The sequence below is a fragment of the Myxocyprinus asiaticus genome, chromosome 46 (assembly GCF_019703515.2).
Source record: "Myxocyprinus asiaticus isolate MX2 ecotype Aquarium Trade chromosome 46, UBuf_Myxa_2, whole genome shotgun sequence".
NCBI lineage: Eukaryota > Metazoa > Chordata > Actinopteri > Cypriniformes > Catostomidae > Myxocyprinus > Myxocyprinus asiaticus.
Genome location: NC_059389.1, coordinates 4,936,495 through 5,008,583, shown reverse-complemented (window position 1 = coordinate 5,008,583; position 72,089 = coordinate 4,936,495). Strand labels below are relative to the sequence as shown.

The following is a 72,089-nucleotide window of genomic DNA, read 5'->3' as shown; positions in this document are numbered from 1 at the left end:
TCCGTACTCATGTTCCCCTCCACATTTCACACAACGCATCTTCCCTTTGCATATAGATGCAGTATGACCCATACGTTGACATGTACCTCCACCCTTGACATTCAAGGGTGGAGGTACATACTCCCTTACTTGGAAGTTAATGAAGCCTAACCTCACACTGTTGGGTCTATCAAACTGTATCATTACAGATAAGCTGTCACATCTTTCCTTGTTTCACCATGTCGTCAATATTCTGGCTGAGATAACCTTTCTCCCTACCACATTTCCTTTAATGTCATCCATCGACACATTAAGGGGAACTCCACTGATAACTCCTCTTTTTTTTATGCCAATTTCAGAACAAACAACCCTTCCACCTGCTAATGTCTTCAGTTTCATAATCTATGTTTTCTGATTCTCATCCTTGCATTTAATTATCACTCTTCCATTGCTAAGGCATGATGCCATTTTCACCACTCCTATTTCTTTTTCTATTGCCTTCGATAACTTAACAGGATGTGTAAACTGCTCTTCCTGTTTGACAAAAGTAAACATTACTTCGATTTCTTTTCCATCATTTGTATTCATACATTAATGTCTACTACTCCTGCTCACATCTTGTAATGTTTGTTCATGTTCAGAGTCAGACTCATTCTCCGTGTTAACTCCTTTTTTCCTTTTATTGTACCGTACTTCTTTAAATTCCATATCAATATCATTGCCACCATCTGAGATATCATCCATAATGAGGATCTAAATCCGTAAACTTATTGTGTAATTTCCCTGTTTGTTAAGAGTAAAAATTTTCGCGCCACGCGTGATTCCGTTTCCGGTCCTCATCCTTCTTCTTCTTCTTCTTCTTATTCTTTGGGGTTTTATGGCAGTTGGCATCCGGATTGTTGCATTACTGCCACCTTCTGTTCACCTGTTACCTAGAGTCCAATTATTTAAAATCGCTTGTCCAGTCCAGTATTTTTCAGAAAATTAAATAGACACTTCCTCCCTTGTTTACTGTCTGTACATTCTAGAATACTTTTAATATTGTCCTCTATCCATCCTATTTTCCGTAGTTGGATCAACATTACTTGTCTTTCTTGGCTGAATTTCTCACATGACATAAGAATATGCTCAACTGTCTCATATTCCTGGCACTGAGTGCACAAACCTGTTGGATGTTTTTCCCATGATGTGAAGTGTACCATTAAGATTGCTATGTCCCATTCTAAGCCTGCTTATTATTACTTGTGCTCTCCGTTTCATTTCTGTATTTCTTGCAATACCTACTCTGCTTTGTATTGAGTATAAATGTCTCCCTTTTACTGTATTATCCCATTGTTGTTGCCATTTATTTATTTATTTTCCTCCATACAATGCTTTTTTCTTCTGATTTTGATAACTTCAACATTTTTGCCAATTTATCTGCTCTTTCATTACCCTGAATACTTGAATGGGCTGGGACCCACATGAATGAGACATTTTCCCCCTGTATATTTATTCTTGAATAGTTGAACAAAATTTCATAGAGCAGATCCTGATGATTTCTGGTTGCGCCTGATTTGATGCTTATAAGAGCAGCTATAGAATCACTACATACTAAGAATTTGGCACCCCTGGTTTTCTCAACCACTCTACTGCCATCAATATGGCAAATAATTCAACAGCATAGACACTTAGATGGTCAGACGCTCTTTTATTAAGCTCCACATGGAAACTAGGCACATTAACACCTGATCCTGTTGCATTTGATTCTAAATCTTTTGATCAATCTGTGAATACCTGAATATTGTCCTTATATTTACAACCCCTATACCTATAATACTCATCTATAATACCAGACATCTTGCTATTTCGTCTAATCTTCAGAAGTTCCATATCTACGTATGGATACTCCAGCACCCATTCTGGTTTATTAGGCCATATAACAGTTTCTTCCAACTCTATATCAAATACTCCCACATCTTTTGCTACTTGATCTCCTGTCCACCCAAAGCTTTCCCTATGAATACTTTCCTTCTCCCAACATGTTTGAAACACCTTTTTTGTTGGGTGGTAATCTCTATGCCCCCTCAGATTAATCCAGTAGTTGGCTACAAAATGAATTTGGCGCAGCCCCAATGGCATTTCTCCAGCTTCCACTTGTATTGCAGACACTGGTGTAGTTTTTACTGCTCCTAAACAAACTCTTAAAGCTTGGGCCTGCACAATATCAAGGTCTGCTAGCGCAATACATCCATAGTCTAATCTTGACCTTATTAAAGCTGTATAAATATATTTCAAAGCAATGAAATTAGCCCCCCATTTTAATCCTGAAAGACAACTCATGACATTTATCACTTTTTTACACTTATCAACTACATATTTTATGTTGTTTCCATGTCAAATTTGTATCCAAATATATTCCCAGGAACCAAAAACCTTTAACTGGTTCTAAACACCAAAACCACTTTGATAAGATGATACCAAATTTCAACTCTCCAGGAAGTACATTAATCTCTCATTTATAATTCGTTCCATTAATTTACAGATGTGTGATGTCAGGGCAATAGGTCTGTAATTTCCTGGCTTACTGTCATCCTTTCCAGGTTTCTTTATTGGAATTATTATTGCCTCTTTCCAACTTCCTGGCATTCTACCTTCTTCCCACACTTTATTATATGGCAATAGTAAATTCTCAAGCCTATCTACACTTAGGTGTTTTATCATATTATAGCATATCTCATCTTAACCAGGAGCTGTTATTCTAGTTTTTCCCAGTGCTCTTTTAATTTCTCCCATGTTAAAAGGAACATCTAGCTCACCATCTCTATTTTCTTTCCTACATAAGACCTCCCTGTAATCAGATTTTGTTCTCTCTCTGCCTCTTCTTCCTTCTTCAGATAGATTACTAGAGCTATTTACTTTAGCAAAAGTATTTGCCATCATCTCTACTTTTTCCTTATTAATTACTGCTGTATCATTTCCCTCAACCAGCACTGGATAACTCCAATCCTTTTTGTCCCCTCCCATCCTTTTTATCATTCTCCACACCTCTCCTACCAGAATTTCCAATTGTGTCACAATATTTTTCCCAGCATGTTCTTTTTGCATGCCTTATTGTCTGCCTTACTACAGCCTGTGCTTGTTTATATTGGATCATATTTTGGAAATTATGAGTTCTTTTCACCAATTTAAAAGCCCTGTTACTTTTCCTCACTGCTTCCTTGCACTTATCCCACCACGGCATTATCTTTTTCTTTATATTTCCTTTGCTCGTAGGGATAGCTTCTATTGCAGCCAACCTTATTCCCTGCTTAATTGTATCTAGATCTTCTATACTCATTTCGTTGTTGTTCTGGTTTATATAAATATTACTTATTTCCTGAAAATTTTCCCAATTAGCTTTCTCCTATTTCCATTTTCCACCCATGCTTCCTATGGTCAAGGGGATTTCAATGTTTATCTTACACCATATTAGATAATGATCACATCCTATAGTTCCTTCTTGATATACAAATGTAAGATCCCGAACTGATTCTTTTCCTGTATTAACATCTAATCTAGTACCACTACCATCATTTAAACATACTAAGTTCATCTCATCTAATATTTCTTCTATTACCTGACCATTACTGTCTGTTCTTTCACTTCTCCATAATGAATTGTGCCCATTAAAATCACCACACCAAACAACATTACCATTACTCTGTTTTTGACTTGATCTCATACATTGCATTTATCACACCTGATATAAAAGTCACCAACTTCTATTCCATCCATGCTTTCTTCTTATCTTACAGCTCATTCACCATCATTTGTTCTTCAGTAATTCCCACTTCCTTATTTTGTTTCCCCTGTCCTACCATTTTAACTGCCTCAGCATATGATATTTTTTCCTTTACTCTTACCTGTTGCACCTCCACCTCGTTTTTATACACTTCACATCCCCAATATGCAACACTGTGATTTCCTCCACAATTGCAGCATTTTGGCTTCACTCCCTCTCCACACTTCCCATAATCATGTTCCCCTCCACATCTAGCACATCGTCTTTTTCCCTTGCATACCTTAGGTACATGACAAAATTCCTGGCAATTAAAACATCTAATGGGTTTTATAAAGTATTCTCGTACATTGTTTCTTAAGAAACCAAAATACACCACTTTTGGAAGTACTTTTTCCACAAACTCTGTCAGGACAGACTCAGTCTCTTTTTTCTCTGCTCCCCTTGTCATTCTTTTAACATTCTTCACCATATTATTTTCCACCTTCAGGTTCTCCACTACACTCTAAAAAATGCTGGGATATTTTTTCTACCCAAATGCTGGGTTGAGCCTTTTGGGCCATTTAATTGGGTTATTTTCTCAGTGTTGGGTAGTTTAGTTTTGTGTAACCCAACCGCTGGGTTAATGGCTGGGTCATTTTCACTGACAGTTGAATCAATACACCCCTCCCCCAACCCTGACTCATCAGCCCAGTTCCTTGGGTCAAATCAACTCAGCGAGTCAGCGCTGAGATACTTGACGTGGCATGCGGGCTGTTTGAATTCGCCTCAGGTGGAGGCAGCGGTTTTCAGCTCGGACAGATTGTTTTTAAAACCATTACTGTACACTAAATATGCAAGGATGTGCGAAAACAGGCCAGCTTACATGACATTAAATGTTAAATGTACCGCTAGTTAATTAGCTTTGGTTTACTTTAATTAAGCTGAAGGTACATGCCACGCGATTAATGTCATGTAAACGCGGATTTCTTGCTTTTTCTGATTTTTAAAAGCAATACATTTCTGAACACTTTCTGGTGTCCACGTAAACAGTCAAAGATGCCCATCACCCACCTCAAGTCTTACTGTGGTGCTGAGTCAAAACAACCCTGTTGCTGAGTTATCTGTCGCGGGCATTTTGGATTGCCTTCAGGAGGGACTCGAGTCAGCACTTCTTAAGCGGATATACTGGAGCATTTTTCATATCATATCGACATGCTTTTATCATATTTTGAAGTTGAATTAATATGCTGGCGAGAATTAATTATCCCAGTCATTAAATCAACACATAAGGAGATATGGTCAATAATACATCATAAATACAAATAACTGTTTGATGTAATGGAGCTCTGTGTTTTTATGTTTCAGGTGGTCTGATAATACATTAATGGATTGCTTTGTACAGGAGAAGTTAACTGAATGGCAGCTTCCTGAACTTGTACATAGATTTGAATGTAAGCTTCCCTGTTGTTTCCTGTCCTATTTCTACTTTCACTAACCAATAAAGCCATAAAGGCCATAAAGAAGTCTTAAGCTTGGACGGATATTCTCGAACACACAGCCTTTCAAAGTATACTCTTTTGACCATGAGCTTATTGACATGTTTGACGCATACTCACTACGACTGCTGTTAATTCTCTTTACAAAGTAGTCACAGCAGTCAGTGGAAGGTGTTTCTAATGACTATACGGATAATAAAATTTGCATTAGGGAAGTACATTCAAATTTTTCACTTAAATATCACTGAAATTTGTATTAAATTTTGATTGCTGTTGATGTGATTGAGCTGATTGATCATCATCCACTACATGCTGTCAGGTCATACGAACAGGATGATCATTGTTTTTACATCCCCTTGCGCTACAGAATCTTTTAGATCATAAAGATCTAGAATCAATAAGAGTTGCGTATTGAGAATGTATGTATCTGTTAATTAGTTGTGAAAGTTAAGGTATTGAAAGATTAAGATTAAGTTTTGTGTGAATGTGTTTGCCTAATATATTTTTGCATAGAAAGAAAATGTTGTACCCTCCACTGCTCCACTAACAAGCCCCACCACTGCCCCAATTACTAGCCCAATTGAACCCCCTACTCCCATACCTCCATGCCCAAGAGAAGATGACATCATTCCATTTTTTGTAAGTCCCACATTTCCAAATAAACAACAAATTTTTAGTGCTGAAGAGTATTGCAACCTTTTGACATTAATTTCTCTCTGGGCATTTGATTTTAGGATATCCGCACAATCCTCACCAACTCATATGAAGGCAGGCTGATTGTTGAGAGTCTTGATAAAGACAGTTTTATCACCATAAAACAGAGATGTTGCATGATCAGAATTTTAGTGTCATACCTATTTGAGAAATTTGGAGAAACGGAAGTAGAATAAACTAAGATCTTTTTGTTGTTTTTCTGATTATTCACTGTATTTGTCCTTTCCTGTTCATAGACCAAACTCGCAAACAAAAAAGGCCCTAGCATCAGCCTTAGTACAGGCATTCCCCTGTCTGCATGATAAAACTGCTGGTGGTTGTGAGTAGTAAGATTTGTTGTAATGTAAATAGTACATGGTTCTGTATGTAAGCCTTAAAATAAGAGGGAATACTCTCGCATGCTTAGTGTTTATATTTAAAAATCTGGAAATTTTATTATAATCTGCCTCATATGTACTATGTGTTCATAAATATTTTAATGTCTTTCCAGGAAACATGGTATACTCAAAGCCGAAATCAAAGACCAGCCACTGTGGTCATTGATGAGAGACAGAGGAACGTATGTAAACGATTGAAGAGCTTGAGACCACAAAGAGAGAACGAAGATGCACAGTGTAGGACATTCATACCACGTAATGGGTAGATTAAATTCTTATAGTAGTAGTTCACCCCAAAATAATTCCCTCATCATTTACTCACCTTTATGCAATCTCAAATTCACATGACTTTGTCTCTTCTGTGGATGATGAAAATTACGTCACGTGGACAGTGCACAAGCTGGAGCGCAACACTCACAAGGGAAGTATACTTTCGGCTTTACAAGCTGTCTTGGGTGAGAAAAAGTACATGCATTAAATGAAAGCTCCATGATTGATGACAGATGTCAAGATTTCATGAAAGTGAAAAGGGAAACAAGAAGAAACAAACCAACATGTTGGTTTGTTTCTTCCACAAATTTATGCTGTCCTTTGTGGAGCATGAAGGTTTTGGACCACATTGTATGAAGAGAAATATGTCTTATATACTCAAAATATCTTTGTTTCACAGTAAAACTATATGTGCTATGTACTATGAGTTTGAGATGGCATAAGGGTAAGAAAATAAGAGAATTTCTATTTTATGTGAACTATTCCTTTAATATGTGGATTTGTTGTAAACACTTCCTTTTGAATATTTAACAGCATTGTTATTTCTGTGTCCAACAGAATCAACCATATCTGATGAAAGAGCTAACGAGATGAAACAAGGGCTGAGAAGCAACACACAGCCCATCAGACAGGTGGAACAGTACATGCGATTTGAATACAGTGTTTTTATTCCCATATAACAGTTTATACAGTATTCTTTAAGGTAATATGCTAATGAAATCTTTGTACCATTGTCGCCTCCTGAAATCAATGGTAAGAGAAACCAAATTAACATTGAACCAGTAACTAATTTATGGAGTTTGGTGGAAATTTCAGCGTAATTAGCTCAGCAATTTTGGAGCTGACAGCTCGTGTTTCAGTTCTGTACTTAATGTGCTTTATCCATGCTCTTTTAGAAAACAGATTTACAACAATGACAAAAAGATTACTACAATAGTGCCTTTTCCCACATTTTTACCACAAAACCCAGTCTGTATCTGACTTTCTGCCCTATGGAAAACATCTGAGCCCAACTTGTTTTAGACAAATCTTTTCTTGGCAAGCATTCATTGTTTTAAAGAAGAGAAAATAATTTTATATGTACGGTTGTGGGTTTGTCATTTATGAAATGTCATATACAGAATAATGGAGTATTATATGGCAATTTTATCTTTTGCATGCACGATCATGTAATCAGTACACTTTTTAGTTTATTGGGGTAGCTGACACGAAAAGCTTTTAGGAAGTTGGGATGTTGTGTGACATGCCATCCTCATTCTAGCACTTTAAACATTTTCTAATTTTGTATAGGCTAATTATTATGCACATTGCTTTTATAACCTTATAGAATTGAAATAGCCTTCAACATGGAGTATTATTTGAACTTTTAAACATGCATTTTTTTTTACACTGCAGGAACATTTACAGTGAACTTGTGAAGTTAAAAATGTGCGTAAAATGGCAGCAATCTTAAAAGAAATGGTGACCATTTACAAGATCTTTACACAATGTTTGTGCTGCTTAAATACTAACCTAAAAATATATTGATATGGCATTCATATTTTACTAATTTGATCACATTTCTCATTCTAAAACAACATGGCAACATTACTAAAACATTTGTCATGAGCCTTTTTGTTCATAAATGTCCATAATTTTTAATCAAATTTGACTGAATTTTTTTCTTCTTCAATAAATAGCATAATTTCAAATATGAAGATCAAGCTAATAATTATCAGATATTTTGCCTCACCCAAAGCTCAGGCTATACAAGACCTATATTTTTCTGATGACTGCTTGATTGACTAAACATTTTGGGTTCCCTCCTCTGTTTTACCTTTATTAATTTGCTTTATGTCTGTCCTATAGGTTGGAACAAATATGGTGGAGTACCTCCAGCAGGCTGAGGCATCAAGACCTTACCCCTATGTCCTGTCGCTTGAGAATGGACACATGGGCTCCCAGGCATTTGTTATTCTAGCAGGAGGGGCTCTGGAGCAAAGCACACTTGTTGGGGCAGTAAATGTATGTCTTTAAAGCTTTTTATGTTTTTGATATCAACTACCCTAAACAGTGTGTGCATGCTTGGGAGTTTATTCAGAAAGTTTACGAGATGGAGGGAAGTGAATCTCCATCTGTGAAATTTCTACACTCGGCACTGCACGCTTGCAAATAGATGAAAATAATAAGGGTTCTTTATTTAAACAATAGTCTATAGAGTATATGAGGTAGTGTATGTTAGTTTTAATTTTACATGCACATAATATGGGTTTTTTGTATAAACAACTGTTTTATTGCACCTTGAGGAAGATTATTTTATTTTGTGCACATACTGTAGATTATAAATGACAGATTCTTTGTGTAAATAAGTGTTTTACTGCTAACTGAAGTAGTGTATTGCATAGTTTTAATTTTATGTGCTCATACTGTAGATTAAAAACAATACGGGTTCTTTGTAATAGACAATTGTTTTATTGCATCTTGGGATACAATATTTTGGATCTTGGATAAATAATATGGGTTGTTTGTAGAGGCAACTGTTTTATTGCACCTTGAGGTATTTTAGAGTTCATTAATTTTCATAAATGTTAATACATTGCTTTTCAACTGTATTCACCTAAAACAAACTATAATAATACAATTGTGTTTGATTTGAATGCTTTAACACTGTTTATAATGAAATTTGTGATTTAGTTTTATTCTATAAGCTCTTGGATCTTTGAGTTAAAATGTAATTATTATTGCACATGTACTGAAAAATGTTATTAATAAAAGAATAAAGGAGATACCATGTTGACATATGTTTATAATGTGGTATATTTGACATTTTTGAAAGGATAAAAATAACCCTGAAAATATTAACCCATTTTTTATATCAAATTAACCCAGCGTTTTTGTAAAAATGAAACCATCCTTTGAGTTGAAAAACAACCCATTTGCTGGGTTAAAATGAACAACCCAACTACCTGGGTTGGATTAGCCCAAAATGTGTTCTGTCCCAAAGTTAAACAGCAGTTAATTGGGTTGTTTTTAACCCATAATTTTTTAGAGTGTAGTTCTCTTATGTTAACACTGAGAGGAACCCGATAGATCACCCCCTTACTACCACTGAGTCTTTTTTCTCCAACTTTTACAACCTTCAACACTTTAACTTTCCCAATGCTCATCATTTTCTTTGCCTTTTCTACCTGTGCTTCAGTTTTGCATCCTATTAACAGTTTTCCATCTCCTAATATTCTTGCATACTTTACTTCCCCAACCTGCCCTTTAATGATTTTTGTTAGTTTGATCGGATCAACCTTCTTAACTCCTCCTTCTCCCTCGAACCTAACTACTACATTCATCAAACCTGTCTTCTCACCTTCTCTTCCTTCATTCTCCAATTCACCTATGCTAGGTTAACCTTTTTTCCTTTTTTTCCTCTTTTTCCCCTTCTTGCCTTTGTCTCCTCTCCTTACCTCAGCCCATTCACTTTCCTTGCTTCCTTCCTCCTCGCTATAATCCATATGGTCACTATCGAATTCTGTCTCCCTTCCCGCCATGTTATCTGGTGTTTCACAGAACCGTGTAACAATACCGTTCTGGACCTATACAAGCCATTAGTCGATATTCTCACTACAAGTCCCCCACAACACCCAGTCATACTGTTTTCCTGCTTCAGTAGTAGAAAGTCCACAGTCAGATGATGTCCTCTCTGACGCGCATGTCTCTCAAAACTCTCCTTCCTCACACTGACCAAAAGAACACTTCTTCCATGTGAGAATCACCCAACTCGCCAAAAACCACCCTCCACCAGCTCCGGTCCTTGTCCTGCCACCATGTCTGTCATTTATACAGCGATGATGTTGATTAATAACAGCTGCACTTGAATGTGAGGTTGTTATGTGGCAAGTGATTGAGTCATAAGTGTTCAATGTTCAGTGGATGTACTGTCGTGTAAGTTCACGATATACTGATTCACGACATAGGGAGCTAGCGAGCTGATTGAGACACAGGGTAATTGTATGAACTGAAATGAAATATATGGGGATAGTGAGACATAAGATGTGAAGGATGATGTAGCCTAGCTTCATAACCCCACAAGAGTTTGAGACACTCCCCGTTGGAGCTCAGTTTCACCTGCCACTCGTCAATAGCCTACTACCCGTTTCACGTAAAATATCCTATGACTTCTCACTGGATCTGAACATTTTAATAGGGATAAGTCAATTCTGGATTTCGGCGAATTGACTTGACAAAAAAAATAAATAAAAAAAATTGGGAATGTAAAATGGATAAAAAAAACTTTTTATATAGGTTACTACTAGCCTATTATTTCAAAACAGTTGCTGCTATTATTGATCAAACCCATTTTTATTTATACATACAGATAATTTTTCATCATGTCTCGATGTCATCAATCTTTTCGCACCATTCTTATGTTCGGAATTCTTCTGCTACTTGTATTTACAACAATTGCTGTATTTATATATAATGACGGTGATTTTGGGAAAACGCCATCGCCAATGTCGATGGTTCTTTTATGAATTTTCATTCTACACTAGTAACAATGAAATGCAATGATAAAAAAATGAATTAGACCATACTGATTACATTAGGGATACTATTCTGTGTTTTTATTATACATGAAATAATGTCAAAGTGTCATTAATACATCAATAACTTCAGATATTAAGGTGTTTTCATAGGATAGCTACATTCGCACTCTTGCTGACATTACAAGAACAATAGAAATAGCTACTGCATGTACAGGCCCTATAATTGAGAAATAGAATGTAAATTAGAATAATATAATTAGAATTTAGAATGTATATTCAATGTATGGTTACTGCAAAAGATATTTAAATCAGTTTTGTCTCATTTTACTATCATTTGTTTACGAAGAATAAAGTCTATGTAAATTAAACTCATGAGCTTTTTGCTTCCTCAGTCAAGCTTTTCAAAGACTTTCTACAGTAGCTGCAGCACTGATCCACAGATCAAAGTTTCGCTTTTGTCTATAACTTCTGAACAGCGTGGAGTGCTTTTATCTATTTATCTGTTATTTGACAGTGTTTAGTATCTCATTGTTTCAGTTCAAAACCTTCTCCTTATGACAATTCATCCCTCTGTAACTGCCAAAACACTGAGCCAGCAAACAAGTATGTGTCAAAAGATGAGATCGAAGGCTTCCAGAAAACCAAGCAGAGGAGTACAGACAACACCAGATCAGGTTCTGCGAGATTCTTCATTATCTTCTGATATTGTGGCATAACTTTAAAGCTGATGTTTATTTAATGTTAAAAAAAAAAAAAAAAAAAAATCTCTTAACCCAGATTAATATACAGAGTCAACTATAAGTAGGCCATTTGTAGGTTGATTGTCTCTGTGATCTCTGTCAGGATGGGGAAGCAGAATGACGTTCTACTTCTGGCCCCCGCCAACACCCCACTCCAGTATCCAATTAAAGGATTCCGAGTGACTCCCTTGAAGAAAACACTCATTCCTGGTGAGTTTGCTTTGATTTCTGATCTGAGATTTCCACAGAACCACATCTCTCTAAAGTTACGTAGTTATACAAATTAATAAGTTAGATTTATTAGGTCTCACTTGTTTTGTAAAACTCAACTCTGTGATTTTTCGCATGATGTTTCCATAATGTGTATTTCTCTTTATGAATTAAAGGGATTTATTATTATTATAGGTCTAGCTCTCCAAACACAAAACAGAAAACTTTATAAGGTTTGTTCTGCTGAATACGGTTTTCACGCTAAAGGTGGAGGTTTGATTGTAGTTTACATCTCAATCATTTGTTTGCTTCAAGCTGCCTTTGTGGGCTTTCTCTGTGTCTATTTATTTGTTAAAGTCAATGTGAAATTTTGGGCAGCACTTGATCCATCAGGAATTAATTGGATCATGAAATATGGGCGTTCCAAACCAGAATAGTGCAACAGTCTGGTTCCACAAGTAAAAATTCCTTAAATTTTTTTCCATAGGGGAATTTATTTTTTATAAATAACTTCTAAATCATTAAAGACCTCTGAGGTTGTTAATTGATGGTAAATGCTTCTGTTGAAGACATCAGTCTGCGTTATTTTAACTCCATTGCTCACCATGCAGTGCAGTGGATTGAATCTTTAATTCAATATTTATTTGAATATTTACGTAAATTACTGTCCAGAGGTCAAGACCACTGCTAAAGCAGCACAATTACTGTGGTGTCACGTGGCACCTGTAACTTTTCTCAGTGCTGGTCACATAAGATTTTCCACCTCAAACTCCTAAAACCGTGGAGGGAGGATCTCAGACCCGAGGTGAAATTAAAAGCCATCGATCGAGTCAACCCGGTCATTTGCGGAGACCACCTCTCACCATCACAAGTCACGGAGGTTGCCAGTTTACAAAGAGGATTCTCCGTTTTCTCACCTCTTCCCGGTCGTACGAATCTCGTAGCACCATATCGAAACCACCCCAGGGGTAGCGGTACGCAGTCGTCACTATCAATTACCTGAACTAAAAAAAAGTGGTTTGGGAAGAATTAAAGGCCATGCAAGATATGGGAAAATAGAAGAATCCCACAGTGACTGGGCAAGCCCAGTGGTGCTGGTCCCAAAGAGCGACGGTCCGGTTCTTTGTGGATTACAGAAAAGAATATGAGTTGGGTGATAGGTAATGTTTAGGAATGGGCATGTCTGAGCGATGTCTTTGGAGAGCGAAGCCGAGAGAGAGAGCATGGTAAGGGTTGACACCTGGGGAAAATGATTTCTGACAGCTTTTTTTTTTTTTTTTTAAAGCTGGGGGCAGATAAAAGAGGAGCCAAGTGACAGTGAACATTCAAGAACAAACAAAAACAAACAAAGGGAATATAAAGGGGAAGCAATCAAGGAGGGCAGGTGAGGGCAATGAACAGAAGATCAGAGAAATAAGGGGGCAGGGCCAGGGAACAAGACAGAGAACAGAAACAGGTAGGGTTTATAAACACATGAAAAGACAAAATAATGAAAAGAAACAACAGAATATGTGTGTCAGGATCCTGCCAATAAAGAGCACACAAGAAACCAGACAGAAGGCAGGATCCTGACATGAAGCTCCATTAATACAGGCAATCCACTAAAATATTGGATAATTCTGCTTGACATGTTGCGTTTGTGTTTAAATTAAATTTCAACCACATCTGGCAGAAACAGCACACTGTACTTTCCTGGTCTTTTCTGACTTTGTGTTTTAATATCATGCAGTAACACACTGACATAGTGATTTATGTATGTCGTCATGAAACAGAGACCCTCCCCTCCAATTCTGAACACAAGTGGTCACAGGAGACGCATTTAAGCGACCAGGTGTAAAAAGTAATGTGTCTCACCTGACCACATATGATCGTATCACCCAAGAAGCATCTTAATACCAGGTGTAAACGGGATCTTTAGTACAGCAGAATGATCCAAAACATTTTAAACAATAGTACAACCCATGTCATTCCAGTGATGGGTGGGAAAAGATGGTGCTACTCTGAATAAGGTCCATTAAATTAACATGTAATTGCACAAATTTGCTTCATGCTCTCTTGATAAAAAATTGTTAATGTAAGTGATTTCATTAAAGTTTGTCTTGGTCTTTTAGTGCAAGTGTGTTTCCGAGGCAGTGGGTCATGAATGAAGCGATTATAAAATGTGCTTAAGTGATATGAAACTTCTCCAGGTGTCTTTGAGAGTTCAGAAAGGTGTGCTGTCAGTAATGGATTTTCAGGAGGGAGAACACATGGATGGCCAGAATGAGCAAACTCTGACCCTCTCATCCAGCAGCCTCCACCAGCTCAATGACCTTGAGCAGAGTGACCTACACCAGCACCGTCTACAACATCAAGACCGAAGACCTCGGTAAGCAACCTGTGACTTTAAAAGAATATTCTGGGTTCTTTTTACTGAACGCACATAGACCACTAGCTGACCACAAAGGCTTCCGGGGCCCTTTGTGGCAAGCAGTGCTGTGGGGACCGCTGTACTTTTTGTTATCTTTTTTTTTCTTTCAAGCAATGTGCATGCATGTCCTACAGCAATATGTGACCATGCAAGTGCCTTTGCCAATTGGGCTATTTGGCACTTTTAATTGAAACATTGGACATTCTTTCCTATAGCTGTTGCACTCAAAAAATTAAGCCATTACACTTAATTGAATTTTGAGAGTTTTTTACAAAGTTTACAAAGAGGTAAAAAGGACGAAGCGGGAGATGGCAAAATTCAACTCAAAAGGTAATTTTATTTTTTTACCATTGTTATGGGTGCATAATTCTCTCTGTCTCTCTTTGTGTAGATATAAACTCACAAGTGACTATATTAGTAAAGGCATTTTTAAGATATAAAGAACTAAACGTCCTCATCAGGAGCATTCGTCAGTTCTACCCAAACATAAAGATCATTATTACAGATGACAGTCATAGCCGGATGGGTTCAAAAGTCTCCAAATATCTGTAAGACCAAGATTATTACACATCCTGTGTTGCTCTAGGGGGTTTACACACTTTTGTTTCACTATGATCAAGGACTGAGTCCATCAATAGATTAAAGTCTCCTCCCAATATTATATCATGAGGGGTGCCAGCAGCTTGCAACATCCCTTCAAGATCTATAAAAAAGCCCTGATCATCAACATTAGGTGCGTAAATATGAGCCAAAATCAAACTTTGCCCCTGAATTTTTACTGAAACAATAATGACTCTTCCTAATTTATCTTTAATCTGTTTGAGACATTTGAACTGTAGATGTTTACTTATCAATGTAATGACTCCCCTGCTCTTACTTGAGCCAGCACTAAAGAAAATATGTCCACCCCATATCTTCCCAAATTTTTCAGCTTCCTGCGGGGAAAGATGCATTTCTTGAAGAAACACTATATCATATTTCTTACGTCTAAGAAGATAAATAAATTTCCTTCTTTTTATGGGGTGCTCCAACCCATTCATATTCCACGTGGAGAGAGAGACAATCCACTCATACTAACATTTGACATTTTGACATATTAGAAAAAATAGATTGTGTGTCAAAAATAAAATGATAAAGACCACATTCCACATTAGTGCAACAATCAAACCCCAAACTCCCCCCGAACCAAACAAACAGAAAAAAGAAAAATGTGCGCATTAACCCCGCACATGACAGTGCCAACCGGCGTCCATCCCTTTAAACTCAAACAGTCCATATATGCCTTCGAGAGCCCCTGTGACAACTTTGCCGTCGGATTGCTCAAGTCCGGTGTTTCTATACAAATTTTGTAAAACAGAATTACACAACAGAAGATAATCTATAAAACAAACTCCAGCCAATAGGTGGGATAAACACAAAGAACGTGTAGATTCATCCACATAACTGTCCCGAAGGTGTGTTTCTCCACAAAACAAACTCCAGCCTCTAGCAGAACCAGCACACCAAAAACAAGCACGTAAGCTTGAGCACATAAGTGTCTTTTAATGTTTCCAGAGCCAGAAGATTTTGAATTCTTTGACATATTGTCTTCATAGAACAGTTATGTATCAGGGTGTATCGAATCTCACCGGTGTATGACACAAAAGTTCAAAATTAGCAAAGTGCGCAGATCTCGCTATTCACTCATCCGAACCTCGCATGGCGTCACCCCAGACTCCGCATTTTTAGTTTCTAATCTCTTGTTAAGCAGGACAACCTGGAAAATCTACCTCCCTTTAATTATTCATGTGTCTTTCTATCTTTTGCTTTTTGTCTATTTTTCTTTTGAAACACATCCAGCATAGACCTTTTTCACAGACTGTGATGACGCATTTCCACCTTATTTAGCAGTGTAAATCTTGCAATTTTTTTTTATATTATACATTTTTAAAATATTGAGTGTACAGTAAATGTATAACATTATGCTTTGTGTTATATTACCCTGGAATTAGTTTTAAAAAATGAATTACGACAGCTGCGAGGGGGTTTCTATTACAGCTGCTGAGAGAGTGAAAGTATATTTGGAATCTTTGACCATTTTACTGTCTTAATCCACCGCTCTCAACTTTTTCCTCTTCTGGAAAGGCATTCAAACGTAATAGTGGATTTTTTCTTTTGGTCTTGGAGCAAATGGGTAAGAGAAAATAATATTTTCTGTGATCTCCCATTCAACGCTGTCTAAGTTTACCCTGCAAACATTTACTTCAGCATTCCAAAATCCGGAGTGTGAAAAAGGTCTATTGTTGTTGAATGTCATGTAGGAACTGTTGACAATGAGGAACAATGAGACAGCTGGTTTGTGCAACACTCTGAGAACTTTGAAAAATAATTTCTGATCACATAAATAACTACAGTCTAAATAAACACATATTGCTTTATCTGTTTAATATAAGTGGTTGTTTCATAAAGTCGCGTATAAATACAGTCATGGGTTGCAGTTTTATGGGCTTGTTTCCAGTTGCATATTTTGGCTGTAATGTTTGTAGAGATGAAGGATGAGAAAACATGGATCCAAATGCAAGCTTTATGTAATGATACATGTTCCCTCAGCCTCGCTCAGTATATCGACCTTGCCCTGCAGATCACTGCCTCAAGACAACGCCCCCCCCCCCCCCCATGTTTATAGTCAAGTTCATGTTTATGTTTTATTTTTCAGGTTTGTAGTCAGGTTTTTGGATTCCACAATTGTAAATAAACTGTACTTGGGTTCTTCATCTTCACGTCTTCGTCATTTCCAGTGCCAACAGCAACGTTACACTTGAATTATAAACGAAAGAAACACAATATAAACTGGAGTACAAGACAAACCACTACATCCAATAAGGACAAGAACCGACCAAGACAAGGAGAACATGAGGGCATTATATTCACTTTATTCAGCCCCACCCGTTTTCAGACAGAGAGTTGATCAAAATGGATTACGCGTGGGAGCACAAAGTATTTTTCGTCTAGAGTTGATGTTGTGAGTCTACACCACTCTTCTACTACATAAAAATGCTAGTGAGGTGTTTTGCTGTCACTGTAAATGTTCATTATTCCGAGTTTTTATTTAGTTCCTTTGTTAGAAGTGGCGATCCGGCACTGGAATGTTTTATTTTGAATGTTATAAATGCTCGTTGTGGCTGTTATCAGTGACGTTGACTGTCCCCCAACTGTCCCCACCACTTTTTAAAACAAAGTGTCTCTCTTGCGTACAGAGATACTGTATTTTTATTGACTTTGTGTTGTCTCTCGAAATTTCATGAGCACAGAAGCTTATCAGTACGTCCACAGTGTGAAGGTAGGATCTTGTGTATTTATGAATGAAATACTCTTGTTTTAAATTCTCCCCCCTCTGCGTCCAGTTGTAATGACACCCCCTGAACACTTTAAAATACTCATTATAACTATTGGCAACTCTATAACCTGAAAAACACCATAGATATCTATTTAGCAACCACTAGACCTGAATATCAAAGACAATATTTTCAAGATGGCTGCGGTCTAGTTTCTCTGGCGCATAAAACCAGACACACCAGGAAGCAATCAAGGGAAACATAGAGAATAGAGACAGGACAAGAACCTAAAACATGTCTTTAAAATAAAAGTCCAACCTCCAAGTGACCTCTACTGGCCGCTAGGGGAAAGTACCCTACATTGGCTTGATATTACAGAGTAGTATTGCCCTTCATAGACACAATAAAATACACTTATTCAACAGCTGGGGACTCTTGTAATGGTAATAATACATCAGCTCTATTAATACATTACCATTTATATTAAGTCTAACAGAGTTTGGACTATGGTTTTCCTTTCATCAGGTTTTAAATGATCGAAGTACAGTAATCATCTGGAATGTTTGAAGGCAGTCAAGGCCATAAATTATTAGAAAACCGATAGCAAGGTTCATAAAGGTCCAGACTATAAAGCCCTTTACTTTTTATTTTACTTTGCCTTAAAAATAAGTCTCACATCTCTAGATTAACTGTACTTGTAATGGTAATAATACAACACATACAGCAATGCATGCTATACTTCAGTATAGATGTTGAAGTATTCAACAAGGCTTATATCAATAAAAACTAGCCTATCCTTTTCCAACACAGTCAAATTGAGCTGTGTTGTCTTTTCATAGCCACTGTAACTGTTAAGTCTAATAAAGCGTTTTAAACAGTTTTTTAAAAGTAATTTTTTGATAATGGGTCTTCTAAATATAGAAGTATAGGCTGATGCTGATTATTAAATTAGGAATATTTCAATTTCCTAGTTTCACTAGGTTGTGACTAAAGTTTATTTTTAAATTTGACAGCCTACACTGTAAAAAATTGCTGTAAATTTACAGCCAAATTCCTACAGCAATCTACTGTGATTCTTAAATACAGTAGTTTGCTGTTAAAAATGTTGCATTCTGGGAGATCAAGAGCAGGCTCACTGTGAAGTGACTAGTTTTACGGTAAATAGCTGTTCTGTGCAAGGCATTGGGAGAAAATGAACATTTAACATCATGATATCATTTTGGTGAAAGCTATAGTGACATTTTGAACTTGAATTGAATTTTTTCATGCCACAGTGCATGCTGGGAACATAGCTGTTAATTTCAACAACAGTAGATAGTATGTAATTTGACAGCTATATGCTGCTAAATTACATTTGTATACTGTAGCTGTTAAAACAGTATCTAGCTGTTAATTTCAGCAACAGCAAGACTAATTTTACAGTAACATGCTGGCAACAAATCTTTAAGAGTGTACCTTGTCGTTCTTAAACTAGTAAAACAAACAAAAAACAAAACAAAACAAAAAATTACGCTTTTGTTACTTTTTCAGTTGCAATTTATCACGTGATCTAAGAATAATTTTTAGTGTACCCAAGACACCCATATTAGCCTCAGATGTTGTCAAGTCTCAGAAATGACTCGTAGAAAAGTCAAGTAACCTAATTCTTCAATATTGATTTAGAAATGTAAGGAATAGTTCAACTATCCCTTTAAAACAGAAAATTAGGTTAGTCATCATGAAGGTGATATGTCGCCATTTTAGTCTTTGTTTACCTTTCGGGTTAATTTAATGATATGCAAAATCTATGAGGTGAGTGCGTGAAGAAAGTCCCACTATATAGTCTTTGCCACACCCGCACAGGAGCTCCACATTCACCTGCTGCTCTTCATCGGGTAACATTTAAACTCCTTTTCACAATCTTTAAGTAAATGGCTTTGTTTTGAAATATGCATTTATTCTGGTTTCTATGGGCGTTACATTCTCTGTGGATTTTTAAATATTTGATGGATAAATTCAGGAAATTCCGTCATTTGATTGACGTGATTTGATGCTTCAGAATTCTATGTAATGTGTAGATCTAAATACAGTATAACATGTATGTATTTTTCAATCAGTCGCGTAGTTATTGATCAAACCCGTTTTATTTACCCACACAGATTATCATGAATCGATCTCACCGAATTACATTCATTGTTATTCTTATAATCGTTCCGGTCTTCCTGCTCGCGTTATTTTATATTGACGGTGATTTTTGGAATAAAACTTCAACGCAGATATGGAGGTATGTATCAGTATATTTGATTAGTGTCTACATTCAGCATACATTCTAGAAACACTTCTCCATTTTTATTTAAGACAGCACATTTCAATGTGGAATTCATAACTGCTGGAGAAATTGTCTTTTAAATTTGCATATGAACCTTACAAAAGCCATATTACGAATAAAATATCATAATAATAGACGGTCTACTGTGTTGGACGAAGGGCTTTTTGAGCCATCTTATTTGACTGTAATTTGGTTAACCCTAACCTACAAACAACAGGCCTACAATCCATGTGTCCTATTGTTACTTATGGAAATAATTGCGATTCATTATTTAATAGTACATTTTGCTCATGCACCCTAAATATTAATGTATTCATATTGAACTTGGAATCACATACTAATTTCCTTTTAGGCTTTTAGACAAGAATAATATTGTTAATATTCAAAATGCAACTTAAAATATTTCTGTTTATGGTCCACTTTATTCTTAGTCCACTCTCCATTCATACAGTTGTTGTGTTTATTATTATTATTTAATAGTAATTTAATTTAAGGCTGTTTTATTAAACCCACTAGTCTTTATTTCACATGAAGACGTTTGAGTTGTGTATTTAACAATGCTTTTTAAGTTTATGTATATTCTTCATCCCGTCTCCTTCATCTTCTGTGTCATTGTAAAATCAACTTTTTATGACAACGGCCAAAAATATTTTGCGTGAGTGATTGTAATTTTAGGAGCAAAATGATCGCTGTTACCTCAATAGAATAGATATCAAATAATCGCAATAGGCCTAATTTATAGTTAAATTTGTTTTTTATTTTTCATTTCTCATTCAAGCTTTTCAAGGTTCTCAAGCTGCAAAACTCACGCGCAGGTCCAAGATTTCCCCAAACCAAAGTAAGTGAATCTGTTTCACAGGGAGAATTGAAGACAGACATGTATGTCAATAGTTATTCTGCAGATGTCTTGGAGATGTTTATGATTTAAAATGTTTGTAAATGTTTAGCAGATTGTGATGCTTTCTAGATGAAAAGCAATAAAACAGACATTTTGGAAATGCCTCGGATGTCTCTGATGCCTGTGCTATCTGAAATTATTCTGTGATCTATATCTGTTTATGCAGAGTGATCTCACAGTGAAGGGGGGGCGGAAGCTTGAGGGGTGACATGTTGTTCTGGGTACACGCGCGAATACGCTGTTGTCAGCGCTCTTGGAGCGGTTCACGTGAAGTAGGGTTCGGGTTTGTAATTTATGAAAAAACATATAGGCCGTCCGAAATTGTTTCGCGCACGCGCTCTCACTCACAGATACGCGCAAACGGATGAGTTAGGGGCTGTTCACACCGAACGTATTTTTGCGTGCGTCTGCTCTGTTTTGTCATTGTTTTCCAGTGTAAACACGCGCTGGACGAACGTCCATACCTGCTGCACCGCGTCTCGCTGTTTCTTCAGTGTCTCACGGAGGACTGGCACATTTTTAGACATTGTGTCAAGTTAATAAGAGCTTCAGGTTTCAGAAATGCATGCCGAGACACCTGCGTTCTGTTTCAGTTGTTGAACTGTGTCTAGATTGTTGTTGTTTTTTTTTTTTAGCACAGGTGTCACAAAGATTTAACGTTCTGAACAAGTTCAGGTTGCAAAGAGGGGACTGTTATAATTATTCCAGACTGTTCTGCAACAAGCAAATTTCAGCGCTTGATAAACGCCAATGTGTTTTCCCTTCTGCTCTAGTGTGCTGCGGCTGCCGTACTTTGTATGTTTATTGTTACAGTTACAAATGTTGCCTACAATGCTTACATACAAATTACAGCCTCAGCGTCAGAATATTAGCTCCAGGTGAAAGTAAAGTAAATAAGACAGGAATATATTACTATTGTATACAACACATCCTCCAAGTAATAATAATACTGTGTATTATAATGGCAAACTGGACAACAGTAAATAATCGCTGGGTTATAAAATTAATAAATAACAACTGAATTCCAAAATGTTACTGGGTGAAGTAGTAGGTTTTGCACACCCTGTTCAAAAAATTGTTTTGTATAAATGTATGTATGTAAATATTGCTTTTTTTTATTACTGTATTATGGAAAAACTGGAAAACATGCATTAATTATCTTTAACTAGATTTTTATTTCATTAAACATTTTGAATGTACTTGGCTACAATGGTTGATAGGATGAATTTAAAATTATGATTTAAAATACATTTTATGTAATTGTTTTTTAGTCAAAACTTTTCAAAATGGGGCCCCAGCTTGGTCAATGTGCTTGGGGCCTCAGGAATCGTAAACCTGCCCCGGCGTATAGCGTTACTGCTATTAGGACGGCCAGATGAGATATTCTGCTCCTTTCAATGTTTTTTCTTCTTTTCATTTTATATAAAAAGTTGTAATAAATAAATAAGCAGAAAATACTTGGAGAAAAGTGTAACACGTCAGCAATATGAAAGCATTATTCTCTGAAATAAATAAATACAGGTCTTAGGCTACAAAATGAAAATAAATAAATGATTGCATTTTCTCGCTTTTTTCTTTACATTTGTCATGCATTTTCTTTACAACGTTATTTTAATTACTATTTTACTTTTAATAAATTTACTTTAAATGTCTGTAAACTTCTTTAGTTAAGATTCACACCACACCAATTTTATTTATAAATAAATAAATAAAAGAAAAAAGAAAGACAATTTATACTGGTAAGTATTTATGGGATGTTTTAATCCAAATCAGCAAATACAGCTGGATACAATTATAGAAATCTATGTCATGTTTGTGCATCATCCATAGGGAATTTCAAGTGTGATATATTATCAGCCTTTATGAATTTTCGAAATTTTGTGTGGCCTATATGGAGGGTTACTTTAGAAATGTATTCCACTACAGATTACAGAATACATGCTGTAAAATATAATTTGTAACGTATTCCGTTAGATTACTCAAGGTCAGTAACATATTCTAAATACTTTGGATTACTTCTTCAGCACTGGTAGATTTTTTCACTTGTTTTGACTATAAACACTCTGTCAGTACAGTAAGACAAAATACACATGTTAAAAATACATTCTCTGAAAAACCTCAATATCTTATGCAGTGTTGTTTCTAAAACAAGATAAATCAAATTGATCTTGTTTGAAGGATTTTTAGATATTTTTACAGGAAAACAATACAACAATTATTATCAAGAATATGATTTTTGCCCTGATATCAAAGATCTTACTAGAAAAAAAAGAAATTATGATCTAACGTGAATTTTCTTGATAAAAAAATATGATCATGTCTGGTAACATGTGCATGTAAAATGGCTAGAAATAGCATTTTAGCTTAGCGTAAAGCTGACAATTTACACAAGTTTTATTTCTTCTGCTCCAAACTTACTTCAAACGTACTTCTCTGTCTGCTCGTATGAATGTAACACATCATAAGAAAGTGTTTCATCGCTGTTCAAATGCACTTTGGATCGCATCATTTATATGTATAAATGTTTTCCATCTGAAAGGACTAAATATTAAATGAAACAAATGACAATAAAATGCAAAGTAATCTCTTCAGTAATCAAAATACTTTTTAAATGTAACTGTATTCTAATTACCAATTATTTAAATTGTAACTGTAGTGGAATACAGTATTTTAAATACGTAATCCCATTACATGTATTCCGTTACTCCCCAACACTGCCTATAGGTTACTAATCTAAAAGAGGAGAAAGATGTACTATAACCCACCTTTTTTGTTTTCTCATATGTGAATGGTGAAGTTTTTAATTTCATGCCACAAGTCTTTTTATTTCCACTATGAATATTTGCTTGTGGTAGCTCATTATTACTGTAGGCTACATCCCGCACTCACGTTCATTCTCAACATCTGTAATTTTCCGTATTTGTGATCAGGCTGTCTTATTATAGGCCAGTTTGACAAAATCCATCTTTCTTGTAAATGTTAGCCTATTCTCGTGATGGAGTGGTATTGGAGCAATGGAAATGCTGATGTCCTGGGAGGACTTTTATTATGAAACTTTTATGTTGCGTATGACGCTGGTTGACGATAGTATCCGCTATTCCGCTACTGCGGTTTCCTTTCACTTTCACTTTCACTTTCGTTTACTTCGACATTTCTTCAGGTGTTAATGTGCGTGATTGAATAAAGACCATACTTAATACCACATTTAATGCCACATTCGATATCACCTTTGTGATCATATCACCGCAGCTGTACCATATGCAGTCCAAATTGGATCATTGTTGAGGCATCCATCTAATGCTTCGTGCCACCATTTGCACACATCTGTGCTAAATATCTCCTCTGTGCACTACTCAAAGCCTCTGTGATGCCAGCTGCCGAATAACGTGTAGTACTGCTGTGCATTCAAAGTCTTCATATAAAGAGTTGAACATTTCTCTGTCTCATGTCACGCTTCTTACCGGAGCCCCGTAGTGGATTAGCATTCTACCCAACTACCTTCATAATAAAGAATTACAGTCCCTTATACTTGACTTTCAGAGAGAGAGAAAAAAATGCTCCTCCGTGGTGGGCAAATTTCGCCGTTTCGCTTCTATTCCGCAACACTCTCGGCTACGATATATATCATGCAATCTGACATAATGTCGCACAGTGTGCCATGGCGATATCAATGCATTCATATCGTAGAGTCTGACAAGCAACAATCGTAAAGGACTATTATAAATCGTACAGTGTGCACCCGCCTTAAAATCGGTCAGTGGCTAAAGCGGGAAGTGTTGTTGGGCATATAGGCATGTGTGAGCTCAATTTTCCCAAGTAGGTATAGCTGCAGTCCAGAGACCTCCAAATGTGGGTGGAATCTCCAAAAGAGGGCGGGGTTTCTACAGAAGGGGCGTGTGTACTCCAAAAGGGGGTTGCGGCAACTCCAAAAGGAGGCATCACTTCCACTCACAGTTAAAGGTGCAATATGTAACAATTTTCATGTAATATTCGCCTTGCTTTTGCCAAAGTGTGAACGGCTTGTAACGCAACTTAAAAAATGAGCCCTTCCTGGACTTCCTAGTTTGCCTATTAAAGCCTGTAGACTGATTTTCATGTGAAGGGAGCGGGTCGCTTTTGCAGGGAAATCCAAAGGACATGATGTTTATGCACGCTCCCAAGAGCCTTGCCTCAGTGCTTCTCTTCCGCTATTCAACAGCGACAACAAACTGCAACAGTAGGTAACGTTATCTTAGAGATGGAATCCAGCAAACGGCCGGCTCCCAGCACAACATCGACTCCTACACAAACTCAGAGTAAACAACAACAACAAAAAAACATTATCTACTGAATCCAGTCTGGCTAAGCGGGAACGTGACCGTGGTCGAGTGAAAACTAGAGTAAACATGGGCAGGGCATTTGATTCCTGGAGGGAACTTCGTTCGGTTTTGGGGATCAAAACCGACCCTGAATTGGCGTTCTTCTTATTGGACAGGTAAGCTTACATAACTGCGAAGTATATGAAATAAAGTGCCATAAGGATTGATCTGTGTAATTTTAGCTAACATGATCTTGCCTGCTAATGCTGACGAATTGCAAGCTACCAATAAATAATTTCAAAGATCTTCTCTTTATACTAAAAGTCAGGTATGCTGATTCACAGTAACTGACATAAACAATGTTCATCTGTAATTATTCAGCAAGGTAAACTACAATAACACATGAAATGAATGCTAGACAATGTTCAAGATAATGCAAAAAGACCCATTCATTAGTGTAACGTAACTTGGTTATACAGAAAATATATACATTCTATTATTATAAAACAATAGTGCATCGATATATCAAAATTACAGTTGTGATGGAATCACATCAATACTGAATTGTGTCAACATATTTATAATGTACAGTCTATTTTATAAACAGCTACTGTCATCACCCACCAAATTTAGCTAACAGCTATTGATAAAGCTGGCTAGCTTGCTAACGCCGACATAGGCTACCGTATAAATGCAGTCAATGTATCATGCAAAGAAAAGTGATTACTTCAAACTACAGTCTTGCATATTCAGACCTATATCCACACTTTGTTTTAGCCCTGTTCCAGCACTGGAGAGTCAAATATAATATACAGTCGCAAAGTTTGTAGCAAAACAATCATAACTGTGTAATTTTAAATATGCTACCTCATCTGTCTGCATGATGTCGGTGAATCATGTTAAGTCTCTTTGTACGTTACGTCATTGTTTTGGTCGATGCTCACATCTCTATGGAGTGTGCACGATCAACAGGTAGCTGGCTGCAGTTCACTTAACGGCCACAGGTGTCATTAATAACAAGGGTTTCTGAATCTTACATATTGCACCTTTAAGGTTAGGGAAAGGTTTAGGTAAGGGGCTCCCTATATCTTCAAAGGTGGTTTGGAGCTCCCGCCCCTTTTTGTAGCACTGCCTGCATCTATACCCTTCTCAAATGTCTGGGTGAAATGTCCACAGAGGGGCGCCAAAAGTGAGTTGTAAAGCGAGTTGTTTTCAGCTGTACAGGCTGTAAAACAGATAAGAATGCATATTTTATAAACGGTTCCCCCTAAACCTAAACCTAACCATCAGTAGAGTAAAAATTTAATGATAGAGGGGAAAATGCAACCTCTAAATCATGCTTATCACTGATTATGCTTACACAATTACTTCCTGGTTTCAACGTGGGATCTGAACCCTGGTCTCCCACACTGCTGATGCAACGTGCTTCCGGTTGCGCCCCAGGTGAAGGTAAACATGCTAGAGCCAATGCAAACATGTCTGATAGAAGATAGTGCTTGTCAGCAAGTTGGCATGATGTGGCTGATCATAGGGTACTGGAACTGTTAGAAACAACGTGCCGACTTCCTGTGTGATCGTGTTGGTTTATCAGACATTGTCATTTCTTATTGCCTTAGTATTGGGCCATTTCCGAATGACAATCCCCCCTCCTGTACCTGCCAAAATGCTCCGCCTGCAAACCAATATGTGTCAAAAGATGAACTTGAAGACCTCCAGAAACGCAGAGCAGAGGAGTACAGACAACACCAGATCAGGTACTTTAGGATTCACTGTTATCTTATGAACTAATCTAACCAATCTACAGTGTAACAATCACACCTTTGAACACCACACCTTTGATTGCACAGAGGCTAAATCAACCATTTCATACAAATGTTGTCCTCGTTTGTCTCTCCCAGGATGGGGAAACAGAATGACGTTCTTCTTCTGGCCCCTGCCAACACTCCACTCCAGTATCCAATTAAAGGATTCAGAGTTACTCCCATGAAGAAAACACTCATTCCTGGTAAGTTTCTGATCTGAGATTTCCACAGAAGCATATCTCTCCAAGGAACACTGAGACAAATAAAATACATTTGCTGCAGATTCTATGTAAGGGCGTTTTCACATTAGAGCTTTTGATTTTGACCCGAAACCACTCGATGTTAGAGTAATGTAAGTTTTCAGAACCACACCCGAGTCCATTTTAAAAAGTGGTGTGGGGCACATTGAATGTGAACGTCGATACAGTTTGCAATTGGTTTGAAAACTATCCCGCATAATTCATGGATGTAAACCACTATACAGTAGATAATATAGATTATTTGCATCTTTTCATGTTTCCGGTCACATTATGCATTTCTCATTAATGCTTGTCTCCAAATAAATTTCCTCACATTCTTTGCATCTCTTGCAATGCATCAGAAATCTTCCTCTTTCATTTTTTCTCTTTTCATCTACTGGCAAAGCAACAGTTTGATAAAATATTGCTGACCAAGTAGGGTAAGGTAGACTTCTCAAGGTAACTCTATCGGCCCCTTGAGTACTGAGGTTTGCTACGGCCACAGTAACGCAAGAACACACATTATTTATGATGTTAAACCAGATCACATGTTGGTAATTTATTGGCTAAGCACTCGCATCTGCGCATGTGTACTTGCGTAAAGTACTGCTTTGTGCACAGTCAATGGCAGGCGCGTGCGATTGTCCACATGTTTAGAAAAACTAGGCTGCACTCGGACAGTCCTCGCATTTTGTGCTGATTATGAAATTTGCATAATTTGTACTGTGCACTAGACATAACGACACATGAAAAATCAAAGTTTACCTTGGCCATAGGTGTAAAAACAGCCCTGAATGCAATTCTGTGCTAACAATGTGTACATAATGTATTTTAATCTGTATTAATGAAAGGAATTTATCATTGTTAAAGGTCTAGTTCTGCAAACTCGTATGAGAACACTTTACAAGGTTTGTTTAGCTTAATATGTTTTTCTTACTAAAGGTGGAGGGTGGGTTCATTCAATCTAACTCTGCAAACACAAAACATATGGTTTACTTTGCTAATTTTGGTTTTCTTGGTAAAGATGGAGTTTTTTTTTTTTTTTTTTACTAATTTCTATCTCAATCATTTGTTTGCTTGAAGCTGTCTCTGTATTGGGGTCTACTTTTCCCCACTCTTTTGTTGAATGCAAAACTCCTTTAAAACTCGAAAACAGAGCTGCTATTCGCTTCTTAATCTCTTGATTAAAAGTTTTGCCTTTTAATGTAGGTGTCACACAAGCGTCTCTGGGTGCAAATGTGTTTCAAAGGCAGTGGGTCATGAAGGTATAGAAAGTTTATATGAAGTTTCTAATATGAGCTCATGGGATATGTATCTTCTTCAGGTGTCACTTAGTGTTCAGAAAGGAGTGCTCTCAGTGATGGATGTTCAGGAGGGAGAACATGTGGATGGCCAGAATGCGATAAATCTGACCATCTCATCCAGCAGTCTCCATCAACTCAATGACCTTCTGAACAGAGTAACCTACACCAGCACCGTCTACCACATCAAGACAGAAGACCTCGGTAAGTAACCTGTGATTCAATCCTTCTAGGGATTTGAATCATAGGGAATTTAACCACCCCAGTTCCTTAATTCCATTATTGATTATTTCAGTACTTTAGAGGAAGCAACAGGCCAACACAACAACTACATTATACTCGAGCACCGACTGGTAACCTTAAAGATTTAATTTAAGAAAATACTCATTTACCCGTTAATGACTGTGGCCACACCGTGATGGTGCACGGCCAGCGCCGAATCGGCTGATCAGCGGGAGAGCGAGATAAAGGGGAGCCAGGGGTGCCAGTTTGAGAGAGAGAGACGCACGTGACCGCGTTTTGTGTGTGTGTTTGTGTTCATGTTTGTTTATGTTGTTTTAAGTTAAGTTTTACCATTAAACTTTATGTTTACTGTTCAGCTGGTTCCCGCCTCCTCCTTGCCCATCTTTTAACTGTTAAAATGACTTTTAAAGCAGTATTGAAATTGGTCACCAAATGTTCGGTTGAAAGATTACTTTGAATTTACTGACTTGTTTCTTTCTCAGCCTGATCTCATGAAATTTACATGACAATGGCAACATCTTTGCAAACCAAAATTACATGCTTCATTACACGTTTGGCTGCAGATTCCAAGTGAAATGTCCTGCGGGGGGCGCCAAAAGCGAGTGAAATGGTGTTGTAATCACACAAGGTTTTAAGGTGAATATTGGATGTTTTTATGAGTAAAAGTACCCCCCTAACCAAAAACTTTAGCCTAAACCTAACCAATAGTGTCCTAAAAGATAAATGAGAGGTGAACAAATCAGACATCCTTACCCTTAACCAATGCCTAAACCCAACCGACAGTGTTTTAAAACCAAATTCAACATGAAAAGCACATTTACTGCAGCAACCACGTCATTTCGTGTTGCTTCTATGGCACTTTCGCATCACTTTCACTCCGAGTGTCCTTGGCTGGGCTCAAGGCTTGGTCTCCAAAGACCAACACTCTATCTGATGAGCTAGAGCAGAAGTAAATCACATTGGAATACGTATGTAAATGTAGGTGGGTCTTTTCAAATAATGTATTAGAGTAAGTGTTTCGATATCACAAAATAGCAGGGTATGAGTAATAGAGTGATAAACCCGTTTTTTTGTAAGTACCTGTGATTTGTGTGAAAGTGAATAAAAGGCACAGTTATTGTAGTGCCTCTAGTGTTCATTTCATAAACTGCAACAAAATGTAGAAAGTGTCAGGTAAAAGTCAGTTTGCAAAAATGTAGTTATAGTAACATTCATTCTATGAGACTAGGCTGTTCTTTCTTGGCATAGTTAAAACAAGACATTTTAATTTACAAATGTCGTCTTGTCCCTAGCTTACTTTTCTTTTGAGAACCATGAGGTCATATTCCCAATTGTTATCAGACGACCATCAGTTCCTGTTCTGTTTGACTCAGGGAAAGGTAAGCTCAAGACTTATTGCTTTATTTGATATACTTACGCATTTGAACAAACAGCACTTGCAATTACTATATATGTACCTTGTGCATACAGTCAGTAAAAGAGCCACACAAACCTGTAATTCTCTTTCTTTCTTTGTATAGATATAAACTCACAGGTGACCATATTAGTAAAGGCATTTTTGAGATATAAAGAACTACATGTACTCATCAAGAGCATCCGTCAGTTCTACCCAAACATAAAGATCATTATTGCCGATGACAGTCATAACCCAGAGAAGGTTGTTGGAGATAATATAGAACACTACATCATGCCCCCTGCACAGGTAAAATCATCTTGAAACACCTTAAATTAACTCTTATAACCTCTGTGCACCATCTCTGCTTTGTTGGTGTTGTATAAAGTTCCAGTGAGTATGTAATTTCTTTGACACTACTGGCACCAATTGGATTTGCAATTTGTTTGAATAGCCTGACTGAGTTATTTTTGGAGTTGCGTTTGATGCAGGAATGACACTTTTTACCTTCAGCTAAGGTGTTTGGCATTTTAGGGCTGGTTTGCCGGCAGAAATCTGGCAGTGTCACAGGTCACCACTAAGTACTTCCTGTGGGTAGATGATGATTTTGTATTCCTGAATGAGACTCGTATCGAGAGCTTTGTGAAGATTTTGGAAGCTGTTCCTGATCTAGATGTGGTGAACAAGTCTTCATTTACATAAAAAAATATATCTTATTCCAAAAATCGTAGACCTTCGCTAAGTTTTACTGAATTTGACTACTTCAGGTTGGTGGTGAGGTGCAAGGAAATCGTTTCTTCTTCAGACTACAATATGAAGAAGGAAGCAGCGAGGAAGGCGGTTGTATCAAACGTGTGAGAGGTACGCATACACCCCTGCCAGGCTTTAATGGGTGCTTCTATGCAGATGGAGTCGTTAATTACTTCATGGCTCGGACTGATGCAGTGCGGAAGGTCGGTTTTGACCCATTCCTGAAAAGAGTGGCTCATACTGGTAGGTGGACTGCAAAGTGTTTATTGAAACTATTGAAACTTTATTGAAATCCAAATCAGATGGAGTCAGTATAGTCACCAGTCTTTTCACTATTAACATAAAGTTTGGTCCACATTGAAGTTGCCTAGTTGCATCACCCTTGGAGGGGGTCGTCTGATTGACATGTAAAGTAACCAACCACAGTTCATTTTTTGCAGGACGTTTAGGGGTGGATCATTCTAAAATGGGACATGTGATTAGCAAGAATAAATAATAACAACATCTTTCCCTTTTTATTGTGTCTTTTCTGTTTTTACCTCTTTCCTTCCACACTACCTACAGAATTCTTCCTCGATGGACTTGGAGATTTGTTAGTTGTCACCTGCAAAGGTCTCAGGATTGGTCACCAGAAAAAAAGTTCCACTGGCAAATATGGTTCCTACAGGCATCCTCTGAAAAGCGATTCTCGGAACAAAATTAGCCACCATTATTTCAAGAATCATCTAAAATGCATCGGGTACTAAGGGAAAATGTAGATGTCATGTCCTCTAGGTGAAAACCTTTTCCCTCATAAAATGAATTTTACTGTATAATATAATTCTATTTATGTATATCTAAATTCTGTGGTGCAATTATTTGTAGAATACCCATGAACTGATAGGAGTCAAATCTGGTTACAGGTGTTTTGAAGTTGGGTACATACAGTACGATTTGGTATATATTTTTTTAAATCAGTGGTTCTTAACTGGTGGGAAAATCTGCTATGATCATGGACAGCTGGGAAAAACAATGCTAAATGCAAATAATACAACTGATAATAATTGTATACTAAATAATACAAAATAATTCATTGAAAGGGGGACATCTATAGGGAGTGACTGTAGGAGGTAGTTGAATTTTGGAATACAATTCATTTTAATTACATTAACCTTCCCAATCATAGATAAATGTGATGAAGCCCACCTGCCCACATCGCTCGAAAACCTTTTTATTAAAGGGTCAAAATGAACTCTAACTAAATTACACAAATGTGCTGGGAATAAAATACCCAAATACTTAATGCCCTGTTTGGGCCACTGAATGGCACCCGGCTGAAAATTGGGCAGTACGCTGTCAGAGCCAAAGCTTCAGATTTAGACCAATTAACTCTGTATCCCGAGAACTTAGAAAAGGAATTAATAATTCTGTGGAGGCTAGGCATAGAGCTAGAAGGGTCAGAGACAAATAATAAAATATCATCTGCGTAAAGCAGAAGCTTATGCACCACACCTCCCACCATCACCCCTGGAAAATCATCAGTGTTGGGGAAGCTACTTTGAAACTGGAGTTTTACAAGCTACTCATAATTTTAAGTAGTTAAGCTACAGCCAAGCTACTCTTTTGAAAAAGTAGTTAGCTACACTACAAGTTACTATCAAAAAGAAGCTAGCTACACTGAAGCTACTTAATAAGGCAATATTTTTTTTAATGTTACTATCAAACCAATAATATTAATAACAAAATGTACACTAATGACAGTTAATAATTAATGTATTAATTAAATACATTTAATGTGTTTAACTAAATATATTACATTTATTTAATGCATTTAATGAATAGTAACATTAATACAGTTAATAATGGCCATAAAATAAAATATAACAGTATAACATAAAAACAAAAAAGATCAGACGTTATTAAAAAAATATTTTTTATACTATACTTCACACTTTTCAGTCCTGCTGTGTGTAGCCTACTTCCCTAAAGATCACATTTTTATGACAAACTCTCCTTGGGCTGGCATTTTTTGTTCTTGTCACATAATATTTAGTGTGGATAATATGTGAATAAAGACGCAGGGCTTGTTTCTCCCCTCTCTTGGGTTCATGCTCATTGTATTTTCTGACTTTTTTGCCATTGACATACAAGTGCTAGCTTTACAGGTCACATACAGAGGCTGCTCTACAAATATTTGTTCGCTTTGTTCAAGTCCAAAAAAAGTGGACAGATGGTCATCCTAGATTGTTGCATTATAATACATGCCATAAATGATTTCTTTTACCAATCATTTTATTTATTTTACATGAAAATAATAGTTAATTAAATGCTAAGAAATGGAGAAATCAAATAGTTCTGCATGATAGTAATTATTATAATAATATATACTGTATATTTATAAATATTATAATAATAATTCACTCGCTGCTCCCAATAATGCACAGATGATGAGAAGCGAAATAAACATATTTATAACAGAAACAAAATCCCTCAAAAGGCAATAATAACTTTTTTAATGATTTAATTTAAAATAGTAAAGGTAAATATGCTGTTGTGTGATCTGTTGAACAAAGTGTCTGAAACATTCTTTGTTTCATAGAAGAATAAAATGGTGTTCTTTTAATAACCATCAGACAATCTCTACTTATCCAAGTGAGCTGTAATAAGCTCTCAGTTGATGGTGGTAATTCACTATTTTTGTTTGTGATCTGCCATTACAAAAGAAGAAGATGACGCTGCCTGATTCTGATCAGCAGACAGAAATATGCTGCCAGATCGTCTGACGTTTTGCAGGTAAAAGTTTGGCTTCTATGCAATAAGGAAGGCTATTAGTTATAATCTGACCAACATGATGTAGCGTTTGGTCACGCTACACCACTACTTGCTGGAAAAAGTAGTTCACTACTGGAAAAGCTACTCTGTTTTAAAAGCAGCTGAGCTACTGTCAAGCTACTGAAAAATGTAGTTAAGTTAGTAGCGTCGCTACATGTAGTTAGCTACTCCCCAACACTGAAAATCATCATCCTTTATTATCGCGGCTGCTAATGGTTCAGGGCAAGACAGAACAATAATGGGGAAAGAGGGCAACCCTGCGGGGTGCCCCTATCCAGAGTAAAATAATCTGAAATTAATCCATTTGGTTGTACCGCCGCTACCGGGTGTCTATAAAGTAACTTAATCCATCCAATAAAAGTATTCCCGAACCCGTATATTTCCAAAATCTTAAAAAGATAATCCCATTCTACCATATCAAATGCCATCTTGGCGTCAACTGAAATGGCCGCAACCGGAGTCTGATCATTCGCCACTGACCACATAATATTGATGAAACGCCTAATGTTATCAGAAGAGCTGTGGCCTCGAATAAACCCCACCTGATCTGTATGTATAAGAGATGTCATAACTTTACTTAATCGGTTAGCCAGTATTTTTGACAATATTTTTACGTCTAGCTGGATCAGGGAAATTGGATGGTAACTCTTACACTTGCTTGGATCTTTGTCCTTTTTAAGAATCAGACTGATCCAGGCTTGTCTCATGGTTGGTGGAAGCTTTCCATTCTTTAATGATTTCGTATAAACTTCTAACAAAAGTGGAGCCAGTTCTGTAGCATAAGATCTAAAAAATTCAACGGCAAAACCATCTGGCCCCGGAGCCCCTGTAGGCAAGGCCTTAATTACATCGCCAAAGGTTATCTCAGGATCAAGAATTTTTTTTTTTGCTTAGTCATCAGTTTAGGGAGTTCTAATGGTTCCACAAAGTTTCTAATATCTTCATCAGTAGACAAAGATGTGGAACTATAAAAATCAAGATAGGATTCTTTAAAAGCATTATTAATATCAATGGCTGAGGTCAATATTTCACCACCAGCAGATTTCACTGAGGGAATGGTAGAAAAAGACTCTCTCTGCTTTATATATCTAGCCAAAAACTTCCCTGCTTTGTCCCCCGACTCAAAGTATGACTGTCTTGCCCTGAATAGCCAAAACTCCACCTTATGCAACAAAATAGTATTATATCTGTATTTCAATTGGGTCAATTCTCTGAGGCCATCAGATGACATTCGGTGCTTCAGCTCTGCCTCGGCACTTTTAATATTCCCTTCCAACTCCACGAGTTCTCGTGCTTTGGATTTTTTGATGAATGAGGCATACTGTATGATCCGACCCCCAAGAACCGCCTTAAGTGCCTCCCAAGCCACACCCACAGAGGATACTGAGGACCAGTTGGTCTCCCTATAAACATTGATTTCAGCATTTAACATTTGTTGGAATTCAGGATTTTGCAAAAGGGATACATTAAAGCACCAACTATATGATTTATTTTTCTCCGTATGTGGCAACACCTCTAAACTCACCAGGGCATGATCTGAGACTAAGATGTTTCCAATTGAGCAATCCACAGCAGATGAAATGAGGGACTTAGATATATATATATAAAAAATCTATTCTAGAACAAATCTTATGGACTGATGAAAAACCCTACCAGATGGGTTCAAATGTCTCTAGATATCTGTAAGACCAAGATTTTTACACATCCTGTGATGCATCAATGTTGCTCTTGGGGGCTTACACACTTTTGCTTCACTATGTTCAAGTTCTGAGTCCATCAAAAGATTAAAGTCTCCTCCCAATATTATAACATGAGGGGTGCCAGCGGCTTGTAACATCCCTTCAAGATCTATAAAAAAGCCCTGATCTTCAACGTTAGGTGTGTAATTATTAGCCAGAATCAACCTTTGCCCCTGAATTTCTGCTAAAACAATAATGACTCTTCCTAATTTATCTTTAATCTGTTTGAGACATTTGAACTGTAGATGTTTACTTATCAGTGTTATGACTCCCCAGCTCTTACTTGGACCAGCACTAAAGAAAACATGTCCACCCCATATCTTCCCAAATTTTTCAGCTTTCTGCTGGGAAAGATGCGTTTCTTGAAGAAACACAATATCATATTTCTTACATTTAAGAAAATAAATAATGTTGGGCCTCATGTATTCAGATAGAAGACAAAGGCAGGCCTAACACAGTCGTAAAAACATAACTTAAGCCCCACCTTCTAAGTCGTAAATCTTACTGATAAAAATCGCGCCAAAATCAAACAAAGGGAGTCCAAAACAGACTACAGATCCATGAAGCCTTGCCCTCTAAAGGATCGAGCTCTCAACTCCTATTGGATGAGGCACACAACAGAACGTCCCTCAAACATGACATCATCAGGACTTCAAATAATTCTGAAATGCTTCCAAAGTGGCTTCCAGCGACTTAGTTCACCGAATACGGATGTAGCTTTTTGCTGCTCTCCGGTGTAGCCTCGTGGCATAAGGAAGTAATGTCCGACTTGAAACTGTAGCCATACAATCTCCATCTCGCTGGACGAGCTGAGATTACTCTGTGTTCAACCGAACACTCTAACGGATCCAAAGGAGACCGCCGAGCAATTCGCATCTTCATCCGTTGGCCTACAGAAGTGAAGAGATTAAAGATTTCTCTTCCATCTTCAATCAAGTCGACATTTCTGAGTTCTCCGCCAGCCCGCCGAGAATCAACAGCCGTACCGCCCTCTGAGAATCAACAGCCGTACCGCCCGCCGACAGCGCGAGGAAACGACCTCTTGTCATCACACGAGCCTCAAGGAACCAGGTCAAAGTTAAAGGACGGAGGAGAGTCAAATAACAAGGGACGTTTACGAAACCGCGTCTCTGAGTGATGAACACGGCTGTTTTATCTCCAGCTATCGCGAAATCAGCTTTCGGGCTGTCACTTAATCATCTCTCTCTCTCTCTCTCTCTCTCTCTCTCTCTCTCTCTCTCACTAACCACACTGACACACACACACACTGTCACACACACACACACACACACACACACACACCTTATGTGTTATAGGATTATTTTTATTTCCATATCTAATCATGTCACTGTTTAGTTTGTAGTTGTAAGTCGGAAGTTTATTGACTGCATTGTATTAATTATTAATTGATATTACTGCATAAATAAACTTTTGTTTATATTACAAAGAGAAGTGTTTTGGTTTGTTTTGCATACGCCTGTGTCATGCTGACGGGATGTCAGTGCTCGGATTCAAACCTTCATTTATTGTTTTTTTCCCGAAAATCGATATTCTTCGGGTGTCGATTTTCCTAAGAAAACAATCTAATATTGAGACTGTTTTAATATTCGGTTATTAGTCCCTGATTTCAGGGTGGTGCCCTGTCAATGTTAATCCTTATTAATATTCTGTTGATTTTTGATAATTGATAATTATCTTTGATTGAATTTGAATGATCAGTAAGCTAGTGTTAACTTCAATGTTTCATCGACGTTAACAATTAACGATTATCTTTGATAACTGTTGATTTTAAAGGATTAAAAAAAGCTAACATTGATTCTCATCAATGTTCTATTGATTTTTGTAATTAATAATTGCTAATAACCAAACTTGCTCCTAAACGTAGCACACTACATTTACTGGAGTCCCATATGAGGTTTTAATGAGTTAGATCCAATTAATTAATTTAAATATTGATTAATAACTACAGAAATAATTATTAATTATTTCTGATAGTAACACTGATCTAAACAACCAGTAAAGCCCTACATAATAATTGGTGCCCCGTGTGAGGCCTCCTACGTGCCAGTTCTGTCACAGTGTGTATGCATAAGAATCCAAAGTAATAACTTGAAATCCTTACTTCAAAGTTTGGTTCTGTGTGACAATTTACTTCTAAAACTTGCCAAACATAAGCCAGTGTGGTGTGAAAGTTCTCTTAAGAGTGAATTAGGGGTTGGAAAATGTACTATAGTCTGCTTAAAATCTGCTGTTGTTATTATTTAACTCCTAACGCTTTCATCTAAATGTTACAGAGAGGTGCCAAGTCACTTCATTGACATCCACCAAAGAGAGAACACAGTGAAATTTGCACATTACATAACAGTAGACCGTAAGCCGCAGGTCGAAGCCTCTCAACTGTGCTTTCGTGTTAGCATTATATCAACTGTAAAACAACAAGCTGTCAGAGCCACTATCACAAGAATTTTTATGGCCCCAATAAAATGAGTCACCAATCGCCCTGCGTGACTGGAGCTAAAGCTCCACAGAGGTTAGTCGACCCAGCACTGCAAGATGTAGTTGCTGCTGTCCTCTGTCTCTCCATAGAGGGGAGAAATAACCTTAACGGCTACAATGTTAGTCGTTGTGATGAAGCATTGCAGGAACTAGTTGATTATGTCAACAACCCGGTCGGGAAGCCAATGCGCACAATCCTGGACCTTGTGGGCCAAATGTTCCTTCTTCATCACCGCAAAACCCAACTGCAAACCGCCGAGCACCAGGCCCAGCTCGCACAGCTGCAGAGCAGCTATCAAGCGGTGCAGAAGGAAAATCTCAGCCTGCACCAAGAAATTAGGTGCACTCAAGCTGAGATAGTCCAGGCACAGGAAGATAATGCCCGGCGCAGGAGGAAAATGAAGCCCTGTGCAGGCAGCTTCAAGCTGCCCAGCTAAAAGTAGAGTCAGATCAGGTAAGTGCAGCTGAAACGCACAGCACAACATCTGACATAGAAGAGGGCCGCCTTTTTAGCGATACGCGTAGAAATGTGCCCCTGAGAAACCCAGAAACACACGCTAGGAGCCGAGCTGCCCCTAGTGGTACAGTCTCTGACTTCATCCTCCAAGACACCTTTCAAAATCCTCCAGTGGCCCGCTGGTTGGATGCAGGTGCCCCTCCTTATAGTTGCCCTCCTCAGTCATTTTTCAGTCACGACACCATGCATTTCAAACCGACTGATTCCACACCACGAAGGGGGGACAATTATTTTCAAGCCCAGAGTGGTGTAAGCGGCTCAAAGATCCCATTAGCCAGAGAGCTGTACGCAACCCGGGGTCCACCCTCACGCGTCGACTGGACTCCTTCCCCACCACGAAGGGGAGGAAGTCATCCTCATTGCTATAGCGATCCGAGTGACTATGATGTTTCAGATGACTCGGACGACCCGTGGTCATACCGACACCAGCGCTTGCGCATCCGACAACTCGAGTCCCTCGCAGGGGACATAGAACGCTTTGACCCAAATAATCGAGATTCAAACATCAACAATTATCTTAGGGAAATTGAGCACTGCCTGATTGATTTGCCTTACGCTTCCTCGCGCGAAAAACTCAAGCTCATATGGAAGACCACGGTAAGGAGTGTCCATGCGTTCATGGAAACGCTACCGACTGGTACACGAAACCGCTACTCAGCTCTGTGTAAAGCCCTACGCGAGGAGTATTCGCTGTATATCGACGAAGCCTCCGCTACCATAGCTGCTTTCACCATCACCCAGAAGAGGCACGAGCCTCCGCGTGAGTATTATAGACGCCTGAGAGCCACGTACTTCCAAGGAAGTAACGCACCAGGTCTGGAGGAGGAATGAGCTTTCAAGTCTCTTTTCCTTCACAACCTCCACGAGTGCGTGCGATATGACGTCACAATGCACTGCAGAATGGGCAACCCCACCATGCAGGAAATCAGAAAGTACGCGCAACTGGCATGGGAGACACGTGTGCGCCCTGCCCGAGGGCATGAAGGTGATGCCAGAGCCCTGGGGATCCAAGCCTCATATGCAGACCTAGCGCTTGAAGGCAACGAAATGCCTCGCGTTAAGGTGAATGCTAGAACCGGACCCCAGAGGCGCCGATCACCCCGCCAGCAGGGTAAGCAACAGAACCAGGGGGGTGGTAACCAGACACACCCCCAGGGTCACGGCAGACCTAAACAACAAAACGTTGGCTGGCCGAAAAGAAATGTGCGTTTCGAACGAAAACCCAAACAAGAAGGTGAGTGGGTAGGCAAGGTTTCAAATCTCCTCAGAGAACAAGATTTGAGAGAGGAAATGGAGGATATTAGGAGACGCTTGACTGAGTTAGTAACTAAGCTTGACGTGCTCCGTTGTTCACCAGGTCCGTCGACCTCCTCAAAGGAACACGGCGCTGAAATCTCGTCAGTATGACTAGACGATGTACCCCCTCCCGTTAACGCCAAATTTTACTTTGTAGGTCGGGAAAAGGGGAACAGTGTCCAAGTTGCTCCCCAAAACAGTCACTCCTAACATGCCACACCCTCCTTTTCTGACCTTCTTGGGCGATCTGTACCGTAAGGGCAACGCCTGACACATGGGTCATTCCGCTCCCATGCACTACTCGACACCGGTTCCGAAATAGTCTAATGGGTTCCAACACCTTCGCAGAGGTGGCTAGAGCAAAGCTCTCCCTTGGCAAACCGTTATAGACAGAGACCTGCAACGTAAGCGTCACAAGCTACACGCAAGATAGGTCGTCTATCACAAAACGGGCCTGGATTGACACCTTTCAAGGGATGATGCTAACAGACCCTGTTTACATATGTCCCATTAATACAGAACCACTGTTAGTTGGCCAGGACCTACTGAACCGATTGGTTCCGCTCATTGACTGCCGTCGTGGACACGTGGGCTCAGGTTGACATACCGAGACCACTTGGTCCAGAAAACAGTTCGCCAGCTTCAGATACACACGTCACCATCGTCCAAAAAATCCAGCAGAGACAACGACTCCAATAAGAACAATTACAGGGCCTGAATAAAACCCTTCAGGGTACTATAGTCACTGTTAATTTGCAATCCGTTCTTATCAATAACACTTTGCACTCTTTAGGGATTTTGTCAGAGAAAACAACTTATGCGTGTATCGTTAGAGATCTAATGCAGGACCTCAGGGAAATTAGCTCCTCAGTCAACAGTCTGAGTAGTGGAAGGATTCCAGCTTACCTGGTCTCCCTAGACCTTGTTGAACAAATCCTTAGATCTGCTACTATCTCCGTTGTGCAACCTTCACAGATACACATGGCATATAGTTTTGGCATTGAAATTCCAAATAATGTAAATCCTCAGAATCTCAAAATAGGATTTATCCTCAATCTACCATCATAGGCAGAATATATATAGACTAAAATCTGTATTTAATGTTGGTTTTCAGAGAGGTAATGCACACATTCACCTCAAAACACCACCAACACTCGCCTACCATGATGAGGACCCCTCGCTCTACCTTATCTCTAACCTAAACATGTGTACCAAGACAAAGTACATTCATTGGGTTTGTCAAAACGCAACCCCTTTGTTAGAGAGGTGACTAACTACCTCTGCGGCCAAAGAGCCGAATTCCATGAACAAGTGTCATGATAGCATGTCCATCAAGGATGAAGGAACAGAGACAAAGGTAGAGCGAGCAGGCAGTCGCTGGCTCGTTAACACCAGCCACCGAAGTCATACGACTGCCATGATACAGCCACTAAACTAAGGCCACTAAACCAAGGCTACCAAACCAAACGGTGTTCTTAATGGTTCCCCAAGGAGCCAGCGTGCACACTGACGATATTGTCCTCCATCATCTCAATGTCAACAAACATGACGCAGAAATTGAGATCATGGACGCATTTAGAGGTCACAGCCTCATCGTTGATGACACCCTTTGACAGCAGCTTCAGGCTGAAGGGAATGAATTAGTGAAGTTCAGTCTCAAACCGACTGGCTTGACCACTATATTTCGTAGTCACATAAGCGTCATCTTACCGAGAACACCCTATCAGTTTGGTTGCCATCTGGCTCCTCCTTAGTGGTTGGATCATCATCGCAATTATTGCACACGCCATGTACAGGTACATTCAACACCTACAGGCCAGACTGGACTCACTTCTCATACAGCCACGTTTTACACACCAGTCTGAGCCCATCCCATAGGTTAACCCCATCATTTCCAAGGATAAGCCATTTTAACCTTTAACCCTCCTTTCCTCTAACATTTTGTTCCTAGTAACCAATGTCAGGTTCTACTTTGATTTTGTGTTATGACCAAAGAACAACAAAGGATTGTGTTATGGTTAATGCTGTGCCTTCCAATAACTTGAAATGTTTATGTGTGATGAATGTAGTTTTAGAATTAGCTAGAAGTTCTATGCCCAGATGTGCCTCAATCTCTGTCCAGACGATAAAACCTCTGTGAACTCTAATGAACTGTATGGACTGTGCAACCATTTCTCTTTCCTATCAGGAATACATGGATGGCGTAACCCACAGGTTACTGTGAACCGACAAGAACTGTTCGGCCCTTCAGTTGCTCTAAAGATGCTGGACAACAACCAACTCTTCAGAACAAAGGGGGGAATGTTGGGCCTCATGTATTCAGATAGAAGACAAAGGCAGGCCTAACACAGTCGTAAAAACATAACTTAAGCCCCACCTTCTAAGTCGTAAATCTTACTGATAAAAATCGCGCCAAAATCAAACAAAGGGAGTCCAAAACAGACTACAGATCCATGAAGCCTTGCCCTCTAAATGATCGAGCTCTCAACTCCTATTGGATGAGGCACACAACAGAACGTCCCTCAAACATGACATCATCAGGACTTCAAATAATTCTGAAATGCTTCCAAAGTGGCTTCCAGCGACTTAGTTCACCGAATACGGACGTAGCTTTTTGCTGCTCTTCGGTGCAGCCTCATGGCATAAGGAAGTAATGTCCGACTTGAAACTGTAGCCATACAATCTCCATCTCGCTGGACGAGTTGAGATTACTCTGTGTTCAACCGAACACTCTAACGGATCCGAAGGAGACCGCCGAGCAATTCGCATCTTCATCCGTTGGCCTACAGAAGTGAAGAGATTAAAGATTTCTCTTCCATCTTCAATCAAGTTGACATTTCTGAGTTCTCTGCCAGCCCGCCGAGAATCAACAGCCGTACCGCCCTCTGAGAATCAACAGCCGTACCGCCCGCCGACAGCGCAAGGAAACGACCTCTTATCATCACACGAGCCTCAAGGAACCGGGTCAAAGTTAAAGGACGGAGGAAAACACATTCTACCTGTGTCCTCATGCGATTCAAGTAAGAGGTTACGTCTGGGCAGAGATAGAATATTATAGTGTGTTATTCTTGTGTTTCAAGGATTTTGCTTGTACAGTTTACGGACCGCCATGTCCGCTAATTATTAATACTCAGGGTATTAATTATCACGAATTTGTTTTGCTGTATTGTGGTCCAACCAAATTGGACTGTTGTGCATTTTCGCCATCGCGGGTGAGACAGCAACTGAGTTCATCCATTAAAGAGTCAAATAACAAGGGACGTTTACGAAACCGCGTCTCTGAGTGATGAACACGGCTGTTTTATCTCCAGCTATCGCGAAATCAGCTTTCGGGCTGTCACTTAATCATCTCTCTCTCTCTCTATCTCTCTCTCTCTCTCTCTCTCTCTCTCTCTCTCACTAACCACACTGACACACACACACACTGTCACACACACACACACACCTTATGTGTTATAGGATTATTTTTATTTCCATATCTAATCATGTTACTGTTTAGTTTGTAGTTGTAAGTCGGAAGTTTATTGACTGCATTGTATTAATTATTAATTGATATTACTGCATAAATAAACTTTTGTTTATATTACAAAGAGAAGTGTTTTGGTTTGTTTTGCATACACCTGTGTCATGCTGACGGGATGTCAGTGCTCGGATTCAAACCTTCATTTATTGTTTTTTTCCCGAAAATCGATATTCTTCGGGTGTCGATTTTCCTAAGAAAACAATCTAATATTGAGACTGTTTTAATATTCGGTTATTAGTCCCTGATTTCAGGGTGGTGCCCCATCAATGTTAATCCTTATTAATATTCTATTGATTTTTGATAATTGATAATTATCTTTGATTGAATTTGAATGATCAGTAAGCTAGTGTTAACTTTAATGTTTCATCGACGTTAACAATTAACGATTATCTTTGATAACTGTTGATTTTAGAGGATTAAAAAAAGCTAACATTGATTCTCATCAATGTTCTATTGATTTTTGTAATTAATAATTGCTAATAACCAAACTTGCTCCTAAACGTAGCACACTACATTTACTGGAGTCCCATATGAGGTTTTAATGAGTTAGATCCAATTAATTAATTTAAATATTGATTAATAACTACAGAAATAATTATTAATTATTTCTGATAGTAACACTGATCTAAACAACCAGTAAAGCCCTACAATAACCTTCCTTCTTTTTATGGGGTGCCACAACCCATTCACATTCCACGTGGAGAGAGACAATCCACTCATACTAACATTTGACATTTTGACATATTAGAAAAAATAGATTGTGTGTCAAAAACAAAATGATAAAGACCGCACTCCAACATTAGAGCAACAAACAAACCCCGAACTTCCCCCAGAACAAAAAAAACTGAAAAAAGAAAAAGGTACGCATTAAACCCATGCACGACAGCGCCAACTGGCATCCATCCCTCTAAACTCAAACAGTCCATGTATGCCTACAAGAGTCCCCACGACAACTTTGCCATCGGATTGCTCAAGTCCGGTGCTTCTATACAAATTTTGTGAGACAGAATTACACAACAGGAAATAATCTATAAAACAAACTCCAGCCAAATGGCAGGATAAACACAAAGACGTATAGATTAATCCACATAACTATTCCAAAGGTGTGTTCCTCCACAAAACAAACTCCAGCCTCTAGGCGGAACCAGCACAAAAAGAAACAAAAAAGGCACCCAGTTTCCTCGGATAGTCAAGTGAATGTTCAGTGAGTTAGGCTCACTCGGCTGTTACATGAGTGCAAAAAAATCCCCTAATCACTCCAATGTTTTGCAAGAAATATTCCACAGAACAAACTCCAACCAATATGAGGCATAAGAACAAAGAACATGCAGGTTCATCCACAAAATGTCCAGAAGGAGTGTTACTCCACAAAACATACTCCAGCCGCTAGGCGGAACCAACACAAAAAGAAACAAAGGTGCTCAGTTCCTCGGACGAACAAGAAAATGTTCAGTGAGTCAGGTCCACTCGGCTGCATAGACAGTATCACACAATAACTTACTTATTCCATTGACTTTTTGAAGGACATTGCTTGCTGTGGGCATGTAAATATTTTGCGGCCATCCTTAGTATCTATTCTCAATTTGGCTGGGAACATTAGTGCAAAAGCGACCATATGTTGATATAAGAGTTTCTTGGATTCCTTGAATTGATCACGTTCCTTTCTTGTCGAATTTGCAAAGTCTGGGAACAAGAAAATGCTGTGGTTCTTCCAAGAAAGCCTTCCTTTACTCCTCACCTCGCGTAACACACAAGCTTTATTGGATGATCTCAGAAATTTGGCCAGAATTGATCGGGGCCTGGCGGATCTCCGAGCCGGAACCCTGTGAGCTTGCTTGATTTCGAGCTTATGGCCTGTTATGTCGAGCAGACTTGGGAAGAGCTCGTCTAAGAATTTCACCATATCTCGGCCTTCTTCGTTCTCAGGAATTCCAACAATTCAGACATTGTTTTGCCATTACAGTGAACCTTTACACCCCTAATTACTAATGTAATAGAGCTGTTCAGCTGTGACATCGATTTGTAAGCGAGCCCGGAAGTCTAATTTGCCATGGGTTCCCTCTGGATTTTCCTATGGGTTTTATAATGGGGTTTTTGAACTTATGTGTAAAATAAGGTCTGTGGTAAACATTACTTGATGATACATGGATTTTTTTTTTTTTTACAACATAAATTACACACAGTCATACCTCAAACATGAATTTTGAAGCAGCCGTGCATTTAAAAAAAAAGTATGTAGTTCAATACGGCTTCAAAATTCACGTTTGAAGTATGACTGTGTAAAACCCATAGGAAAGTCCCGAGGGAGCCCATGGCGAATTGTCTTCTGGGTTTGTGTACTACAAGCTTAACATCTCTATTACATCCTCCATTGTATTAACATGTTTTAGCACAATGTGTGGACTTTTCAGATGACCCCATACCCAACATAGGCAAAATTTCGTACTTTATGTTAAATTAATCTTAAACGATCTGGAACGTTTTTGCCGTGACACCATCTGACCAGCTTAAATAAGGGACAAGTCGCGTCCTGTACTGATTAGATACAGCACGCATCATTTTAACTTTAAATACGGGACGATCCTGTATTTTACGGGAGGGGTGGCAACCATTGATCTACAGTGCATCTTTTAGCTGGTTTCAGCAATGAGGAATGCAAAATAATTCATGTCAAAACTGTAGTTGCAGTGCACTGAGCTCTGTGGAACTAAGTAGCTAGCTAGCTAACCAAGCTAACATGATAAGTTAAATGCTACTGAACCATAGCTGACTTGTAACATTTAACAATCTCAATTTAACTCTGTCTGTGGGTTTTCAGATGCCTCTCAAAATTTGACGTTGTTGATGAAGCGTTTGTAATTTTTAAACCACAGGATCTACATGTTGCAATCCTTTTTTTGCCTTTGATATTGTATTCTTTATATCCAAATGGAATTTCCTTGGTAACATTTTGGCTGTGTCATCCAAGAATAGGAATGCGCAATCTTCAAACTCGGTCCTACTCTCGTGGAAGTCGATTGGTTGGTTCTCTGATTGGTTGAATGTGGACCATGGAAATGCAGATTAAAAAAAAAAAAAAAACTGTTTATTGGGGACATTTTACAACTCAAGTACAACTCTGATCTTTGGATTTAGAAGGTATAAAGTATTTCCAAGTCAGAGGGTTCGAGTCCAAGTCAAGTCACAAGTCATTGTTGTCAAAGTCTAAATCAAGACTAGGATCATATTTGTAATCAAGCAGCAGGAATGTGTTTGGATTAGGTGGCATTGTAAGGCAAAGATCACTGAGCAGGTCCTCACAATGCTTAGTTTTTGACAGGGTTGCACAACATTTAGTATTAAAGAGTTTTCTAACTTTCTATTCATGTTGTGAAATTGTTAGTATTATTAGCAACACCCTATGCAATGTTGAATGGACTACTTGCACAACTGCTTCCGTGTTCTACTTACTATGGCTCAGGTGTTTCCCTCAACAATGTTCAGTGGACCTACAAGATTTATTCATGGGAAGGCAGATTATTTCTACATTTAGAGCTGTCAGTTCATTAAAAAATTTTTTTTTAAACACATACAGTGCAAGAAAAATTTGTGAACCCTTTGGAATAACCTGCATTTATGTAGATCCTCACTGTGCACTATATTAGGAACACTATGGTCCTAATAAAGTTCCCAATGTGGTCTTCTGCTGTTGTAGTCCATCCGCCTCAAGGTTCGATGTGTTGTGCATTCTGTGATGCTATTCTGCTCACTACAATTTTACAGAGTTGTTACCTGAGTTACCGTAGCCTTTCTGTCAGCTCGAACCAGTCTGGTCATTCTCTGTTGACATCTCTCATCAACAGGGTGTTTCCATCCACAGAACTGCCATTCACTGGATGTTTTTTGTTTTTGGCACCATTCTGAGTAAATTCTAGAGACTGTTATGTGTGAAAATCTCAGGAGATCAGCAGCTACAGAAATTCTCAAACCAGCCCGTCTGGCACCAAAATTCATGCCACGGTCGAAATTCCCCATTCTGATGGTTGATGTGAAATTTAAGCTCCTGAGCCATATCTGCATGGAATGATACATCGCGGTTCAAAAACGTGATGATTCACATTGTGGAGATGAGACGGTTTTTATTATTATTAGTATTATTATTATTATTTTTTAGCGTCTGTTCTATCCAATACATGCAACGTCCTACGCCTACGGAACACGGGCATACAAATGGAAATTGCTTAATTGCACACAAGGAGCCCCGTATCTGGAAAAAGGATGTTTAATTAATTGCCCTGTAGGGCTTTACTGGTTGTTTAGATCAATATTACTATCAGAAATAATTAATAATTATTTCTTTAGTTATTAATTAATATTTAAATTAATTAATTGAATCTAACTCATTAAAACCTCATATGGGGCTCCAGTAAATGTAGTGCGCTACGTTTAGGAGCGGGTTTGGTTATTAGCAATAATTAATAATAATCAAAGATAATGATTAATTATTAAAATCAATAGAACATTGTTGAGAATCTTTTTTTAATCCTTTAAATCAACAATTATCAAAGATAATCACTAATCATTAACACTGATGAAACATTAATTAAAATTAACACTAGCTTATTGATCATTCAAATTCAACAATCATCAAAGATAATTATCAATTATCAAAAATCAATAGAATATTAATAAGGATTAACATTGACGGGGCACCACCCTAGAATCAGGGACTAATAACCAGATAGTATAACAGTCTCAATATTAGATTGTTTTCTTAGGAAAATCGACATCCGAAGAATATCGATTTTCGGGAAAAAAAAACAATGAATGAAGGCTTGAATCCAAGCACTGACATCCCGTCAGCATGACACAGGTGTATGCAAAACAAACCAAAACACTTCTCTTTGTTTTATCACTCAGAGATGCGGTGAACGGCTCGTAATCCATCCGCCGTGGTCGTTGGTTCTTTAAAGGATAAACTCAATGTGCCAGTCTCACCCGCAGTGGCGTAAATGCACAAACAGTCCAACGTGGTTGGACGACAACACAGCAAATCTCCTTCATGGTAACAGTAAGTTACAGTAATACCTTGAGTATTATTAGCAGCAATGAGTGGACTCGGCGGTCCACAAACTGTACAAGCAATAACCTTGATACACAAGAATAACACACTATAATAATCTATCTCTTCCCAGATGTAAAACCTCTTACTTGAGTTGCGTGAATACATGGGTAGAATGTGTCTTCTTCACTTCTGCAAGCAAAAGGGGGAGACGCATATTGCTCAGGTCTCCTTCGGATTCGTTAGCGTGCTCGGTGGAACACATAGAATCTCGTCTCATCCAGCGAGATGGAGATTGTATGGCCAATGTTCAGGTACATACATTACTTCCTTGGGCAGCGAGACTACACCTGGGAGCAGCAGGGCTACAATATGGCGAATGGTGAATATTGTCGCTGGAAGCAAAGCTTAGGAGGAATCTCCGGGGTTTTGTACTCTCGATGACATCATGGTTGAGGGACGCGTTCTGTCATGCATTTCATCCAATAGGAGTTGAGAGTTCGATCCTTCAGAATTTCACACCTAGGTGTAAAGTGAGCAAGGCTTGATGGGATCTGTATAATGAACCTGAAATCAACGGCAATTGCTAGGTCAAAGCTAACAGCTCAAAATTCTGACACACTTACTTTTAACTCTTACTACTTATTAATAGTCCATCACCTATTCCTTAGCTGAGTAGCATATCTAACTATTGTAACTTAAAAGGAGCACATTCTCAAAATGTTCATCTGTGAGACTATTGCACTTCAGAGGTAAGAATATGATGATATTGATAAGAAAATGATCAAAAAATTATTAACAACAATTATTTACTCCCGTTGCCTTGTTAATATGTAATCATGAAATCTACAAAAAAGTAACTGTAGTCCGATTACGAGTATTTTAAAACGTAATTTAATCCAATTACAAGTCATTTATTTTTTGTAATATGTTACTACCCAGCACTGCAATCCAACATGCAGCGATTGTTGTTTGGAGAAGCAAGGCATTGCGTGTAACATGATGTGTGTCTCCACATGCATGTGAGTAAAAACACGGAAGGATGCGAACAATGAGACAGCTGGCAGGCTTTTAAAGGGGATGCCGTATTGTGATTGGATGAGATGCCTGATAGATGAATTCCGAGATCTTCCTGCTAGAACTACGCTTACATTACCGTAATTTTAGTGTACGGCAAATAAACTGTACTTTAAAATACAGCATACAATCAACTACCGTAATTAATGTTACCGTACAGCAAATTAACTGTATTTTAATATACGGCAATCAACTGACATATTCAATTTTACAGTACGGATTAACAGTAAGTCATTATACAGTATGCTATTTTACAGTAATTGTACTGTATTTCCAGCTTTGGCCACTGGGGACAGTGATTTGAATTTCATTAAAGGAATAGTACACCCAAAAATGAAAATTTGCTGATAATTTACTGATTATTTGCTGAGTTTCTTTCTTCATCAAAACAGAATTTAAGATTTTTAGGATTTCATTTCAGGCCTCCTCCTTTAAACAATGCAAGTGAATGTCCTCCAGTTTTTGACAGTCCAAAATGCATATTTAGGGTGCATCAAAATAATCCACATGACTTATATACTTATATAAGTATTGTTTTGTTTCTAAAAATAATCAATCGTTTGGGTTCAGAAGAACTTTATTTGTCGACTGGAGTCATGTGGATTATTTTGATGCACCCTAAATATGCATTTTGGACCGTCAAAAACTGGAGGACATTCACTTGCATTGTTTAAAGGAGGAGACCTGAAATGCATAATCAATGCATAGAGGCACCACACAAAGGGGTGCACGGAATCATCCCAAAGGGGGCGTTCTGTTGGTGAAACATTCAAGCAAGGGGATGCCAAGCGATATTACACAAGCATGAGTGCTGTCTAAATATCCAGCACACTCTCATAACGAAACATCATGCTAGCTGCTTTTTGCCAGCACCACCAAAATGTCTACCTTGTGTGTTAGACATCAAACTGAAAAACACTTGTTGACAGGCAAGCATTAGAGATTTTATTTTACCATTGAACTTGATGACACTAGAGAAAACAAGTAAAGGTAGAAGACAAGCAAAGACTTTTACAACCCCACAGAATTTGTTTTCTTAGCCTTTTATTTTAGGCAGGGTACCAGGATCTATGGAGGCTGATATCAGCTACTTTTAGTGCCACGTTCTGTAATACAGGACAATTAAATATAAAAAATAAATAATGAAAGGTTGTAAAGGCTGTAAAATCTACTGTACAGTTGCATTTCAAACAAGTTTTATATCTAGTGATCATAAAAACATTCAATAAAAGTCAAAACAAGTTCGTAATTTAGTAAGAACGTAACTGTTGGCTTAAAGAAAAACTGCTTTCAATCTTACAATGTAATTTTGTAAGAATAGAGGAAATATGGATGCATTCCATATGAGAATCTCATATCGTATGTCTTTCTTGTGACGGTCAAAAGACGTGAAACGGTCGAGTTCACCTACTTAATTTAAATCTCATCTGTTATTCAAACATACAGCATTCTAACTTTATTTATTACTTCTAAAACTACACATTCTCTGTTAATCTGAGGGTGTCACACGTTTTGACACGTTTCAGGTATTCACATAGACAGTTGCACAAACAAAACCATATAGAAATGTGTATGATTCTGTCTTAACAAAAAGTTTTATTTCAAGAAAACAGAAACGCCAACAACTGAATCCAAATGGCACAAAGTAATCGCTGGCAGTGTTCACACCCATTTAGCTGTGGTGGCACTAGGGGGTGGCACAGACCACCCCAAATTGAGACTTGGCCCCTTGTGCCTCCCCTGTCATTTCCTCATATTTATAATCAGGGATTGTAAGTAACTCCAGGCAAATAAAAGTAACAACCAACCTTAACAGCTAATGCTGTAAATTCTCTAGCCAATTTGGTGGGTTATTCTATCAAGCTACAACGTTACATACATTTTCCATAACAGTATTTGAAGAAGAGCGTATCTTGTATTTTTCGTCGGCTGTTAAGAATCAAGCGCAATGTCCGAATTGTTGAATCAAATCTGTTAATTGAATCATTCTTGTTTTTAAATTGTTCTTAATCACTTGGGCAGCTCAAACACAAACTGGATTCATTTGGAGCGGTTTCTCACTCATTAAAACAGTAACCAGTTACTTTAGAACCCATCGAAGAATAAAGTGGAACATTTACCTACAAACTATTGAAGCAAAACCTGCAAATGCATCCATCACACTGTTGGCAGCGATGAAAAAGATCTTTATGAAGTTTAACACCTGCGTATGCAGCTTGAAAACAACTCTGTATACTGTCTGCAGGTACACATTTTTTTCTTTTTTTACCAAAAGAGCATCAATACACTAACACAAAAGTCTTTACATCACTTTGGGTCAAAAGAAAAGGGTGAGGTCCAACTCGGGAATAAATCAGTCTTATGCGCTGGCTCGGTTTCAAGAATGGATAAATAAGTGACACTGTAACTAAGAAAAGACCAACAAAAAAAATGTTTTATTCCTAGCTTTGAGGAAACCGTTGTTTTATTAGATTTAGATACTGATTAAAGTTCCATAACTTTACTTACTTTTATGGACATAATGGCACATCCCTATTCTTCCCCACATACATAATTACAGTCATAATATTATTACATTCTTTATTCTGTTGTGCATGCACAGTACAATGTGTTTTTGTGCAAATCATATGATCTTTGTGTTCTTTCCTGTAAAACATTTAATGGGCAAATAAGACAAAATTCTGAAATATGTAAATTCAAGAAATGCTGAAAAGGATTTAGCCAATTCTTTGCTATGCAGTCCTTTAATTACAAAACAGATAGTTCCAACTCTAAATTCTGATTGGACGTTCAAAGCTGTTGTAATATGATCATAAACTCTTGTTATGATACTCGGCAATGCCAACAGCTTACAGTAACAGTAATGATCTACAGTTTTACTTGGCAGAAGAATTGTTAATTCATTAATTATTAAAAATAAATGTGTCTTTTGTTGAACATTCATGTCTTTTTTCATTGAGTTGTTGCCGTGATTAAGCTTGAACAGAAATATCTGCAGCTTTTTGCAGTTTTTGTAAAAAATATAAAATATAAGTAATTCAAACTGATTAAAAGAAAAAAAAAGAATAAAGGAAACTGGAAGCTGCAAATGTTCTAGAAATGTTTCCTGTCAATACGATCCTGGTCCATCTGGCACATTGTCTTCTTCTTTATCTGCAGAATGTACTCCGCAAACTCACGAACTGCTCCATAACCAGCTGGCCTTTGACAGGTGTATTTAGCAGCAATTAGACTTGTCACAGGTGCATCACAAGGAACTGCATTCAGTCCCACCAGTGACAGGACCTCTGCATCTTCAGAGTCTGCACCTAGAAGAGAACATTGAATCCACAAACATGTTAGCTGGTGTTTACCATTTCAAGTATAATTTACAACTTCAGTTTGTTTGTTTGTTTGTGTTTGTCAATTCATTATTCAGTTCTTATGGCATAGTGTCCCTAAGTGTAGTTAAAAACAATTATTCAATGCATTTTAATTGGTTTTCACTTGTAGTGATTTCTACTCAATTCACCGATGACGTAGTGATTTTTGATACGTGTCACTTAAGGTGTGGTTATGAGTGTATCAGATGACCCCTCCCCCTTTTCAATACGGGGCACCAGTTAAGAATACTATCTTAACAATTTAAGAACACTCCCAAAAGAGCTGTTCGATAATTTAGAAATAATGTAAACTAAAGGGAGTTGGTCAGCTGATTTATCTGAAGGATTTGTGAGAGTCTGGACAACTAGTAGAGTCTTTGATCATCAACACAATGAAGACACAGTTGTAATAAAATTAATGAAATGTATTAACAATAGATATGCAAGAGTAAATACCACAACAATTAATAATGATAATAATGAATAGGCACTGCTAAAGGATAATAAACTAATAACCAAAAAGGAAAGTACTGAATTAAACAATAAAACAAATAAATGATTTGAACACAGAATGGATAAATGCAATGCTGTTGAACTGAATGTAGCAATGGGAGAGAATTGTATGGGAATGCTCCTTATGGGAAACCACCTAATGGCTCTGGCAAAATGGTGATAAATACTGCTTATTTATCATTAAACAATTTATGTTTATTATTTGTAACAAGCTGACCCCAGTTAACTGTTATCTAAGCAAGTTAAAAAAAACATATGCTGCAGGTATAAACTAATGCCAAGGTCTCTAGAAAGAGGTTTGGTAAGTATATATTTACGTTCCACACAGTTGGGTGATCAGTCCGGCAATAGAGACGTCTTCCACTGACGATGCGGTTAGCGTGCAGCGTATAGTGGGAAGGGCGCAGAGTTGCGATGCAGTAGTCGTTGCCACACTGGGCTGTTGGATGCTGAACTGCGGTTGCGCGAAGAGGGTCCTTAAAGAGTGGAATCGTTTAAAACAGGCGAATCATTGAACACTTCCGCGTTCAGGAAAAAGGTGGATAGGCAATGCGCAGCTTATACAGAGAACAAACCACACTCAACGACAGCAGACAACACAAGATAATAATACGTTTTTGTGCTCAAGAGCGCAAACCAGAATGCAGGGATCTCAAAATGTGTTTTTCTAAGTTTAGGTAACTACATTTAACTTGAAACAGCAACCTAAAAATGGTATGTTTATGACGTGACGCAACCAAAGTGAGACGCTACAAAAGCGTCCGTCTGATGCAGGTTGTCATGTGTATTTTGTTGATTCTTGTATTCCAAGAACCAATTCTAGTTCCTGGTTCATGTCATGTGGTTCCCTAGTCATGTGATTCCTGTTTTCCCACCATGTCTTGTTATCATTGGTTCATTGTTTAATTATCTTGTTTAGAGTTCTGTTTGTTCATTGGTTTGTTCTTCCACGTCCATGTATTTAAACCCTCATGTTTTCCATTGTCCTTTGTGATGTACTGTATATGTTTGGTATGCTGTTCTTGTCAGGTCAAGTTCATGTCAAGTTCATGTTTATGTCTAATCAAGTTCATGTTTATGTCTAATCAAGTTCATGTTCATGTTTATGTCTAATCAAGTTCATGTTTATGTCTAATCAAGTTCATGCTCATGTTTATGTCTAATCAAGTTCATGTTTATGTTTCAAGTTTATAGTTACGTTTTTATTGGATTTCAATTTTGTTTAATAAATTGCACTTGGGTTCTTCAATTCGTCTTCATCCTCGTCATTGCCAGTGCCAGAAGTTACGTTACACAGGTGTACACGGACGTGTCCTTTGAAAATCCCTTTTAATAAGTCAACCTCGGACAGATTGACAAATTTTGCAAAATGGATTGCTGTGATCTGTAGGCCAATGACTGGCTTATGTTGAATAATATGATAAACAATATATTGGATTATAAAGCCAATTTTTGTTTTGTCTTATCAATGCTTTACTTTACTATTTACAGTAATGTATTGCATTTTAATTATATGAAATTTATTTTTATATATAATATATACCTGTATTTATTTGAGGGGCTTTCTCAGCAAATATTTACATATGTGATTAATTGCGATTATTTCGATTAATTAATCGGCATACCATGTAATTAATGCAATTAAAAATTGTAATAGATTGACAGCCCTAATTTTAATAATAGTGCTCTGGCTAAACAATCTCTGTTAAAACATGAGTCTCACCCATGAAGGCCACCTCTTACCACCACAGTTTATTTTCTTTCATCAGATGCTCCACTTCAAGCCCTTTCTGCTCCATCCCAAACTTGAAGCCACAGCCAGCTTGCTGGGCAATCTTCTCCTGTAGAGCCCTGGGTACTGGGTCATCCAAATTGGATACAAGGATCACCTAGCAACTCAGAAAAACCTCAGTTAAAGTCAACATGGAACACCCACTTCTCACAATTCAATTAATTCCCAAAGGTTAAAATCTAGTCCCGCCCTACCTTACAGAAATGCAATAAATTTCTCAACTATATATATATATATATATATATATAGATCAGCCACAACATTAAAACCACCTGCCTAATAGTGTGTAGGTTCCAATCATGCCATGGTCCAAATCACTGTCTGGCCTTCTACCAATAATTCATTCATGTATTTGTCTGGATTACAACTTGCATGAGAAGGATCATATTCAATATTCAAATTGTTACAACTGTGCTCGGTTATTTTATAACGAATTTCATGAACCGACAATTCAAAGTTCTTTATATACACAATTAAAAATAAAATGCGTATTCAAATTTGAACCTATTAAAACAGATCAAGAGAGGGGGAAAATATCAAATTTAGTTGCCTGTCAATTGCTTCTGAATCCAAGGCGGCTCTCAGAACCATCCGATGAGTGGAACACCGGCCAATGACAGATGTTTCTGTCATTTTTAAAATGACTATATATTTTTCTTTCTCGTCATCTCATAAATGTTAAAGGCTTGTTTGTTTGTTGTTTGTTTTAATTATTTTCCGTACAAGCATGTCTGACAAACTCCAATGACTTTCTTCCATGCAACATAAACGTAGAACATTTTAAGAGTTTTCCGCATGCAATGCAAAACGGTCCCAGACTAGGCATCATATAGTTTCATGGAAGTAGTTCACAAAACGTATGCGCTATTTTCCAAATTTTCTTAATCCTTCCATCTGATAGCTTTGTGTAAGACTGAAATGTCATTAAAAGCACTGCTATATAGAGTATATTAGCACGGAGGCACCTTCAGCTCTGATGATGATCTGCGATGCATTTGCTTCCAACTTTCCTGCTTTTACAGTATCTTTAACTGTCTTTTTCTGTGTTATAGGAGACCCTTGCATCCAATATGGACGACAAGTTCCATGCAGGGCAGGGGTGTAGCATTCATTTTAAAAGTAAGGTGGGCAGAATTTTTGGCGCAAAATGAACATAAGTATATAAGATGTATATTTTTTTAATTAATTAAGTCCAGAATCAACTTAATGTTGTTTTAAAAATAGATATTGGGTAAAATTAAAAGGTAGCACATGGAATTTATTTAGATTTCATGTAGCCTACACAGTAAAATGGGTATTTTAATTGAGGATCTATTTCTAACTGATCTAATCTTAAAAATGTTACTTTTGTTGGTATACCTTAATGTAATCAGGTTGATTCAGTCATATTAAATCAGCCTGGTCATTCAATTTACGTGTACATTGCAATGTTTTTGCAAAACTGAAATTACATGCTTCATAACAGGTTTGGCTGCACTTTTCATGTGAAAGGTCCAGCAGGGGGCGCCAAAACAGAGCAAAATTAGGTTGTAATAAGACTAGGTTTTTAAGGTGAATTTTAGATGGAGGTTTTAATAAAACAATCCTCCCTAACCTAAAACTTTACCCTAAACTTAACCAATAGTGTCCGAAAAGAGAAACAAGAGTTTAAGAAAACAGACATCCTTACCTTTAACCAACACCTAAAATTAACCGATAGTGTTTTAAAATGCAGAAATGAAATGACAAGCACATTAACTGAAGCAACCACATCAATTCGTGTTGCTTCTATGTCTCTGTCGTGTCACGTGTCAGCTTGAGTTCTTGTCTGGTTCTGAATTGTGGTCCTCTGAGTCCAAAGTCCAATGCTCAATGAGGTGTGCTACCGCACAAGCTAATCATATTGGAATATTCTCACCCTCGTGATGTTCCAAACCTATGTGACTTTCTTTCTTTCATGGAACACAAAAGGAAATGTTAGGAGGAGATTCATGTTAGTCTCAGTCACTCTTCACTTTCATTGAATCCATTTTTTAGATACAATATAAGTAAATGGTGACTGAGGCTGACTTTCTGTCTAACACCTCCTTTTGTATACAGAAGAAAGAAAGTCATACAGAACGACATGAGGATGAGTAAATAATGACTTAATTTGTATTTTTGAGTGAACTTTACCCTGCTGAAAACAAAACAGCCTAAGCTGGTTTGCTGGTTTTAGCTGGTCTCCCAGCTTGGTCAGACTGGTCTGTTGGCTGGTTTTAGAGAGGATTTGATCACTTTTCAGCTGGTCAGGCTGGGAGACCAGCTTAAACTGGCTAAAACCAGCAAACCAGCTTAGGCTGGCCTAGGCTGTTTTTAAGGAAATACTGATGTCCATTGTAAGTGAGACACTAATCATCAAGGTTACTTGATGATAACAGTTAAGGATAACAGTTACTCAAGGTCTCAAACAATGAATCATAAGTCATACATTTTATCTACAATTTTAAAGTTCAATACAAAATCTACCTACCAACCTTAATATTAACAAGTGTTTCTTATATCATATAGAAAGCATCTTTTTCTATGAATGTATGAAAAAAATGGAATTAAATGATAAAGAATACAGACAATGAAAATTCTGTGTGTGTCTTTTTCTTTCTTTCTCTTTCTCGCTCTTAGGTGGCAACGCCCTTGGATCCGCCCTAATTGAACATGCTCTGGAATGTCCCTGGGGATTCACTGATGGGAGAGGAGCATCCTTTGAAAAGCGCAGTGGAACGGGGCGCGTGGCAGTCTATGTGTGACTCAGTCAGTGTTTGTTTTGATCCAGTGAAAGACAGAGCGTTGTGTAGACAGAGTGTTGAAACTGACTGAGAGTGAGAATTGTCATTGTTAGTGGATAACTGTGGTTATATTCTTCATTTGATTATTTTGTTTAGTGATCCCTTTTTCCTTATAACATTGATTCCTATGATTTATGTCCTGATCTATCTGTTTGCCTGTTTGTACTTTTTGTTCTTTTATTGTGGCAAGAGTGTTGCCCTTGAGTGTAAATAGTGTATATAACCATTTTTCTTTTATCACTGAAGCAGTAGGGGTTGGGTGCCTTTTCTCTGTATATTTTCTCCTGTTTTGTGTACAGTCAGGAAGTTAGGGAAGACCACTGTATTTTCTTTTGTTTTGTTTTTTCGAGGTTATTTAGTTGATATTGGTTTAGCCAGTGGCAGTTTGTGTTTATTATTTTGGCCCAGGCTCAACCCTGAAGAGTTGCTTCATTATTATTTGTGTAGCATCAGAGCTCAAAATAAAACAAGGAAACGGTTAAAAACTAGTTTCAGAACTATTTATGTATGTGTGGCAGCGGGGGCGTGGTTATGTATGTGTGGCAGCGGAGGCGTGGTCAAGCATCTCTCCGGAGAGAGAGAAAGCGGTAAGGGCGCTTACACCTGAGCTAAATTATGTCTAACACCTGTCTCTAATTTCAGTGAGAACGGGGAGAGCGGCATAAAAGAGCCACACCGCCAGTAGACGCAGAGAGAGAGAGAGAGAGAGAGACTGAGAGAGAGACTGAGACTGGCACAAGAAAAGCCATATTGCCACGGAAGTTATTGTGAAGTTGTGTGTGAAAGTCAATATTTTTCCTGTAAAGCTATAAACATTAAACTGGACAAATTAAAACACCCACCTGAACTGGGAAACCTCGCTTCTCGCCTCCTCCTTTCCTTGAACTCCCTTACAGTATGTAGATACTGAGCCACGGGGAGCAGAAAATAATTGTCAAAAGACCTGCGTAACAAGGTAATGGAACTTTATAAAGATACACTTATAAAAAGATATCCAAAGCCTTGAAAATGCCAGTCAGTACTGTTCAATCACTTATTAAGAAGTGGAAAATTCAGGGATCTCTTGATACCAAGCCAAGATCAGGTAGACCAAGAAAGATTTCAGCCACAACTGCCAGAAGAATTGTTCAGGATACAAAGAAAAATCCACAGGTAACCTCAGGAGAAATACAGGCTGCTCTGGAAAAAGATGGTGTGGTTGTTTCAAGGAGTACAATACGACGATACTTGAACAAAAATGAGCTGCATGGTTGAGTTGCCAGAAAGAAGCCTTTACTGTGCCAATGCCACAAAAAAGCCCGGTTACAATATGCCCGACAACACCTTGACATGCCTCACAGCTTCTGGCACACTGTAATTTGGAGTGACGAGACCAAAATAGAGCTTTATGGTCACAACCATAAGCGCTATGTTTGGAGAGGGGTCAACAAGGCCTATAGTGAAAAGAATACCATCCCCACTGTGAAGCATGGTGGTGGCTCACTGATGTTTTGGGGGTGTGTGAGCTCTAAAGGCACGGGGAATCTTGTGAAAATTGATGGCAAGATGAATGCAGCATGTTATCAAAAAATACTGGCAGACAATTTGCGTTCTTCTGCATGAAAGCTGCACATGGGATGCTCTTGGACTTTCCAGCATGACAATGACCCTAAGCACAAGGTCAAGTTGACCCTCCAGTGGTTACAGCAGAAAAAGGTGAAGGTTCTGGAGTGGCCATCACAGTCTCCTGTCCTTAATATCATCGAGCCACTGGGGAAATCTCAAACGCGCGGTTCATGCAAGACGACCAAAGACTTTGCATGACCTGGAGGCATTTTGCCAAAACGAATAGGCAGCTATACCACCTGCAAGAATTTGGGGCCTTATAGACAACTATTATAAAAGACTGCACGCTGTCATTGATGCTAAAGGGGGCAGTACACAGTATTAAGAATTGAACTGAACAGTATTAACACAAAATTCCTGCAACTTATTGTGAGAAGCTTGTGGAAGGCTACCCAAAACATTTGACCAAAGTTAAACAATTTAAAGGCAATGCTACCAAATACTAACAAACTGTATGTAAACTTCTGACCCACTGGGAATGTGATGAAAGAAATAAAAGCTAAAATAAATCATTCTCTCTACTAGTATTCTGACTTTTCACATTCTTAAAATAAAGTAGTGATCCTAACTGACCTAAGACAGGGAATGTTTTCTATGATTAAATGTCAGGAATTGTGAAAAACTGAGTTTAAATGTATTTGGCTGTAAATGTATAAGGTGTATGTAAACTTCTGACTTCAACTGTAGGTAGGTAGGTTGGTAGGTAGATTGTTATTGTTGTTTGATTAATATTAACAACATAGGCACTGGCCTATTATGCTGCATTTACATTGCAGGTCCTAATGCACAGATGTTGTAAAGCAAACGTTTCGTTTATTTTATACGTAACTGATTGTGTTTCTATGAAGCATTCTTTGATTCCGAGTCGAGATGTATGGAATTGAGAGTCGACTCCATTGAGTGATGTCGTTTCCATTCAGGAGAATCGACTCCCGCTCAAGAGCCTGACTACTAAATGTGTTCATTACCTTTGTTCCAAACTACTACACATTTTAGAATAGCCTAATAAATAGTAGTAGGGATTTTGATAGTGCAAGATTGAGATGATTACTCGTATATTGAATCAGTTCACCAAAAACAATCGCTCAGATTTGCCCACTAATTTATTCCGTGACTTTTTTGTAGGTTACCTCATTCACATGGGAAATGTGTCCCATACAATCACCAATAGATGGCGACAAGTGAGCGTCCTTTGAGAATTATGAGCACATTGAATCATTTGTTGAAAACAGATTTGTTCAAAAACGCTACGGTAATTCAAGGAATAGATTCAAAACATGACACAAGAAACATGAGAAAACGACACGGATACATCGAAAACATGCAGTGTATTAGGTCCTAAGGAGCAGGATCGAGAATCACTGCTTTAATGCATTCTTCCATTTCAGTGTTTAACTGCAGATATATTCATAAATAAAATCTGAAAAAGTAAAATTCAATATAATTTGATAGACAAAATAATCATTTAGTCAAACAAATAGCGTTGTATGATAAATAAAAATGTGTAGCTGTAAATAATAACACTAATAATAATAATAATAATAATAAAGGTTCTTAAAATAAATTACAAAAGCAAAGATCGTAATTACTTCACTTCCACTTGCTTTAACTAACTGTATAACAAATGATAGAAGTATATGGCATACATTAAACAGATTAAGCAGGCTAAAGTGTAGTACAGAGTCCTCTCCACTGTGTCAAGTGTTCAAAACAACCAGCAACTCATTACAGCATTTTTAGGTAATGCACAGGATCAGAGTAGCTGTTACGAGCTCCATCATCCATGTCAAAAGGCCATAAATGATGCCCTCATTAATGATTTGATCAGGTGTTCCTTGCCTCTGACTATCGTGGACCACAATGACTTCTGGCACTTCTTGAGCATCATGGATCCCAAATACAGGCCATTAGCAAGATCCACAATATCATCTGTCACCATCCCCAAAATGGTGGCCATCAAGGAGGAGTGGATAAAAACCCAGCAGACATTTGGAGTGACCGCAATATGTGATCCTTCCTTGGTGTGACTGCACACACAATAGTGCAGCACAAACAGGAACTCAGCCTACAGTCATACCTACTTGCCTGTGAAAGAGTGCATGGAAAGCACTCTGGTGACCGGATAGCAGCCATTTTCCAAGGTTCCAAGGAGGAGTGTGACATAAAAAGCAAAGTCAATTATGTGGTAACAGACAGTGCTGCCAACATGAGGAAAACCTTCCAAATCAGCTTTCCTCTGCAGGCTTCAGCTGAAGTTGATGAAGCTCAAAATGATGTCATCAGTACTATATCAGAGGTTGATGAACTATGGCAAGACCTGATGCCAGAGGATCAGCAAGAAGTTGACAACACACTTGATGACATCTGTAAGATTCACAGACTATCCTGCTTCCCCAATGCATTACAATTAGTTATAAAAGATGGTCTGAAAGAGACCAGTGGGCTATCCAGCACCCTGAGTAAGGTGACTCATGTTGCCACCTTCCTCCACAGTGGCACCTTATTCAAAGATCATTTTTGAGGAGACCTTTGGGTGTGTTTCCATCCCAACTGCACAAGATGGAATTCTACATTGGAGCAGGTGAAGGCATGTATAAAGCTGGACACAAAAAAACTGGTGAGTGTGATGGAAGCAGAGGGACATAAAAGCTTAGTTTTAACCTTGAGAGAGTATGCTTAACTGAAGGAACTAGTTGAAGTTCTGGATCCATTTCTAGAGGCTACCAATCTCACTCAGGTTGACAAAGTAGTCACCTGAGAGAAATGAAATGGAGAGCAAGATGCATTGGTTCTGTGGTGAGGACTCTGGAGAGCTATTTGAAAACCAGGTTTGTAGAGCTTTTTAGTGCAGTGAAGATGTTTGAATGTGAGCCAGATAAAGGAAGAGGCCCAACTAAATTTCCTTTTACCTAAGCCTACCTCATCGCATCTACGTTGGACCCAGCTTTTGGATTCCAATGGCTTGAACATGATGTGCAGCTGGATAACGACACCAAAGATGAGCTGAAGACTGAAATTAAAGGTTTGAAATGATATAGAAATTATTTATATTCAACTAATATGAATTTAGTGGAAATGTTGTGATGTCCGTTATGATGTCAATCATATATATATATATATATCATTGAAGCTGTTAGAATGAAGTGTTGATGAATATCATTTGTCATATCTGCTAAGCATAAATGAGTCACTGTATCTCCTCTCGTTAGAGAGTGCATAAAAGAGTAGTGACAAATTAGTTGAACCATCAGTGGCAACAGATAGAAGATGTTGGGGACAAATCACCTCCACAGAAGAATAGCAAACGGTTCGCACACTACAGGATGGCACCCATCAAAAAGGCAACTTCTGTCCAGGCCCAACTGAGTGCGGACCTGGACACGATCGCTGAGGGCCGTGAACCAGCTTCCTGCCTCAAGTTTTGGCAGAAGCACAAATCAAATTTCCCTGCCCTTTACCTGCTTGCCACACAGGTGTTGTCCATACATGCCTCAAGTGCACCCATTGAGATAGTGTTTAGTCAGGGAGGCATTTTGATGAGGCCTCATCGAGCACAGTTAAGCAGCTCCATGCTATCTAACCTTATGCTCTTAAAATGCAATTAGTTCGCATTGTACACAGAGACACAACTGTACACAGTGCACACGATTTTGCTGTTTACATTTATAGTTCTTTACTTTCTTCCAGTTCATTTTATAACTGGTCATTGCTCATTGGTGTTAAGGGGTGTGTCTGTGTTTTGGTGGCTTATACAATGGTGGCATGTAAAAGGTGTTCAGTGACAAAGAATTTACAGTTGATGTCTTTTTTTGTTTTTTTGTTTTGTTAATGTTACGGATGTGTAACAAGGTTTGAGTAGGAAGGAGACAGGAGCCAGTTTCACAGTCCACATGAGTCAACTTCTGTTCATACAATAGCATTTCAGCTTCACTTATTCAGTTGAGCAAGTTCTTTTCACACAGAGCTTCACTTAGTAATATACAAGGGTACCATCAACAGTAAACCGCTTTTTCAACCTATAGCATCTAGCTCGGACTCTCTCTGTCTGTCCCTCGGTCAGGTGGCCTTTTAAAGCCCTTCTCCGTCGTCACTGAAATGAGAGACAGGTGTTTAATATCACTAATCACCAGGTGATGGCCCTTACTGCTTCCTCTCTCCCCAATGACAGACACATGACCACATCCCGCTCCACAGGATGGTATTGTTATTGTAATAAAATAAATAAACTTGAAATGGCAACAGAATTTTTTTTCTTTCAAATCAGTTGTTGAAGTGAAGTGATGAAACTGAAAACAACAATTATAAAAAAAAGACCCAGAGCACCAAAAAAATAAATAAAACAAACAAACAAACAAACAAAAAACAGAAAATTAGATGCGGGGCTATAGAAAAAATATTTGGGGCTATAGCCCAATAGCCAGGGCCTAGTCACGCCCCTACAACATTGTCTAGACTCTTTAGACTCTCATCTAAATTACTGGTAATTGGTTTGAAAATATTCAAAAATATTATTTAACATAACTGAATTAACTTAAGTATATTAGGTTACACCACAAAAAGCTAGCTTTGGGGTTTATATCAAGTAGAAATAGCTTCTCAAAAAGTAGAAATAGCTCTTTAAGGTAACAATTGCAGTTAACAACTTTTTACAGTAATCCTACGACAGGCGGTTTTGGCTCAACTATTCTCAGATTAATAGAAAACGATGTGTGAAAATTTGATAATTAAAATTTGGCTGGAAAAAAATAAATAATTTGAAGCCATTTTTCTCAGTTTCAGTGTTGGCGTAGTTACTGCATTTTGCCTTTATGGGGCACAATTTGACAGCAAATACCTAGAGAAAAACACTCTGGCAGGATAACTTCAGATTTTAAATCAGCTAATGATCATTCTGTGGAGACTTGAAAGCACTGAGAAAATACTTTTACACCTCTTTCCTTTATTGTACCTGCCATTATTGCCTTGAGCGACTCACACAGTCATCAAAGTGGGCAAATGAAGTGGTGGTCCACTATCCAGTGTTGGATGCAAAGTGCATATTAATTCGCGTGTAAACTTTCAGATAGTCCCTCCACGGTTTTAGCACATTTTAGCACAATGTGATAACTTTTCAGACGGTTCCTTACCCACTGTAAACAAAATTTCCAATAAATGTCAAGGTTAAATTAATGATCTTGAAAGATTTCGCAGTGCCACCATCGGACCAGCTTAAATACGAGACAAATCGTGTCCTGCATTGATTCGATATGGGACACATCATTTCATCTTTAAATACGGGACGATCCCATATTTTACAGGACGGGTGGCAACCCTGATGACTGTGGGGCGTGACTAGTGCCTGGCTATTGGGCTATAGCCCGAATGCAGTGGTAGCTCAGTGGTTAAGGCTCTGGGTTACTGATCAGAAGGTCAGGGGTTCAAGCCCCAGCACTGCCAAGATGCCACTGTTGGGCCCTTGAGCAAGGCCCTTGACCCTATCTGCTCCAGGGACACTGTATCATGGCTGACCCTGCACTCTGACCCCAGCCTAGCTGGGATATGTGAAAAGAAGAATTTCACTGTATATGTGCAAATGTGTGATAAATAAATAATTAAAATTTATGGCAGGAGTGAAAGTTCCTATATGTGTTTTTTGGAGCTTCAAAGTTCTGGTCACCATTCACTTGTATTATATGCACCTACAGAGCTGAGATTTTCTTCTAAAAACCTTCGTTTGTGTTCAGCAGAAGAAAGAAAGTCATACATATCTGGGATGGAATGACGGTGAGTAAATGATGAGAGACTTCTCATTTTTGGGTGAACTATCCCTTTAATATGGTTGATGTTCACTGTAAAACTTATTTATTAAATTACATTTAAATTCAGAACTAAGTTTTAATTAAAACAACTGTTTATTATGATCACATCAAAATGTGATTATTGAGGCCAGGAAACAGTAAAACCAGCTTTTTCAGCCAACCGATTCCTTAAAACAAGAGTTTGCTATCCACCTTTTCAACTCTACAAATATTCGCTCCTGTAACAAAACCAATCAGCTCCTCACGATGGTTGAAGATCAGATAGCAGAGGGAAGTTTATGTAGAGTAAACGGTCTGTCGTCCTATAAACTCATTTATTAGCTGCCAAGTCAAGAGTTGTGTATTTGGCCCTGAAGACAGAGTCAGTTGCTTTTAAGAGGTAAAGGAAGATGTGAATCTTCTTGCGGCTACAGATTTAATGTCCGCCATGAGCAAGATTCAGACCTGCTTGATGTCAGAGTTTACTGTACACTAAATCAGTGTACATCAACGACAGAGCCAAAATTCTTTATTGTATTTCTCAAATATTTCTCAAGGGAAAATGTTTTGTATTAGTGCCATTCGCGTGAAACCAAATGTAGTGGAAATAACATCGCTGTGGTGATTTTTTTTCCCACTCTCTCTGTGGTGGCGAGAGTCCTCATGGTGGGCGAGAAACTGTGAGAAATGTGTATAGTGTGCAGGGTTGGGGAGTAACGGAATACATGTAACATTCGATTTAAAATACAAAATATAAGTAACTATTCCACTAGTTACAATTTAAATCATTGGTAATTAGAATACAGTTACATTCTAAAAGTATTTTGATTACTGAAGAGATTACTTTGCATTTTATTGTCATTTGTTTCATTTAATATTTAGTCCTTTCAGATGGAAAACATTTATCCATATAAATGATGCGATCCAAAGTGCATTTGAACAGCGGTGAAACACTTTCTTATGATGTGTTACATTCATACGAGCAGACAGAGAAGTACGTTTGAAGTAAGTTTGGAGCAGAAGAAATAGAAATAAACCTTGTGTAAATTGTCAGCTTTACGCTAAGCTAAAATGCTATTTCTAGCCATTTTACATGCACATGTTACCAGACACAATCATATTTTTTAATCAAGAAAATTCACCTTAGTTCATAATTGCTTTTTTTCTAGTAAGATCTTTGATATTAGGGCAAAAATCATATTCTTGATGATAATTTTTGGTATTGTTTTCCTGTAAAAATATCTAAAAACCCTTAAAACAAGATCAAATTGATTTATCTTGTTTTAGAAACACTGCATAAGATATTTTGGTTTTTCAGAGAATGTATTTTTAACATGTGTATTTTGTCTTACTGTACTGACAGAGTTTTTATAGTCAAAACAAGTGAAAAAAACCTACCAGTGCTGAAGAAGTAATCCAAAGTATTTAGAATACGTTACTGACCTTGAGTAATCTAACAATGTTACAAATTACATTTTACAGCATGCATTCTGTAGTGGAATACATTTCAAAAGTAACCCGCCCAACCTTGGACACCAGTTGCTAAGGCACTCAGAGGAAGAGTCGATGTCCATCTGTGTTGTTGTGTATTTGTCACAGTTGCATGGGAGGCGTGGTCATGTGCCGGTCTGCGGGAGAGAAAGAGCAGTAAGGCTCCTGGCTCATAATTATTTCTAACACCTGTCTCTCATTATAGTGATGGAGGAGTCAGGAGACAATGAAGCAGGAGCAAGGTCAAGCCTTTAATTTGCGCGCGCATACGACGGTAATGTAACACTCTCAGAAGCTCTGACTGCTGTAGCTTTCTGGTCACTCTCTCCCCTTCTGATGCTTCGGCGTGCTTTTTAAGTCTCCCTTCGCCATCACTATAATGAGAGACAGGTGTTAGAAATAATTATGAGCCAGGTGACGAGCCTTACCTCTCTCTCCCGCAGACCGACACATGACCACGCCCCCCATGCCACAGTCACACATGAATAATTTGCTAAAAGGAGGCAAAGTGATAAACAGAGAGGGAGAGAACGAGAGATTCTGAAGCACTGGACTGTCACTTTAGCATATGTGTGTCAGAATATAAAGAAATAAATAACTTCGTTCTACCAGCACTTTTATAATGAATCCAAGAAGCGTAATATTTGTAAGCAAGAACGTCTATAATACATGGAGAAAGATATCCATTAATATTCCCATTCATCTCAATAGCAGTTGCTCAGCCGGCGCACGTTATAACCACTTCATAGGGACGGTATTTTAAATCTGCAAAGAATGTTTTCATAATAATAAAAGATAAAATTTGAAATATTAATAATAAAATAAAAATAAGTACATTTTTAAAGTCAGGCATAACTGAACTTAAAAGTAAAAGGTGAAAAACAAACAAGCAAACAAACATCTTAAACCAGCCTAAGATAAACAAACCCGCTACCAGGTAAAACCAGCAAACCTGCTTAGGTTGGTTTAATCCCCCTTTTTTTTTTTTTTTTTTTTTTTTTTTTTTTTTTAAAGCAGGGATAGTGGTAAAGAAAACATTTTTATGGATTCATATAAAGTAAATGAAAGGAATATTCCATGTTCAATACAAGTTAAGCTAAATCGACAGCATTTGTGGCATAATGTTTATTTACCATAAAAAATAATTTTGATTTCGTTCCTCCTTTTCTTTAAAAAAGCAACAAACTGGGTTACAGTGAGGGCAGGCACGACTCGTCTATATGGGCAAGTAGGGCAGAGCCCCACCTAATTATTCATCCACTTGAAAACATAGAACCATACTATAAACTGCAAATAATGTAAATTGTTTGCACATAAATGTGTTCAAAATGCTGACATATGTATTTAAAAGCAGGCCTAGTATAAGTTTTTATTCTATTTCTAAACCGTAAACTAGCTGAAAGCTCCATGACACAGTGTTTGATATAGATATTCAAGCATGTAGGGTAGAATCTGCTGCCCTCCCGAACTCCACAGGGCCCCTCAGTTTTTCCAATGGAAATCTGTGGTCAGTATGGTACTGCAAAGAGCCCTTATTGAAACCCATTGGGGCAGAAATAAATCTGCCCATAAACATCTATTGCAAATTCAAGACAAATTGGCTATCAAACAACTTGGTCAAGTCATTTTTATTTGTAAAGCGCGTTTCACAACACACATCGTTTCAAAGCAGCTTTACAGAAAATCATGAATTAACAAAAAATTTAACTGTAATATCTATAAAGTCTTAGAGTGATCATTGTGCAGTTTGATTAAATATGATTGTAAATTGTGTATACAAATTTAATAATTAAATGATAATTGTAATTAGAACCCCAGTGATCCAAGATGTTGGCTAATGGAGAAAAATAACCTTGGGAGAAACCAGGTTCACTGTGCGGGCCAGTTCCCCTCTGACTAACCAGCATGAATATAATGCCAATATTAGCTATTTATGTGCAGTGCAAGTCATGGTTTAAAATGTGTAAACTAAGTAAGTGTTAAGGGCCAGTGTTTAAAAAAATAAATACTTAAAAAAAAAAAAAAAAAAAAAAAAAAATTTTTTATGAACTGTACGATTAATGACTAATGTCTTTGAAGTTCATCCTGGATTAACTGCAGAACTTTACATAGATGCATTGTCCTTTGTTAGTTGGCTGATGAAGACTTTTGTTGGAAATTAAATGATAGTCTATGTATTCCATTTCAAGAATGTAGTCCAACAATTGACAAAGGTGATGCAGGCAGAGATCAATGAGGTGCATCACAGTTCAACCAGTAGGTCATTTCAGTGAGGTTCGGTGGGGTCCATCCTAAATCCAAGGTTCAGGCAGTGGCATATGAAGTATTCAATGTCTTACAGTTGGAGTTGGCATCAGTTCATCCTCCAACGTCCATCGTAATAGACTGAAGTGATGTCTGGCTGGCACCGGCTGCGTTTAGTCGTCATCACTCAGAGACACATAGCAGTGGAGACCGACACCAAGCAGGAACGGAGCTGGATCTGGCCGGCTCTGGTAACCTCGATTGATATGAATCCCGAGGTTGAGACAAGGAAACAACTATAAAAATATTAGCGTAGATGCCATTCAATTTTATGCAGAGTTATAGATCATGATACATGTTTCTGGTTCTGGCAGACCTAACTAAAGCAGCCTAATTGTGAGTTGATGGATAAATTAGGTGTATGCCTGGCTAAATAAATGAATCTTTAGTCTAGACTTAAACTGAGTGAGTGTGTCTGCATCCCGAACAGTGTTAGGGAGACTATCCCATAGTTTAGGAGCCAAATAGGAAAAGGATCTTCCTCCTTTTGTGGATTCTGATATTCTAGGATCTATGAACAAGCCAGAATTTTGTGATCATAATGAACCTGATGGAATATAGCTTGTCAGAAGGTCACATAGGTACTGTGGAGCTTGACCATTAAAAGCTTTGAATGTAGTTAACAGAATTTTAAAATTAAAAAATGGGGCTAATATGATCATTTTCCTTGGTTGTAATCAGCCCTCTGGCCGCTGCATTTTAAACCAGTGCAAGTTTATTAATTGAACTTGCTGGACATCCTCCCAGTAATGCATTACAATAATCGAACCTTGAGGTCATGAACGCATGAATTAGTTTTTCGGCATCAGCAACAGAGCATGTGTCTTAACTTAGCAATATTTCTGTGGTGGAAGAATGCTTTTCTACAAACATTGGAAATTTGAGTTTCAAAGGACATATTGGTATCAAATATTGATTTCACTGTTAAAGACGATGTAACAGTATATTCATCGAGAGTCAAATTATATTTTAGCGGCTTATTTTTAGAGGTTTTTGGTCCAATCATTTGTACCTCTGTTTTGTTGGAATTGAGTAGAAGGAAATTTCTGGCCATCCAATCTTTGATTTCATTGATACACTCTGCTAATTTGGAGAATTGTGAATTTTTGTTGGGTTTAGAAGAAATATAGAGTTGGGTATCATCAGCATAACAGTGGAAACTTATTCCATGATTCCTGATAATAGCAGAGGCCCTAAAACTGATCCCTGTGGCACTCCATACTTAACTTTTGTTTGATTTGACAATTCCTTGTTTACACATACAAAGTGGTAGCGGTCTGATAAATAGGACCTAAACCATGCTAATGCAAGTCCACTAATGCCAACATAATTCTCCAGCCTATTCAAGATAATGTCATGATCTATCGTGTCGAAAGCAGCACTAAGATCTAAAAGCACTAAAAGAGAAATGCAGCCACGATCAGATGATAAGAGCAAGTCATTTGTAACTCTGATAAGTTAAGTCTCTGTACTGTGATGGGGCCTAAATTCTGACTGAAATTGTTCATATATAATATTTCTCTGTAGAAATGAACATAGTTGGGAGGACACTACCTTTTCAAGTATTTTCGACATAAATGGTAGATTTGCTAATTCTCCAGGATCAAGCTGTGGCTTTTTAATAAGCAGTTTGATAACTGCTATTTTAAAGTTTCTTAGGAAATGTCCTAAGGATAGCTAGGAGTTAATAATATTAAGAAAAGGTTCTGAGATTACAGGGAATACCTCTTTTAAGAGCTTAGTCAGTATTGGATCTAACATGTTGTGACTTTAAATTTTTTGATAAGTTTTGTTAGCTCTTCATGACCTATAACAGCGAAGGATTGAAGTTGCTCGTGGGGAAAATTATGAGACACTGTTTTCTGAAGTGCTGTGATAGTTGATTGCATAGTTTCAATTTTATTTCTGATTATTTCAATTTTATCAGCAAAAAAATTCATGAAGTCATTACTATTGTGCTGCGACAGAATATCTGGTTCAGTTGATGCTTCATTCCTAACCAGTTTAGCCACAGTACTGAATAAACACCTAGAATTGTTGTGGTTATTTTCTGAGATAATGCTGACCTGGCAGCTTTAAGTGCCTGTCTGTAGCTACAGACACTATCCTTCCATGCACCGCAAAATACCTCTAATTTTGTATTCTTCCACTTGTGCTCAATTTTCCGAGCTGCTCTCTTGAGAGCATGAGTGTGATCATTGTACCACAGTGCAAGACTTTTTTCTTTCATTTTTTTTTTAATCGAAGGGGGGCAACATTATCAAGATTGCTAGAGAAGACTGTATTTATACTTTGTTATTTCATCAAGTTCTTCTAGACTTTTTGGCTTGCTGAGTATGTAAGACAATTCTGGAAGATTATTAGTGAAGCTATCTTTAGTGGTCGAAAGAATAGTTCTACCTGAACGATAGCATGGTGTAGATTGAGTGACATTAGTTGATCGCAGCATACAGGAGACAAGGTAATGATCTGAGATGTCATCGCTGTGCGGTAGAATTTCTATAGTATCAACATCAACTCCAAATGACAGAATTAAATCTAGCGTATGATTATGGGGACGAGTTGATCCTGTCACATTTTGTCTGACTCCAAGAGAGTTGAGAATATTGATAAATGCTAATCCCAATGTGTCATTTTCATTGTCTGTGTGAATGTTGAAGTCACCAACAATTAAAGCTCTATCTACATTAACTACTAGATCTGATAGAAAATTTGCAAATTCACCAAGGAAACCAGAGTACGGCCCGGGTGATCTATACACTGTAGCAAGGGCAAAATATGACGGAAATTTTTTTATTTATATCTGACAGTGTCACATTAAGCATTATTAGTTCAAATGACTAAAACTTATATCCTGTCCTCTGAGTAACACCAAAAACTTTAACCTCCTCAACTCTTCAGACGAGGCTCATGTTTATAACAATAATCTGGGGGAGTAGA

General features: G+C 38.0%; 1 protein-coding gene across 2 annotated transcripts; it reads left to right on the top strand.

Moving 5' to 3' along the window:
* Positions 1 to 19,912: 19,912 nt before the first annotated feature.
* Positions 19,913 to 53,023, top strand: LOC127436252 (beta-1,4 N-acetylgalactosaminyltransferase 1-like). 2 transcript variants are annotated; one of them, XM_051690292.1, is made up of 12 exons: positions 19,913 to 20,032; positions 20,856 to 20,915; positions 26,890 to 27,027; positions 27,172 to 27,278; positions 28,185 to 28,222; positions 28,639 to 28,819; positions 30,151 to 30,237; positions 30,379 to 30,560; positions 30,786 to 30,929; positions 31,019 to 31,244; positions 31,566 to 31,775; positions 52,661 to 53,023. In XM_051690292.1, exons 1-11 carry the CDS (start codon positions 19,914 to 19,916, stop codon positions 31,745 to 31,747), a joined length of 1,464 nt encoding a protein of 487 aa, XP_051546252.1. In that variant the 5' UTR covers position 19,913; the 3' UTR covers positions 31,748 to 31,775; positions 52,661 to 53,023. The 2 variants fall into 2 exon arrangements, with proteins under 2 accessions (XP_051546252.1, XP_051546251.1); XM_051690291.1 differs by lacking the exon at positions 52,661 to 53,023 and having other exon boundaries at positions 31,566 to 33,146.
* Positions 53,024 to 72,089: the final 19,066 nt, after the last annotated feature.

Coding starts and splice junctions, on each gene's coding strand:
- LOC127436252 (XM_051690292.1), top strand. CDS start 19,914: ATGAATCGATCTCACCGAATTACATTCATTGTTATTCTTATAATCGTT. Junction 20,033..20,855: donor ACTTCAACGCAGATATGGAG/GTATGTATCAGT, acceptor TTCTCATTCAAG/CTTTTCAAGGTTCTCAAGCT. Junction 30,561..30,785: donor ACATCATGCCCCCTGCACAG/GTAAAATCATCT, acceptor TTGGCATTTTAG/GGCTGGTTTGCCGGCAGAAA.